At 39.0% G+C, this 72,089-nt stretch overlaps 2 protein-coding genes across 6 annotated transcripts; both read right to left on the reverse strand.

The window, feature by feature from the left end:
* Positions 1–13,728: 13,728 nt before the first annotated feature.
* LOC145474246 (uncharacterized) lies at positions 13,729–22,697 on the reverse strand. Its single transcript, XM_081455118.1, has 4 exons — positions 22,686–22,697; positions 22,548–22,616; positions 16,995–18,092; positions 13,729–15,961 (listed from the first exon to the last, which is right to left on the reverse strand). The coding sequence occupies exons 1-4, from the start codon at positions 22,695–22,697 to the stop codon at positions 14,684–14,686; spliced, it is 2,457 nt and encodes an 818-aa protein (XP_081311244.1). The 3' UTR covers positions 13,729–14,683.
* A 1,067-nt stretch (positions 22,698–23,764) lies between these two features.
* Positions 23,765–45,580, reverse strand: LOC145474247 (uncharacterized). 5 transcript variants are annotated; one of them, XM_081455123.1, is made up of 12 exons: positions 45,516–45,580; positions 44,632–44,816; positions 44,250–44,370; positions 43,919–43,992; positions 43,723–43,777; positions 43,265–43,327; positions 43,061–43,129; positions 37,554–42,580; positions 36,588–36,630; positions 25,435–25,579; positions 24,169–24,735; positions 23,765–23,911 (listed from the first exon to the last, which is right to left on the reverse strand). In XM_081455123.1, exons 6-8 carry the CDS (start codon positions 43,280–43,282, stop codon positions 40,343–40,345), a joined length of 2,325 nt encoding a protein of 774 aa, XP_081311249.1. In that variant the 5' UTR covers positions 43,283–43,327; positions 43,723–43,777; positions 43,919–43,992; positions 44,250–44,370; positions 44,632–44,816; positions 45,516–45,580; the 3' UTR covers positions 23,765–23,911; positions 24,169–24,735; positions 25,435–25,579; positions 36,588–36,630; positions 37,554–40,342. The 5 variants fall into 5 exon arrangements, with proteins under 5 accessions (XP_081311249.1, XP_081311248.1, XP_081311245.1 ...); XM_081455122.1 differs by having other exon boundaries at positions 24,169–24,289; positions 24,551–24,735; positions 44,250–44,816; XM_081455119.1 differs by having other exon boundaries at positions 44,250–44,816.
* Positions 45,581–72,089: the final 26,509 nt, after the last annotated feature.

Genomic DNA, 72,089 nt, shown 5'->3' on the forward strand with positions numbered 1-72,089 from the left:
AGTATGTTTCGGTTGGTTCTTTCTTTGTTTTTTTGGGTTTTTTTTTCGCAGAAAACCACGTGACACTTAGATTGGCTAGTTGAAGTAGCATTCGATCCTTGACGAGATAAACCAGCGTCCAGTGAAATGACCAGGAATTGTTCTTTGCTGTACGGGTTCTGGAGTCGCTGGAGTCAAGTGCTTGCAGACGGCTAACTGCATGCGTGGGGGTGAGAGAATCCTAACATTTATTTCATATCTGATTCTAAAATCTATCAGTTTTGCTAAGACTTGCAACAAATCTTTGGACTCGCAATATTTTCAATGTTTTGAATATTTGAATAGTTCTCTCTATTTCAGCCAGTATCATTTGATATTTCATATTTAAGTGTATATTATTTAATCACGTCAGAGATTAAAGAGTGACACTTCATATCGGCACTTAATGGCTTGCCAGTTAACCCGTATCAAGCTGCTTTACCAACTAAATTATGTAGTATCTGTGTAGGTAACATACTTACCGAGTGTTGTGTTCATCTCATGGGAATAAGTTGACTACTGGTTACGGGCAGCTGGGGTGTATTCCAGCACGCACGAACCGGACAACTTACATACATGTCTTCTCCAGTCTGACTCTAGGTTTTGGCAGGGGGGGGGGGAGGGGGGAAGGGAGGGGTTGAGTGAGTGTTGTTTTCATTTCCTTAGTATGTTTCGGTTGGTTCTTTCTTTGTTTTTTTGGGTTTTTTTTTCGCAGAAAACCACGTGACACTTAGATTGGCTAGTTGAAGTAGCATTCGATCCTTGACGAGATAAACCAGCGTCCGGTGAAATGACCAGGAATTGTTCTTTGCTGTACGGGTTCTGGAGTCGCTGGAGTCAAGTGCTTGCAGACGGCTAACTGCATGCGTGGGGGTGAGAGAATCCTAACATTTATTTCATATCTGATTCTAAAATCTATCAGTTTTGCTAAGACTTGCAACAAATCTTTGGACTCGCAATATTTTCAATGTTTTGAATATTTGAATAGTTCTCTCTATTTCAGCCAGTATCATTTGATATTTCATATTTAAGTGTATATTATTTAATCACGTCAGAGATTAAAGAGTGACACTTCATATCGGCACTTAATGGCTTGCCAGTTAACCCGTATCAAGCTGCTTTACCAACTAAATTATGTAGTATCTGTGTAGGTAACATACTTACCGAGTGTTGTGTTCATCTCATGGGAATAAGTTGACTACTGGTTACGGGCAGCTGGGGTGTATTCCAGCACGCACGAACCGGACAACTTACATACATGTCTTCTCCAGTCTGACTCTAGGTTTTGGCAGGGGGGGGGGAGGGGGGAAGGGAGGGGTTGAGTGAGTGTTGTTTTCATTTCCTTAGTATGTTTCGGTTGGTTCTTTCTTTGTTTTTTTGGTTTTTTTCATCGCAGAAAACCACGTGACACTTAGATTGGCTAGTTGAAGTAGCATTCGATCCTTGACGAGATAAACCAGCGTCCGGTGAAATGACCAGGAATTGTTCTTTGCTGTACGGGTTCTGGAGTCGCTGGAGTCAAGTGCTTGCAGACGGCTAACTGCATGCGTGGGGGTGAGAGAATCCTAACATTTATTTCATATCTGATTCTAAAATCTATCAGTTTTGCTAAGACTTGCAACAAATCTTTGGACTCGCAATATTTTCAATGTTTTGAATATTTGAATAGTTCTCTCTATTTCAGCCAGTATCATTTGATATTTCATATTTAAGTGTATATTATTTAATCACGTCAGAGATTAAAGAGTGACACTTCATATCGGCACTTAATGGCTTGCCAGTTAACCCGTATCAAGCTGCTTTACCAACTAAATTATGTAGTATCTGTGTAGGTAACATACTTACCGAGTGTTGTGTTCATCTCATGGGAATAAGTTGACTACTGGTTACGGGCAGCTGGGGTGTATTCCAGCACGCACGAACCGGACAACTTACATACATGTCTTCTCCAGTCTGACTCTAGGTTTTGGCAGGGGGGGGGGAGGGGGGAAGGGAGGGGTTGAGTGAGTGTTGTTTTCATTTCCTTAGTATGTTTCGGTTGGTTCTTTCTTTGTTTTTTTGGGTTTTTTTTTCGCAGAAAACCACGTGACACTTAGATTGGCTAGTTGAAGTAGCATTCGATCCTTGACGAGATAAACCAGCGTCCGGTGAAATGACCAGGAATTGTTCTTTGCTGTACGGGTTCTGGAGTCGCTGGAGTCAAGTGCTTGCAGACGGCTAACTGCATGCGTGGGGGTGAGAGAATCCTAACATTTATTTCATATCTGATTCTAAAATCTATCAGTTTTGCTAAGACTTGCAACAAATCTTTGGACTCGCAATATTTTCAATGTTTTGAATATTTGAATAGTTCTCTCTATTTCAGCCAGTATCATTTGATATTTCATATTTAAGTGTATATTATTTAATCACGTCAGAGATTAAAGAGTGACACTTCATATCGGCACTTAATGGCTTGCCAGTTAACCCGTATCAAGCTGCTTTACCAACTAAATTATGTAGTATCTGTGTAGGTAACATACTTACCGAGTGTTGTGTTCATCTCATGGGAATAAGTTGACTACTGGTTACGGGCAGCTGGGGTGTATTCCAGCACGCACGAACCGGACAACTTACATACATGTCTTCTCCAGTCTGACTCTAGGTTTTGGCACGGGGGGGGGAGGGGGGAAGGGAGGGGTTGAGTGAGTGTTGTTTTCATTTCCTTAGTATGTTTCGGTTGGTTCTTTCTTTGTTTTTTTGGGTTTTTTTTTCGCAGAAAACCACGTGACACTTAGATTGGCTAGTTGAAGTAGCATTCGATCCTTGACGAGATAAACCAGCGTCCGGTGAAATGACCAGGAATTGTTCTTTGCTGTACGGGTTCTGGAGTCGCTGGAGTCAAGTGCTTGCAGACGGCTAACTGCATGCGTGGGGGTGAGAGAATCCTAACATTTATTTCATATCTGATTCTAAAATCTATCAGTTTTGCTAAGACTTGCAACAAATCTTTGGACTCGCAATATTTTCAATGTTTTGAATATTTGAATAGTTCTCTCTATTTCAGCCAGTATCATTTGATATTTCATATTTAAGTGTATATTATTTAATCACGTCAGAGATTAAAGAGTGACACTTCATATCGGCACTTAATGGCTTGCCAGTTAACCCGTATCAAGCTGCTTTACCAACTAAATTATGTAGTATCTGTGTAGGTAACATACTTACCGAGTGTTGTGTTCATCTCATGGGAATAAGTTGACTACTGGTTACGGGCAGCTGGGGTGTATTCCAGCACGCACGAACCGGACAACTTACATACATGTCTTCTCCAGTCTGACTCTAGGTTTTGGCAGGGGGGGGGGGAGGGGGGAAGGGAGGGGTTGAGTGAGTGTTGTTTTCATTTCCTTAGTATGTTTCGGTTGGTTCTTTCTTTGTTTTTTTGGTTTTTTTCTTCGCAGAAAACCACGTGACACTTAGATTGGCTAGTTGAAGTAGCATTCGATCCTTGACGAGATAAACCAGCGTCCGGTGAAATGACCAGGAATTGTTCTTTGCTGTACGGGTTCTGGAGTCGCTGGAGTCAAGTGCTTGCAGACGGCTAACTGCATGCGTGGGGGTGAGAGAATCCTAACATTTATTTCATATCTGATTCTAAAATCTATCAGTTTTGCTAAGACTTGCAACAAATCTTTGGACTCGCAATATTTTCAATGTTTTGAATATTTGAATAGTTCTCTCTATTTCAGCCAGTATCATTTGATATTTCATATTTAAGTGTATATTATTTAATCACGTCAGAGATTAAAGAGTGACACTTCATATCGGCACTTAATGGCTTGCCAGTTAACCCGTATCAAGCTGCTTTACCAACTAAATTATGTAGTATCTGTGTAGGTAACATACTTACCGAGTGTTGTGTTCATCTCATGGGAATAAGTTGACTACTGGTTACGGGCAGCTGGGGTGTATTCCAGCACGCACGAACCGGACAACTTACATACATGTCTTCTCCAGTCTGACTCTAGGTTTTGGCAGGGGGGGGGGGAGGGGGGAAGGGAGGGGTTGAGTGAGTGTTGTTTTCATTTCCTTAGTATGTTTCGGTTGGTTCTTTCTTTGTTTTTTTGGGTTTTTTTTTCGCAGAAAACCACGTGACACTTAGATTGGCTAGTTGAAGTAGCATTCGATCCTTGACGAGATAAACCAGCGTCCGGTGAATGACCAGGAATTGTTCTTTGCTGTACGGGTTCTGGAGTCGCTGGAGTCAAGTGCTTGCAGACGGCTAACTGCATGCGTGGGGGTGAGAGAATCCTAACATTTATTTCATATCTGATTCTAAAATCTATCAGTTTTGCTAAGACTTGCAACAAATCTTTGGACTCGCAATATTTTCAATGTTTTGAATATTTGAATAGTTCTCTCTATTTCAGCCAGTATCATTTGATATTTCATATTTAAGTGTATATTATTTAATCACGTCAGAGATTAAAGAGTGACACTTCATATCGGCACTTAATGGCTTGCCAGTTAACCCGTATCAAGCTGCTTTACCAACTAAATTATGTAGTATCTGTGTAGGTAACATACTTACCGAGTGTTGTGTTCATCTCATGGGAATAAGTTGACTACTGGTTACGGGCAGCTGGGGTGTATTCCAGCACGCACGAACCGGACAACTTACATACATGTCTTCTCCAGTCTGACTCTAGGTTTTGGCAGGGGGGGGGGGAGGGGGGAAGGGAGGGGTTGAGTGAGTGTTGTTTTCATTTCCTTAGTATGTTTCGGTTGGTTCTTTCTTTGTTTTTTTGGTTTTTTTCATCGCAGAAAACCACGTGACACTTAGATTGGCTAGTTGAAGTAGCATTCGATCCTTGACGAGATAAACCAGCGTCCGGTGAAATGACCAGGAATTGTTCTTTGCTGTACGGGTTCTGGAGTCGCTGGAGTCAAGTGCTTGCAGACGGCTAACTGCATGCGTGGGGGTGAGAGAATCCTAACATTTATTTCATATCTGATTCTAAAATCTATCAGTTTTGCTAAGACTTGCAACAAATCTTTGGACTCGCAATATTTTCAATGTTTTGAATATTTGAATAGTTCTCTCTATTTCAGCCAGTATCATTTGATATTTCATATTTAAGTGTATATTATTTAATCACGTCAGAGATTAAAGAGTGACACTTCATATCGGCACTTAAAAGTCTTTAGAGTCGTTTATCAGAAGCTGAATTCTGATGGAAACGATTTTTTTATGCTACCCTATAAGGTCCTTCAGCCATAATCAGACCCCTATTCCTCTTGAGGTACCACACGCCATTTTATCATCAAAGAAATATTTTTATCTGGAAAGAACAACTTTATTCTAACAACTACAATATCCTACGAATACATGATATCAATCAATAAATCTATGTCAATCTATGAATGTAAGACCTGGAAAGGGGATTTTGGCTCAGCTAAGGGGGGTTACAAAACAAAATATACACAATAAATAAAACGGTGGACACTTTTATTAAGCTCTTCATTGTGTGTTTTTTGTTACAGAAAAGGGTTTGACATTTGACAATGTGTAACGTCCAATAGGCACTTAGACTGTAAAGACACTACATGTTCCCGTGGGAAGCGCCGAGCCCAAGTCTAAAGCTACAATAATATATTTACATAGTTGTTTCTACAGAGGTTAAAATATATACAATTTTATGTACAACAACATTTACAATAAATAAGACTTAAGTTAACATCGTGTATTTTACAATTCTATTTACAAAACTATTTACAGCAATTCAACTTTTTAGAATGCAAGATTAACAATACATCTTAACGATTTTTTTTTGGTATATATGTTTTACATTTTTTTTTATTATTATTATTACATACACTAATTTCAACGTCTATTTACAAAATTTATATAACTTATGCCCTTACCCTTAGAAATATAGCCCCCCTCTTAGCCCCCATTCCCCTCCCTATTGGCATTTTCTGTCTCTCTCCCCCCCCGTTTATGTTAAATAAGAATAAATTTAAGACGAGACGGAAAATGTTGCCCCTCCCATACTGACTACCATTCTTCCCCCCCCTCTTCCCCCTCCCCTTCCCCCTCCCCTTCCTCTCCCCCACCCACGTCCCCTCCCATGGCCACCCCACTGCCTTCTCCCTCCCCCTCTTTCTGTACAATCCTTGGCCCTGTGGCCTTTTCTTTTGCAACGCCAACAGCGCACTAAAAATGAAAGAAAGACATAAAATTGTGAGATAAGTTTTTTGTTTAACACATTTCTATTTTTCCTATTTTAGGGAAATTTTCTTGCTAGCGTCACAAACAAGTATTACTCACTCCGATTTAGGACAACAGTCAATCAAACGTCAGATAATATTACAACCAATGAGCAAAAGGCATTACTGTATTTTGCAAGCTTTTTACATGACTGGCGAGTTTGTGTTTCTTTGGCTATCAAGAATTATATACAGACAAACAGAATTTGAAAACTTACTGTTTGAGAGCTTCAACTGCTCTTTTAATTCTGAAAAAGAATATTGTAAGTAAGTAAGAGACTTTATTTTATGAGGGTGACACGTAACAGTAACTAACATTACAAATCATGTTTTGGCCCTCTAAAAAATACAGATAATAAAAACTACATTAAATACTACATTAGCAATAGATATTTACAATGGAAATAGTATAACAATATTTCTAGAATTTGATAAAGCCAGGAAAGAAATTCATCTTCAATAACAGGACAGACGCATGAAAAACTAACGTCAGTTTGTTTTTTTACATAACAAATTGTCAAATTGTCCGCTCTCGCTCGTTGCCGCATCACATAAATTATAAATTCATGTGTCTGTCCGCATATTGACAATGAAAATTAGCCAATGAGCGGGCGAGAATTTCTGCAGTTATCATAAAATATAGTATTGACTGGATAGTGATGTTAGCCTAAGGTCGAAACGTCGTCGTTTTCAAAAAAGTAGTAATGACAAACTTTGGTATATTTACCGCTTATTTCTGCCCTCAGGGCTTCCACATTTTCTTTAGGATCTATAGAGAAACCAACGTGTATGTCAGTTATGTTCTCAACTTTTCCTTTTTTGCAGAAATTTTATAATGTATAACAATGATAATAGAGGTTATTGAAGCTCGTTTCTCACCTCCATCTGTCTTTTCCGGCACAACTGTAGAAAAGACAAAAAAAGTCATTTTCTTACCAATTAAACTTCGAAATCAAACTGCAATTTTCGAACTTGTACTATTAAAAGTTTCACATCCTTTGTCCCTGAAACTTTATTTTTTTGACAGGTTTTTCACATGTTACCTTCTTTCTCCTTTAACTGCACCACCTCTCTTATGTCGTCCCCTGTAGAAAACCAAACAAATGTCATTTTGCAATGAATTAAACCTCAATATCATCCTGTTATTTTAAAACTTTTACTATTCAGAGGTTTCGCACCCTTGTCCGATTCACGTAAAACCTCATTTTTGTTAGTCTGACCTAATAAGGCTATGTCTACACTATAGCGTATAGTTATTGGGCCGGCGCGAAAACCATATAGGATAGGCCTTTCGTTCACACAAAACGTAACGGAGCCAAGCTGCGCGGTCGTTTCTGCTCATACCAGGCCGGAGTATCTTTCATGTCGACATAATGAGCCGTTCGGTATAGTGTAGACAGATCCTAAAAATAAAAATTGACAGTTGTTTATATGTTACCTGCAGAAGGTTCTGCCTCTCTCTTGTTTTCTGCGGGAAAAGCAAAATACTCGTTTTTAGTGTGTATCTTTAGTGGCCTCCACAGTTAGGGCTATGCTAAATTATAACCATCTTTGGCCACCTTTATGACAAGGGAAAAATTCAGCTTCGTAAAACAAATAGAACAAAAGATGTAGCTGCCCAACCATAATTCTACTTTACATTCCTGACCCTGGCCTTAGACTGCTTGAGTAACGCAGCTCTTTTCAGGAAGCTTTGAATTGAGTTAATCTTTTTGTGTGTTTTGTTGTTGTTGTTGTGCTACAAACAGGAATTTGAGAGTTTACCCGTTTGAAAAAGCCCCTAAATTTTCTTTGTGGCTCTTTTAAAAAAAGAAAGAAATGCACAAATAAAAATATCCATTCAGTAGACAAATGAGTAAAGGTGTTACCGTTGGTTTGACTTGATGACATCTTGTGTTGAATGTCTAAACGGGGAAACGTATAACACAAATGCATCGCATTACGTTAATCGTAACATCTTAAATTAACCTGAACAGTTTATTCCACGACTGTAACTGTATCATTATACATAAGTTGTTGACAATCTTTGTCGGTCAAGATGCTTGCCTGAATATTGGCCTCGTTCTTTTGCGTTGTTATTGACCAAGACAAAGGCCAGACGAGCTCTCTTGGCCAAAAAAGCTTGCTAATAAAAGGATTTATTACATGGTGGTGTTGAGAGTTTTTTAGTTTTCCGCGGGAACAATGCAAGCAATGTCGAGCGAGCAAGAGACACGCCCATCTTGCCCGCTCCGAACCGCACTGTACTAGACTACGAGTAGTCCCTCTTTCGCTTAGTCCGTCGTGCGTGACGCGAAAGAAATTTGCGAGAAAAAAATGGCCGCGCGAAATCCTGGGGGCTAGGAGCGCGCGAAAGGAGGGTAGGCGAAATTGGAGCGCTATTTTACATTTGCAGTACTTGTGAGCACTTAATTGACTTTTGAGCAGAATTTGAGCATGTTTTGGCTTTTTGGAAAACATTTCAGCACATTTTTCACAATTTTCCATATGTTAAATGCAATATTTTGTGTTTGAAACGTTTTCAGTAAAGCCGAGTACGAGTAATTTTAGCTTGTCGCCTGATCGGCTGACTGTTGTCATGGAAATGCGCGTGCTATGGTCCTTTTAACCGTGGGAACAGGCGATTTTCATTGGATCGTGACTTCGTGTTTAGTTAAAAGTTTGATAAAACTAGGAATATGTATAAACATCTGCTGGGAAATAAACGTAAACTGCGAGCAATTTTCGTGCACCATTTCTAAATTTCAAGCACTTTTTATAGAAATCGAGCACTAGTTAAGTACTTTTTTGCCATGTTTTGAGCACTTGCGATTTTTCCAGCGCAATCGGGACAGGCCTACCTATCAATGTTTCGCTCGATGTCTAGTTTAAAGATTTAAATTATCAGCGAATGTCCTCGGTTTGTTTAAAATGCTCCTGACCTAGGTCTAGTTCGCTTGCTTTAAATTTTACCGAAATAACGAACGGCGTTCAGATAAGTCTTTAAGGTAGCTCACCTTGGTCCAACTTAACGAGACGAAAGAGGCTGGTTACAAATTTCACGTCAGTTTTATATAGTGCCATATCCTCGACCCCAGGGGCCGCGCCGTTTTTGGTCAGCACCAGGACTCTTGACCTCTGGCCGGGTTCAACACCGGAAGTTCGTGAATCGCGGACTTCCCGTCACTCTGCACATACTCAGAGTCAAGTCTGACAAATCTGATTGGCTGAGAGTACGAAACAAATTCTCAGCGGATGTTCAGAAAATCGGATCCGGCCAGAGGTCGCGATTCTTGTTGCTGACCAAAAGGAGCGAGGCCTTGGGACGAGAAATGATATGGTGCTATCCAAACGGCAGCGGTCTACCTCGTTTGCATGCTGAAAGAATGTCCGTATGCTCAAGGGAAAAGTTTATTTCATGTTAGGGGGGAAATGTATGTATTGTCTATCGATTGCGGGGATTCTTCGTCCTTTTTCGACAGATCAAAAAGTGAACTCGAGGTTACGTTCATGTCTGTAAAGTAACACTCAATGTGATGACGTTTGCAAAATATTGGCGGAGCAAAAACTTTGGCAAGGTAAGGTCCTTAGCACCGGCAATTTAACCACTTACTGCACAATATGCTAAATGCGATTTTCTGAAAGAAATTACTGTTTCCTCGTTACTTTTTTATGCAATGGAGAGATTTTCTCCAGTCGCAACCCTCCTCTTTTATCCGGGCTTGGGACCGGCTCAGATGACAGTTTTCGCACATCTAAGGCAGAGTTAAAAAGCTCTGGGTCGAGTAGGCTTAATCTAGAATAACAAAACTGTATCAAGTCTTCAGGAATATGCCATTAAACGATATTCATTTTTTTTCATTTTGATTGAAACTTTTGGTTATACACCCATTACAGTTTGTTAAGTTACTAACATTTCTGAATATAATAACATCTAAACTTTCATTTTCTGAATTTCCACAAAAAACGACAAAGTAGTTTGCAAGTTAAACGAAAAAGTGTTCAACCCTTCAACCTTTAACTTTTCAACTATCACGCAATAGCAATGGAGTGCGAGCAATCTGATTGTTTTAGTATAAATCTACTCGTCCTTCAAAACTTTATCTAAATCCTCTTCCAAAACGCCAAGAAGCGGCCGTCATTTTAATTACAAGGTACAAGGGCACACTGCTACGCCACTCACTGTCTATCACAGAGTAGACAGTGAGTAGCGTAACCAATCAGAGAGTAGCATTCGTGGTAGAATGCTAGTAGATTTATACTCATAATGGTTAGATGTCACTGCAAGTAACGTTTTGTCGCTTTTAATTAGCAATGTATATGGAAAAAGTTAACTTGCTATATCATTTGTGCTAACTTGAAACTTGACAGAAATAACTTTTTAGCAATTTTACAAGTTTAATCATATTTTTATCGATATGAAATTTCCGTTTTTTATGTTTCCTGTTACGGTTTTACTTTGGGAATCTAAAAGTCTGCACTCATTTGACCATAAATGCTACAAACGAAACTATTTTTCTGCAAACTTTTTAAACGGTATGTTAGGCCCAAAGATAAGCAGAAACGGCCTGAAACATGATAACGTAATGTACAAAGGACAGTAACGATAGAAAATCACAGGTCTAGCGAAACTCATGCTTTGTGAGCTTTCATTCTCACGAGAGAAAATGTGAGCTACACACTTGGTTAACTACTCCTAGTAAACTTAACACAATTAAAATGAAAAATTGACTATGACTTTGAACGGAGTATTAATAGCAATGTGTTCGAGTCTCTGCAGTTCTTTGCAACATATACTTAATTTCGTTAAGTAATGTAATTTACAACCACTCAAAGCAAAAACTGAATTAAATGGAAATGGAATGTGAAAAGCAGTTATCAAAATACCCCTCTTTTCAGTTCTTTCTAACAAAAGTACCACAATTAGTGTTTTCAGTCAAGTTTTAGTACATTGTCGAGGAAAAGGTTTTTGTTATTCATCCTGGTAGATGTAATAATAAAGTGTATTATCGTTTGTCTCACGATGTAGTCACTTGAGATGTAGATCGCGACGTTTCGATTGCTTACTGCTAGTCTTCAGGCGATAAGGTCGACTGATTGCACGGTATCATTTACATCACAAAGGTCGGCTGTGATTGGTGCATTTCGATCCTCCTATTGTTCCATTGTTCTGGCGAGTAGGTGTTCCCTCAGTGGTCCGCTGTTGTACCGTTCTCCTGTTGTTGTGTTTTTTGATCGTGGGCATCCATGCTTCAGGAATTTCAATTCCACTATCCTTGTTGATGTTATTAGGGTGAAGTCTTATGTGAATAGCTTCCTTGACCCTACGTGTGTACCAGTGAGGATCTCGATCAATAAACTTGACCTCATTCCAGATAGGATAGTGGCCGGTCTCGTGGGTGTGTTCAGAAACGGCGGAGGTCTGAGTACGGGCGAGTCGTATATCCCTGTCGTGCTCTTTGATCCTCTCCTGCATAGATCTCCCTGTTTCCCCGATGTAGACTTTGCCGCACTCACAGGGAATCCTGTAGTCAACACCATCTTGTTTAGCCGGGTTGACGGTGTCCTTTGGTTGCACTAAGTGTGACCGAAGTGTCGTGTCGGACTTGAAGACGGTGCGAATGCCTTGTTGTTCAAGGCAGCGGTGGAGAGACTCCGAAACTCCTTGGACATAAGGTAAAACGGCGTTGGATTTAAATTCCGCGACGGGCTCTCTTCTTGGGGTTGTTCGTGCTTTTGTGATCTTCTGTACAAAAGAGGAGGGATATCCGTTAGAAACAAGTACAGATGACAGATGTTTCTTCTCTCCAGTGATTACTGATGGTTTGGTCACGACACGTTTAGCCCGGTCGTACAAACACTTCACAATACCGCGCTTTACTGACTGAGGGTGGTGTGAATCATACGCTAGGTACTGATCAGTATGTGTTGGTTTCCTGTAGACACTGGTGGTAAGGCGGCCATCAGGTACATTGTTTTCATTTTCAAAGATTTTAAGTTGCTCGATCTGTAACATTAAAAGGCGCGTCCAGTTTTGCCAATAGGTACCGGAGGCTCCATTACGCAGATAATGCTGTACCTTTCAAGCCCCAACCCATCCTTTTGAGCAAGCCACTTGAAACTTATTACTTTTCGTCTTATTATGAAGGAGACCTCCAACTCACCGTCATCTTGGTCAATTTGTAATACTGCTTTTCACCCACAAGTTGAATCTGCTTGGAATTCTTCGTCATGAAGGTAGCTACTGCAATAACAAGAACGTTTACCTCACCAGTACTTTTTCTGCTGAGTTGCCAACCGCAGAATGAAGTTTCATCGTATTTGGAACTCCCTCGACTTCTTTGTATTTTCTCCCAAGGTATGCTTCTGCCTCACCGTACGCTTCTCATACTCTTCCCAGTTGCCTTGATAGCTCAGTTGGTAGAGAACTGCACCGGTATTGCAGAGGTCCAGGGCTCGAATCCCGTTCAGGCCTGATCTTTTCTCAGGCTTTAAATTCACAACTGCTACAGCTGTTTATATAACTGCGATGATCAATCGTGTCTTCATATCTTTCTCCGCAGTTCAAATATATGATCTTTCATATATTCACTTGCATTCTTCACCGTCTACGCGTATATAACGAACTCACAACATGATCAGCTTCCAGTTGGCTTGATAGCTCAGTTGGTAGAGCACTGCACCGGTATCGCAGAGGTCATGGGTTCAAATCCCGTTTAGGTCTGATCTTTTTTCAGGCTTTAATTTCACAGCTGCTGTGTTTATGTAAGTTGTTTATATAACTACGATGATTTCCGTGACCGGCTTCCAAATGGTTCCATACAACAGGAAACCCAAACTCAGTCTTATGATTAACTGTCACTGCGATTAGCTGTCACTGCAAAGATGCTCTTGTTCCGGTACTGTGAGTTGTGGCTGTCTGTCTATTGCCTCACCCTTCAGAAGGTGTTCTGCTAGTCGCTTTAGCTGGGAATACGGCAGAGTCGTTAGATTTGCGTGTCCTCGGAACTTGCGCACTGCATTATATACGACGTTGAAAAAATCCGCCTTTGAAACATCGTATCCGGAAGAAACAATCTTTGTCCTAATCATGAGGATAATTTTAACATATTTTTTTGTATAACTATATTACCTCCGCTGTAAACATTTAATTTACATTATTTAAACCAGTTGCCTGACATTTTTAGGTTTTTAGTTATTTCTGGGAACTGGTAACCCTTTAACTTTTCAAATCATCTTTTAAATATTTTTATACACTTCTAAATGGATAATAACATGTGTTGTTGCTTAATGTAAATTACCGTTACAGATAACGGAGAATGTGTTCAATATAAACTTATGTGAAATATGTACAAAATGAGCATGGTTTCATTGGAAAGTCCAAAGCGTTAACTGGCTTAAAGGACATTTGAAAAGAAATTTTCTGCCATGTGACAACCTATTTTCAGCAACTAGGGATAATACAAATATTTACTAAAGAGTAACCTGAAAAGCTAATTCAATGACATTTCTCTGGGTATGTCGTTTGGTATTTAAGATCTAAATAAAATACATTTCAGTGATATAGAATGTCAGATAGGAAAATAAAAGAAAGCTCAAAGCGTGTGACATCAATGGTCCCTGTTAGCTGAGAATGGGTGTATAAGGAAAATGATAAAATTAGAAAACGTATGAATTTAGAAGGATGCACTCGTCAATTCAATCGTAAAATTGGACTATATATTTTTATATTGCAAAAAATCGTGGGTCAAAAATATACATATTTGTTATATCTAGACTCCAAAGCCTTCTGTTCACCATCTCGACCCTGGTGCCAAATACTATGAAGATCTCCAGGCAAGGATAATGTCACAGAACTTCACAGCTCCTTCATATATCAAACCTATACCAGGTTTCACGAGAGGGCAAGTTATTATTAAAGGGACACTGCACTTACCACTGAGGGTGGTAAAGGGGGTCGAGATCACGTTTAACGGAAAATAAATTGGTCGTTTCACAATTCACTGGAAGCTGAACAATTATAGTTTTATTTTGCAGAGCAGTACCCGACAAATGATTAAAACCCACTAGGAAGTGAGAATGGCTAACAATAGCGAGGATGGAAACGGATTGCAATATGGATTTTTTAAAAAGCGTTAGGCTGTCAGGTTTAAAAAAATTCAAGTTTGGCTGGAAAATCGTTCAAAGTGTGCAAAAATGATGCTGCTGTGTCGATGTTCGTAACGAAATTGCTTTTAATCGTTTAGTTAGAGCTAATTAAGTTATTACATAAATGTAGGGACCATTTGGTGAATTTATAACAGCTTTTGGCAAATATATCGTGACAGTGTCCCTTTAATACAGCTCTCTCCTCGTCCTTGCCAAATCTTCATAGGATCTCCAGGCAGACTCACTGCTCTTATGTTCACTGATAGAAACAATCAGTAATGAAAGCTATTTATTCAGCATACCTGTTTCGTCTCCTGGCATTTGCATTAACTTCCATCCTGTATCGTTCCCTCCTGCAAAGAGAGGGATGAACAAACTGCTCTCCGGAGAAACCGCCTTTTCTTTGTCGGATAGCCTCCTGAAATTCTTGCCACAAATCATTCGTGACAAAATAGTGATTTGTCGGAAAAGCATATCCTGTACGCAATGCCCTTTTGGCCATCTCAAGCCTTTGTAGTGTTGGAACAGGCTCATCTTCCTCTGGCAGCGTTTCCGCGTTATAGACACCACGAATGTCCAGCAATAGCCTGTTATAGATGTCCACACCATAACAGTCACCCAGGATTCTCGCCTGATCGCAATCTATGTCTCCTTTGAGTCCCTGGAGTTCCTCCTGTAAAAATTGTCTTCCCTCGCGCCACAGAGGTTGTGGTACTTGACAGTCCCTTCTTCCGGGACCCCTTGGCGCCTCTTGTGTGTCAAAGCCTAATAGCCTGCTTCGCATTTCAACAAAATCTGCTGGGACTCCTTCGATCTGACCGAACGAACTGGGGTAGACCCGTTGGACAAAATTGATTTCCTGAACACCGTTTACTTTTTCGTCATTAACAAACACGCCATGTAGCTGTGTAACTCTAAGGTCACATAATCCATCCCCATCCCCGGGAGGTGTGTTTGGAAATTCAAGGGAAATGCGCAGGTACGGTGCGTCACATCTGGACTGCTGTGCCCTGATTACGTTGTTAGGCAAGGGCTCGTTTCTCGCGACCTTTTCATCAAAAAGATCTCGCAAAGCAGGCAGCACAATCTTTGCTTCTGACCAACTTAATTGCACTTGGCCTAGTACGGGGTAACGGTAAACAATCCAGGCAATCCGTACGATATCCCTCCATGCTGTAATTTTTAACGATACCATTCCTTCGTCAACCAGCCACTTCGCAGTATTCAAGATATGCTCATCTCGAATTTTGCTTAAGCTCTCAAGCTGTCTAGCTAATTGTAGTTGCTGCAGAAAAGGATGGGAAATATCTCCCTTCAATTTCTCAGTCATAGATACTATGTTTTGTATCATTTCTTGTTGCGGAATTCCTTCCACGCATCTTAAAACGCTTTGCGCGTGCAAGAGATTCAAATTGTCTCTGTAAGACCTGAACTCCAAGCTAGACACGTACCGCTCGAGATCTTCTTGAGTTTCACCACCGACAATTCTAGCTACTCGTTGTTTTAGTGAACCATGTGCCCTTTTTCTTCTTTTTGGCTGGCTTGGCGTCTCGCTTTCACTTTCCTCCTACAAGTAAGATACAATATTAGAATAACCATCAGGACTTTTGTGCGAATTGCAATTAAGAGAGATTCTATATCAACGCTACGAGTTTCTGGTCAACCTCTAGCCGGCATAAAGAACTAACGCGCCAAGCGCGCAGCGTCAACAAACTAATCAGGGCGAGGTCTTAGGAAGTAAATAATTCCTGCATACATGGTGAAAATTTAGATTGAGTGTAGGAGGCGCGAACGTCTGAGGAAAGTTCCCTATTTCCTTCCAAACCACGGATCACTTGCGAAACAATATTAAGTCTAGAATCAACACCGACTTGCGCGTCATCGTGCACAGCGCAACTTGTACCTTTCTTAGTGCCCGCCGTGTCCTCGTATTCCTGGTGCGTAGGACAATGAGACAGAGATATTGTATGCATTGTTCTATTTAACAATTAGATTATGAGCTCCAGATTTCTATAAGGTGATAGTTGATGAGGCCGATGGCCGAACCAACTATCGAGAGCGCATAATCTAATTGTTTTAGTAGAACTCTTACTAAAATTTACTTCAAATAACGGTTTCCAATTATTTCTTGACGCATTAAACTTTGCGCCTGAAAAAGATCGCTCGGATTTAAGTGCCATTTAAAATCGAAGTTGCGCATCAGCTTTTTCAATAATTTCAACTTTTTTAAAAGTCAAGAAACCCTAAATGTCCTTCGTTTAGGCTTGTCAGAAATTCAATTATCCATTTGCATCAAAATTTTCCTCCAAAACTTTGGAAAAACGAAAAAAAGTCGCCATTTCCAAGACGATCTCCAGCCACTGCACACTAATGGCTGATAGTGTTCAATGGCTCAGTCAATCCGATTACAGCATTTGCATTAGTATACCAGTAGAACTCTACTGATCAAGAACATAGGGTCAAAAGCACTGTTAAACGTTTTTTTTTTAGCAATGCAGAACTTTCTTATATGGAGGTTTCACTGTGTAGCTTTCTATCTCAGTAACGATCTAGTGGCCCGAGAACCTCTCCTCTTTAAGTCTTAGTTTTTATTTGCTTACCTCGTCCTCTTCATCTTCTTGTTCTACTGGGTTGTCTCCTACTTTTGTAGCCGCAGGTGATTGTTCGGAGATAACTTCCTCGTCAGAAACTCCTGAATGCGGAAATTGGTCTTCCTGGGTTTCTTGAGGAGTCGCCATCTGGATTTCGTCCTCCTGGGTTTCTTGAGGACTCGCCATATGGATTTCGAGTGATTGTTCGCAGATAACTTCCTCGTCAGAAAATTGGTCTTCCTGGGTTTCGTGAGGACACGCTATCTGGGTTTCGAGCTTGCTACTGCTGGATGTAGCCTGCAACTCGCTTTCTGCCGTTGCTTTTCCCGTAGCTACAGAAGACTGTTGTGAGAATAACTTCACCCCAGAAACCTCTGTACTTTGGCTTTCTTGGCTTTCCCCGGTGCTGCTGGTTGCGAAAATGTCATTGGGCGCCATCCATGTTATCGCTGGCTGTACAGCGGCAGCATTCTTAAGGACAGGTAGAAGGAAAGTGCTTTCCAATTTGCCTTTCACCTGCTTTAAAACCCTACGTGTGCTTTCGTCACCAACATTACGTACTGCCATCAAGACCTCGCTTTCTACTTCGTAAACACCAATGATCTCAAACCCATGTGCCAGATACAGGCGTAGAGCAGGTACATTGGAGAATCCTCCTGCTAGAACAAGCCAGATGTAGGTACTAGCTCCGTGGGGATCATTCTTCGCTCTATTTCTAACCTCTTCTATGGCACAGGAAAGAAGAATGTCTCCTAAACACAAGGAACGCTTGTCAGCTCTTCTAACACAATAGCTGACCTCCCACATCAGTTTCCGGGTCGTGGCCCTCATGTCGCTGGCAACTGCATGCCCTGAAATAGATGTTAATTTGCTGGCTTCGTAACTCCGTTTTTTGAGCAAAATCAAGCCAGAGGGATCGCTGGACTCCTTCTCGAAGGCGACAATCATGATCTTGTCGTCACTTTTGCCTTCATTACAAAACTGCTGGACGGCGTTCTTGTAACTGCTGACGATCAGCCGGTTGTTCTTGGCTTCATCTGGGCTCAGGATGGATTGTAGTCTTTCTACTGAACACTTCGTCAGTACAGTAGCACCGTCATCGAAAGTCTGAAAAAAATATAGAATTGGATAAGCACATGTTGTAACTAAAGCTGTAACTGTTTGAGAGAGTTTTCTATTTGAACAGAATGACTCTAGATGCGTACAACTCCATAGCATCTGCTCTCCACCGTATTTTCGCGTAAAATGCAGACTCTGCCAAATGAAGGCCAGACCCCGGTTGTTCAAAACCCGAATAACATAACCCGAGGTTAGCGGGATAATTAATCGAGGAATAAAATTGTGTTTATTCACCGTTTAACTATCCTTCGATTAAACTCCATTAAGCTAGTAAAACCGGTCTGTAGCTGGAGTATTAGGGAAGGGAAGGGATAATTATGATGGTTATGATAATAGTGATAATAATAATAATAATAATAATAATATTAATAAACATTTTTAGGAGGGTGCTATCAAGCAAAAAAACTGGCTATCCTCTAGTGCCCCAGGACCATGGTTTGGTCTCGGCCCTAAGGACTCTAAGCAAACATTACGTGAAGACTATAATAATAATAATAATAATAATAATAATAGACATTATTTAACGAGGGTTAAACGCTTAATAACCAAAGGCTAATAAACTTGTGGCCCTCAGAAAATAAAATTATGAATACAAATATGCAGTATAATAAAAGTTCAAATCCTAAACTTATGAGACGCGAGTATATTAATTACAATAAGATTAAAAACTTAAATTTAAAATGTCAAATCCTAAAATGGTCCAAATGTTGCTGCGCTGCGAAGATCGTTTTCCTACAAAATTGATGCGAACTTGTTGTTGAATAAAGAGAAACAGAAAGCCCGATAGTTATATCTCAACTATACTTGTCTTCTATGAAGACTAACAAAAATGATTAAATTAAAATGAGATTTGTACGCTGGGCGAAGCTTACTGAATCAGGCATCACTGAATCACTGATCTTTCATTTTTACATTACAGCATGAAACGATTTCTATTTCTGAGAGCACAAATGTTGAGACTTCTTCCTTCGCACTAGTCGTGTAAAAAACTAAAAAGTTGGCGTATCGCCGAAGAATGGTCCGTCCATATTTGGTAACTACTCAGAGCATTCCGTACCGGGCCCAGTACTTTAAGCAAAATGTCCGCCATTTTGACTTGTTTGTCCGCATTTTCATCCGATTAGCACGTTAATTCACCTCGCTAGGTGGGTTAAATTTAACCTTTAGTTTAATCCTTGGATAGTGCTAATCCAGCTTGGAGAAACAAAATTTAAACACAGGATAAATTTATTCTTTTGATTAGGACAATTTAACCGTGAATTGAAGTAAACTTAATATAAGCAAAAAAGGAGTTCTCTACGGCTGGAAAAAGCCATTATTATTCAGTATAGTCTTACCTCGACCAAAAATGGACTGTGATCGAAACTGTTTACAAAATCTTTTGCCATTTTAGTAATCGCAAAAACAATTCAGGTCAGCTCTGAAATAACAAGTTTCCCTTTCACTTTCAGCGATTTGATCGTGATTATCCAAATAAGCCCTGGGGACGAGGTTGATCCAAATATGGGTGGTATCTTATCTTTCATATGACGTGGTCGAAAAAGACGTGCTCAATTCGCCCGACAATGGCGGCATGTCGAAAAAAGTCTGTAAAATGCTTTTTGTTCTCTGAGTCCGATGTCAAGTGCGGCACGGAATCTGGTTAGTGCTAAATTTCCCTTTTTGCCATCAGAGAGAAATGGCTTGAGTCGCAGAGAAGTGGATCGTCGATAAGCAGACAAGTGAACGCATGCGATCTCGGGGACGAGAAAGGTATTCGATAGCGTTTTAATAATTGCTGTTTTAGTTGCGTTATGTTCATTCTTATCCGACTTTTTCCCTGGTAATACCATCATCACATCAATACGAATTGACCGTAAAACAAACAAAGCTGTGAGGTCAACGCATGCAATTTGTTTTCGTATTTCCTTCGAAAGACAGTTTTATAGATTAGTCACAACACTTCAATGAAAATTATTGAGAAACATTAATCCCAAATGAAGCACAAGCGTGTTTCATTTGCTCATTAGTTATGCATGGGGCATGCGCATGTGTCTCCAAGGAATTTACGCTTTGGAAGACCTCGATTTCTACGGATTGTGCTGAGATAAAATCAAATTACAGACTAAATCTTCGTATTTATAGAGAGCGAATTTTAATCGTAGTAATATTGAAATTGTTGGGTGAGAAAATACAGAAAGATCTCTTACAGTGTATTGACGTTTCGAATAATTCATGATTTCACCATCCCATTATTTACCGAACAGTCAGTTCAATTTTGATCTTTGTTTGTTCTTAGATTTTTTTCTGTTTAGCTGAGTGATTGCATAGTTTAGGGCATCAAATCATGCTAGTAACCCGGTCAACTGAGATCTTTGGAATTACTTCCATCCACAGTTATTACCAGTTTTAATTCAGTATTTTTTCAAAGAGAAATAAATATTTTTCTAACAGTAAGGCAACTTTATCATTTGCCTTAAGCTGCAAAATTATCACTTTCATATATTACTGATTTGTAGTCGTTGAGCTTTTGAACTCTGAAGCCATCTGACTTGCTACTTGCAAAGCTCGAATCTTATATCAACCTCAGAGCTAATGTAACAGCAGTCCCATATATGATCAGCTCTAATTGTGCTGCTGGGCTGAGTGTTTTAAATTTATATTAATGAGACCTCTAACAGTTCAAATCTATCATCTTTCATTCTCCCGGCAGATGATTGATTGAAAATTGCCAAAGTTACACCACTACTAAATCCATGCCTCACAGTTCAACTTCCAGAATTTATAGAGTTGTAACTTGGTTAACCACTCCACATCCATGAAGATGCTTTTAATCTCACTGTATTTATTACATTATATTCCGAGTCAACGATTAACATTTATCATGATTTCATCCCAAGGACCATCGACTGATTGACCTGTGACTTCATTCTTCTAATACATCCTAAAAAACATACCTAAAAATATTCTTCAATGAGAGAAGTCATTGATGATTACTTCAAAATCCATTCTCTAGCTCATCCTGGGGCAGATCTTCATTGAAACTAGTTGTCAACATTGTCAAAATTAGTTGTCAACTTCAACACTAGAACAACTATTCCACACATTCATTATGTGGGACTGAGTAGAGCTGCTACTGTTCAAGGGTTATATACTAGTCATTGTCCTCACTAAATTTATGACAGCATAAATTGTCTTATTGAAAATTTTGTTTTAAGGGTGTCCATTTTATAAGGATGCACACTATAAAAGCATTTAGTAATATTTGGTGTAATGGTATTCAAAATGTAATATTCTCCAGAAAAAGACATGAACTCGTTAATAATGTAAGGTAATACAAAATGTCCTTGCAATACAACAGAACAAAAATTGAAGGGCTCCTCCAAAAACACAACATGAACTTGTTAACAAAGTAAGGCAATAGAGAATATCCTTGCAATAAAACAAAAGGTTGATGAAATTGTTTACTAATTGAAGGGTCTTTTTTATCACGATGTGTAATTACTGTTTCTATGTCATTTATGATTTTTAGGCACTGCTGTTTTCAGTGTTCATGGGAACTTGCAACTGGCCATTATTATCTTGGGTGTTGTTATCTTGCTGGCTTTTAGCGGTTTCATCTGATGCGGTATGTTTTTTTTATACTGGTGATCGGTTTTCCTGTTTGAGAGAGGTGAAAATCAATGTTTTCAAGCTTCAAGCTTTTCAAGTTTTTCAAACTTTTGGGGTGAGGAAATTGATTTAAACACCCTACTTTGGCCCAGCCAAGATTCCTCCCTAACCCTAACCCTAACCCTAACCCTTAACCCTAACCCTAACCCTAACCCTAACCCTAACCCTAAACCCTAACCCTAACATTGAGGTATAAAGCTTTTTAATCTTCTCGTTTCACCCCCATTTCGATACCAAGGGTGGTTTTTCTTAGAAATTTCATCCTTCCGAGGGTTGGTCACAGTCAACTTTCACCCCCAAAAGCTCTTTCAGTATGTAAAATTCAGTGACAATTTCTACGGTGGGGTGTTTTTTTTGGCAGATTCATCCTTGCAGGGTGTGTAAATTTCAAATCTTACCCCTTGTTAGGTATTTTCATATCCAGGGTGGGTTTTCTCCACCTAATTTCACACCTTTTGGGGTACCCTTCAATATATTTTGATTTTGAAATAAATCACACTTGGTACCATTGGCGTTTGCTTTATGCAAAAACCGCATAATTCGCCCGATCAAAGAATGATTTCACTCAAAATTAGGCATGCAGTGACTGCGTTCCTTTGCATTTACTAAATGACCAGTTAAGTATTTAACCAGTTAAGTGCTTAACTAGCGCTTTCGTAATTGATTGGCACCTACTCATCAATGAAATTTAGTAAAAGTTATCACGAGTACTTAATTAACTGTGACGGATTTTTGAGATGAACTAGTAACACCTGGTTTAAACTGAAATAAGTTATGTGATTTGAATCTTACCGGCTCCCTTCTATTCCATGAAGGTGGTGCAGGAATTCGTAATCCGGTTGCGTCGAACGCTCCAGAGGTCTAAAAAACAGAATCGCAATTTAGATTTTCAGATACCCTTCAATATATTTTGATTTTGAAATAAATCACACTTGGTACCATTGGCGTTTGCTTTATGCAAAAACCGCATAATTCGCCCGATCAAAGAATGATTTCACTCAAAATTAGGCATGCAGTGACTGCGTTCCTTTGCATTTACTAAATGACCAGTTAAGTATTTAACCAGTTAAGTGCTTAACTAGCGCTTTCGTAATTGATTGGCACCTACTCATCAATGAAATTTAGTAAAAGTTATCACGAGTACTTAATTAACTGTGACGGATTTTTGAGATGAACTAGTAACACCTGGTTTAAACTGAAATAAGTTATGTGATTTGAATCTTACCGGCTCCCTTCTATTCCATGAAGGTGGTGCAGGAATTCGTAATCCGGTTGCGTCGAACGCTCCAGAGGTCTAAAAAACAGAATCGCAATTTAGATTTTCAGATAGTACAATTAAGAAGGTCAACATTGTTAGCTACTTTGCAACACGAGAAAGCGTCCAAGTTTAGTCTGTAAGCTTACTAATTTTATCTCTACATTCACCCACCGAGTGCAATGAATTCATTTCTCCAGTTGTTTTCGCTACGCTGTTTCCATCCGAAAAATGGGCCTAGCGGGGAACAAAAATAACAAAAAAATTATTATTTACCAGGGTTCGAACAAAACTCCCTCTCAATCATCTGATTATGGTACTCAATTTTAATGGCTTATTTACGTAGTCTGTTTCCCTAGCTGGGTATTTTAGCACAGAACAATTTCGGTACCAGAGCTCTTAAGTCGCTAGTGGTGTTTGATTTATAAAGAAGCTGTAGAATTTCGCTGGTGTTAAAATGATTTCATTCAAAATTAGCAATGATAGCAGACAGCTTTGCATTTACTTCGATGAGTATTAAGTATTTAAGCACTGAAATGTTGTTATAACCGGCGCTTTCGTAATCTGTGCGCAATTGTTTAAAGTGCTAAGAACTGAAATGAAACAAATACGGTATGTGATTTTTATCTTACCGGCCTCAGGCGAAGTACCGGACTTTGTAATCCGATTGCGTGAAGTGCCCGAGGTCTAAAAAAGAAACAGAAAAATCGAAATTTAGAGTTTCAAATAATACAATTAAAAAGGCAACATTTAAGGCTCGAGTCTGGCTTTGCAAGACAACAAAGCTTCCTTGATTAGTTTGTAGCTTATTTTAAGACTACATTTACCTAGCAAGTGCCGCCGGAATTCTTTCCTCCAGATTGTATTGCTGCCTTACGCTGTTCGCATCCGGAAAATAGGTCTAGCAGAAAAAAAGATAACAAAAACACTAATTACTAACTGGAATTTGATAAACGTTAAGCACAACTCAACTAAGTGTTAAACTACTCTACTAAACTCCCCCTTAATTATGGAACTACATTTCAATATTTCATCGTCACTCAGATTTCCCATTTTACGCTTGAAATCTTAGCGGTAAAAAAATAGATTTCGAATGCTTGTATTATGGCCTTACTCTAGTTCATTGTATATTATTTCTATCTTGTTAAGCCCTCTTACTTTGTGCTGTTGACTGTTTGACGGCCTTGTTAGTAAGCACTCCAGGGGTGAAGAAATATCATTTTTAACAGTCTTCCATCACTGAATCGCTCTTTTTTAGTGTTAGCTGCGGAAGAGTGTTCTAAGGAAACCAAATTGCGTATCAGGAAGTGTTCCAAGTAAATTCTAGTTTATCCACAATTTCACATTGCAAAAACATGCCAAATAAACGAAGTTAAAATAAATAGCTCACAGGAAGGGGCGAGGCTTTTGTGGAGGAAAAATATGGCTTTTCTTTGTCAGCAAGAAAGCAACACGAGCAACCCGGCGTTGACGACTTGAACAGTTGTTCTAGTCGGTAAAAGATGTTGTTTACCTATTTTATGGTTCAAAATCAACTCACTTTTTCTCGACGACTATGGTAAAGCCGAGCTCCTTCTTCGCTTGAGATTCAGAAGATAATGAGGGCAAAGGAGCTTCTTGCTGGTACAAATCACCCAGTGTTATCTAGCGCGTTCATCAATGAAGCGACCACAATGTGCTCTGTGTCTTAAAACCTGAAGCCAGCTTTGACTACTGAACTGAAAGCTTTGAGAAAAAAGGAAGAAATCTGTGAGATAACGTCATGGCACTTCACATCGCATCTTCCATTTCTCTTGTGGATACAAACTAGGAACAGATCAGAGCATACACCAAACAGCCATTGTTACTTTTTTGAAACAATGGGGTGTTTACTGAAGGACATATCCAATTCCTTTCAACAAGGCGATTTAAAGAAGGGACGGATTGAACAGAAGAACCTTGAAACACATTGGGTAGAAGTGATAAACCGTAGTTTAAAAACTTTCCCGAAGCCTGTTGTATAGTGTTATTTTATTGAATCTTTCTGAAAGGTATAGCATTCACTACCAGACAAGAAATTATCAATGCATACTTTTAAAGAGAGATACTATCTTCAGGAATGGAATGATCGAAAAGCTTTCGATCTGAGAACCATGCTTTTAAAGAGTCACGTTCATTCTCAAATGACGCGCTCATAAGGATCAACATTGACAGCTGTATTTACTGTGTACCGATAAGGTTAGTACAGCGTGATACTTAATATATTGCGTAAAATTAGTTGAAGATACCAAGAGATTTTATCACATGACCGGTAACTAATCTCCGTGATCTAAAAAGTCATTAAAAATAGACTGTTTTCACAACAGATTCAGTTCACAGTCAGTCAGTCAATAGATCCATCAAATTATGCATCAAGCAAGTAGTAAACAGCAAACGAGTGCTTACTTTTACTGGAAAAAAGGAAGTCGTCGGTGGACATCTTGTCTTGCAATCATTCACATGCAGACTTGGACACCAACATGGAGAAAAAATGCCTCGGGGAGGATATAGGCTGGATGTCAGACCGCAGTAAGGACAAATATGGACCATCCTAGAGCCCAGAGAGAAAGAGAGAAAGAGAGAGAGAACAAGAATTTATTGATTAAATATCCTAGCTCATTAAAAATTACACACAGTCATTCCACCCAAGTAAAACAATGTCTCAACCAGGCTGACTCTATGTACCTGTCGACATTGGCGTCCGTTTCGTATAAAATGCATCCTCAAATTCTCCTCAAACCAAAGCTCAACAAAAAAACTATTTCTCCAAGCCCACTACCAGTTTTCTATCAACATTCAAATCAAGTAATATTCACTTTTTCAGTGACTTGAAAATTAAGGCTTCAAGCACTGATGGCATGTACAACAAAAGGCAAGTCTGGATATTTCATCATGCACCCCCTATTAAAGAGGGATTCAAGATTCACTTCTCAACTTTCTATGAAGAGTTCAAATGAGAATAAATTCACTGAGAATAAACTAAGATCCTATTAAGAGGCATCCAAGAGTCACTTCTCAACTTTCTTAAGAGTTCAAATGAGAATAAATTCACTCCTTAATAAGCTGTCTGACTGCAGTTGGCATGAAATAAGGTCTGATTAACTAAGAAATTCTCCAGACATCTATCACACGCGCTGACTTGAAAATTAAGGCTTCAAACCCGCATGGCATGTACAATAAAAGGCATGTCTGGAGGTTTGATCGTGCACCCCGGGCCCTATTAAAAAAGAGGCATCCCAGATTCACTTCTCAACTTTCTATGAAGAGTTCAAATGAGAATAAATTCACTGAGAATAAACTAAGATCCTATTAAGAGGCATCCAAGAGTCACTTCTCAACTTTCTTAAGAGTTCAAATGAGAATAAATTCACTCCTTAATAAGCTGTCTGACTGCAGTTGGCATGAAATAAGGTCTGATTAACTAAGAAATTCTCCAGACATCTATCACACGCGCTGACTTGAAAATTAAGGCTTCAAACCCGCATGGCATGTACAATAAAAGGCATGTCTGGAGGTTTGATCGTGCACCCCGGGCCCTATTAAAAAAGAGGCATCCCAGATTCACTTCTCAACTTTCTATGAAGAGTTCAAATGAGAATAAATTCACTGAGAATAAACTAAGATCCTATTAAGAGGCATCCAAGAGTCACTTCTCAACTTTCTTAAGAGTTCAAATGAGAATAAATTCACTCCTTAATAAGCTGTCTGACTGCAGTTGGCATGAAATAAGGTCTGATTAACTAAGAAATTCTCCAGACATCTATCACACGCGCTGACTTGAAAATTAAGGCTTCAAACCCGCATGGCATGTACAATAAAAGGCATGTCTGGAGGTTTGATCGTGCACCCCGGGCCCTATTAAAAAAGAGGCATCCCAGATTCACTTCTCAACTTTCTATGAAGAGTTCAAATGAGAATAAATTCACTGAGAATAAACTAAGATCCTATTAAGAGGCATCCAAGAGTCACTTCTCAACTTTCTTAAGAGTTCAAATGAGAATAAATTCACTCCTTAATAAGCTGTCTGACTGCAGTTGGCATGAAATAAGGTCTGATTAACTAAGAAATTCTCCAGACATCTATCACACGCGCTGACTTGAAAATTAAGGCTTCAAACCCGCATGGCATGTACAATAAAAGGCATGTCTGGAGGTTTGATCGTGCACCCCGGGCCCTATTAAAAAAGAGGCATCCCAGATTCACTTCTCAACTTTCTATGAAGAGTTCAAATGAGAATAAATTCACTGAGAATAAACTAAGATCCTATTAAGAGGCATCCAAGAGTCACTTCTCAACTTTCTTAAGAGTTCAAATGAGAATAAATTCACTCCTTAATAAGCTGTCTGACTGCAGTTGGCATGAAATAAGGTCTGATTAACTAAGAAATTCTCCAGACATCTATCACACGCGCTGACTTGAAAATTAAGGCTTCAAACCCGCATGGCATGTACAATAAAAGGCATGTCTGGAGGTTTGATCGTGCACCCCGGGCCCTATTAAAAAAGAGGCATCCCAGATTCACTTCTCAACTTTCTATGAAGAGTTCAAATGAGAATAAATTCACTGAGAATAAACTAAGATCCTATTAAGAGGCATCCAAGAGTCACTTCTCAACTTTCTTAAGAGTTCAAATGAGAATAAATTCACTCCTTAATAAGCTGTCTGACTGCAGTTGGCATGAAATAAGGTCTGATTAACTAAGAAATTCTCCAGACATCTATCACACGCGCTGACTTGAAAATTAAGGCTTCAAACCCGCATGGCATGTACAATAAAAGGCATGTCTGGAGGTTTGATCGTGCACCCCGGGCCCTATTAAAAAAGAGGCATCCCAGATTCACTTCTCAACTTTCTATGAAGAGTTCAAATGAGAATAAATTCACTGAGAATAAACTAAGATCCTATTAAGAGGCATCCAAGAGTCACTTCTCAACTTTCTTAAGAGTTCAAATGAGAATAAATTCACTCCTTAATAAGCTGTCTGACTGCAGTTGGCATGAAATAAGGTCTGATTAACTAAGAAATTCTCCAGACATCTATCACACGCGCTGACTTGAAAATTAAGGCTTCAAACCCGCATGGCATGTACAATAAAAGGCATGTCTGGAGGTTTGATCGTGCACCCCGGGCCCTATTAAAAAAGAGGCATCCCAGATTCACTTCTCAACTTTCTATGAAGAGTTCAAATGAGAATAAATTCACTGAGAATAAACTAAGATCCTATTAAGAGGCATCCAAGAGTCACTTCTCAACTTTCTTAAGAGTTCAAATGAGAATAAATTCACTCCTTAATAAGCTGTCTGACTGCAGTTGGCATGAAATAAGGTCTGATTAACTAAGAAATTCTCCAGACATCTATCACACGCGCTGACTTGAAAATTAAGGCTTCAAACCCGCATGGCATGTACAATAAAAGGCATGTCTGGAGGTTTGATCGTGCACCCCGGGCCCTATTAAAAAAGAGGCATCCCAGATTCACTTCTCAACTTTCTATGAAGAGTTCAAATGAGAATAAATTCACTGAGAATAAACTAAGATCCTATTAAGAGGCATCCAAGAGTCACTTCTCAACTTTCTTAAGAGTTCAAATGAGAATAAATTCACTCCTTAATAAGCTGTCTGACTGCAGTTGGCATGAAATAAGGTCTGATTAACTAAGAAATTCTCCAGACATCTATCACACGCGCTGACTTGAAAATTAAGGCTTCAAACCCGCATGGCATGTACCATAAAAGGCATGTCTGGAGGTTTGATCGTGCACCCCGGGCCCTATTAAAAAAGAGGCATCCCAGATTCACTTCTCAACTTTCTATGAAGAGTTCAAATGAGAATAAATTCACTGAGAATAAACTAAGATCCTATTAAGAGGCATCCAAGAGTCACTTCTCAACTTTCTTAAGAGTTCAAATGAGAATAAATTCACTCCTTAATAAGCTGTCTGACTGCAGTTGGCATGAAATAAGGTCTGATTAACTAAGAAATTCTCCAGACATCTATCACACGCGCTGACTTGAAAATTAAGGCTTCAAACCCGCATGGCATGTACAATAAAAGGCATGTCTGGAGGTTTGATCGTGCACCCCGGGCCCTATTAAAAAAGAGGCATCCCAGATTCACTTCTCAACTTTCTATGAAGAGTTCAAATGAGAATAAATTCACTGAGAATAAACTAAGATCCTATTAAGAGGCATCCAAGAGTCACTTCTCAACTTTCTTAAGAGTTCAAATGAGAATAAATTCACTCCTTAATAAGCTGTCTGACTGCAGTTGGCATGAAATAAGGTCTGATTAACTAAGAAATTCTCCAGACATCTATCACACGCGCTGACTTGAAAATTAAGGCTTCAAACCCGCATGGCATGTACAATAAAAGGCATGTCTGGAGGTTTGATCGTGCACCCCGGGCCCTATTAAAAAAGAGGCATCCCAGATTCACTTCTCAACTTTCTATGAAGAGTTCAAATGAGAATAAATTCACTGAGAATAAACTAAGATCCTATTAAGAGGCATCCAAGAGTCACTTCTCAACTTTCTTAAGAGTTCAAATGAGAATAAATTCACTCCTTAATAAGCTGTCTGACTGCAGTTGGCATGAAATAAGGTCTGATTAACTAAGAAATTCTCCAGACATCTATCACACGCGCTGACTTGAAAATTAAGGCTTCAAACCCGCATGGCATGTACAATAAAAGGCATGTCTGGAGGTTTGATCGTGCACCCCGGGCCCTATTAAAAAAGAGGCATCCCAGATTCACTTCTCAACTTTCTATGAAGAGTTCAAATGAGAATAAATTCACTGAGAATAAACTAAGATCCTATTAAGAGGCATCCAAGAGTCACTTCTCAACTTTCTTAAGAGTTCAAATGAGAATAAATTCACTCCTTAATAAGCTGTCTGACTGCAGTTGGCATGAAATAAGGTCTGATTAACTAAGAAATTCTCCAGACATCTATCACACGCGCTGACTTGAAAATTAAGGCTTCAAACCCGCATGGCATGTACAATAAAAGGCATGTCTGGAGGTTTGATCGTGCACCCCGGGCCCTATTAAAAAAGAGGCATCCCAGATTCACTTCTCAACTTTCTATGAAGAGTTCAAATGAGAATAAATTCACTGAGAATAAACTAAGATCCTATTAAGAGGCATCCAAGAGTCACTTCTCAACTTTCTTAAGAGTTCAAATGAGAATAAATTCACTCCTTAATAAGCTGTCTGACTGCAGTTGGCATGAAATAAGGTCTGATTAACTAAGAAATTCTCCAGACATCTATCACACGCGCTGACTTGAAAATTAAGGCTTCAAACCCGCATGGCATGTACAATAAAAGGCATGTCTGGAGGTTTGATCGTGCACCCCGGGCCCTATTAAAAAAGAGGCATCCCAGATTCACTTCTCAACTTTCTATGAAGAGTTCAAATGAGAATAAATTCACTGAGAATAAACTAAGATCCTATTAAGAGGCATCCAAGAGTCACTTCTCAACTTTCTTAAGAGTTCAAATGAGAATAAATTCACTCCTTAATAAGCTGTCTGACTGCAGTTGGCATGAAATAAGGTCTGATTAACTAAGAAATTCTCCAGACATCTATCACACGCGCTGACTTGAAAATTAAGGCTTCAAACCCGCATGGCATGTACAATAAAAGGCATGTCTGGAGGTTTGATCGTGCACCCCGGGCCCTATTAAAAAAGAGGCATCCCAGATTCACTTCTCAACTTTCTATGAAGAGTTCAAATGAGAATAAATTCACTGAGAATAAACTAAGATCCTATTAAGAGGCATCCAAGAGTCACTTCTCAACTTTCTTAAGAGTTCAAACTGAGAATAAATTCACTCCTTAATAAGCTGTCTGACTGCAGTTGGCATGAAATAAGGTCTGATTAACTAAGAAATTCTCCAGACATCTATCACACGCGCTGACTTGAAAATTAAGGCTTCAAACCCGCATGGCATGTACAATAAAAGGCATGTCTGGAGGTTTGATCGTGCACCCCGGGCCCTATTAAAAAAGAGGCATCCCAGATTCACTTCTCAACTTTCTATGAAGAGTTCAAATGAGAATAAATTCACTGAGAATAAACTAAGATCCTATTAAGAGGCATCCAAGAGTCACTTCTCAACTTTCTTAAGAGTTCAAAATGAGAATAAATTCACTCCTTAATAAGCTGTCTGACTGCAGTTGGCATGAAATAAGGTCTGATTAACTAAGAAATTCTCCAGACATCTATCACACGCGCTGACTTGAAAATTAAGGCTTCAAACCCGCATGGCATGTACAATAAAAGGCATGTCTGGAGGTTTGATCGTGCACCCCGGGCCCTATTAAAAAAGAGGCATCCCAGATTCACTTCTCAACTTTCTATGAAGAGTTCAAATGAGAATAAATTCACTGAGAATAAACTAAGATCCTATTAAGAGGCATCCAAGAGTCACTTCTCAACTTTCTTAAGAGTTCAAATGAGAATAAATTCACTCCTTAATAAGCTGTCTGACTGCAGTTGGCATGAAATAAGGTCTGATTAACTAAGAAATTCTCCAGACATCTATCACACGCGCTGACTTGAAAATTAAGGCTTCAAACCCGCATGGCATGTACAATAAAAGGCATGTCTGGAGGTTTGATCGTGCACCCCGGGCCCTATTAAAAAAGAGGCATCCCAGATTCACTTCTCAACTTTCTATGAAGAGTTCAAATGAGAATAAATTCACTGAGAATAAACTAAGATCCTATTAAGAGGCATCCAAGAGTCACTTCTCAACTTTCTTAAGAGTTCAAATGAGAATAAATTCACTCCTTAATAAGCTGTCTGACTGCAGTTGGCATGAAATAAGGTCTGATTAACTAAGAAATTCTCCAGACATCTATCACACGCGCTGACTTGAAAATTAAGGCTTCAAACCCGCATGGCATGTACAATAAAAGGCATGTCTGGAGGTTTGATCGTGCACCCCGGGCCCTATTAAAAAAGAGGCATCCCAGATTCACTTCTCAACTTTCTATGAAGAGTTCAAATGAGAATAAATTCACTGAGAATAAACTAAGATCCTATTAAGAGGCATCCAAGAGTCACTTCTCAACTTTCTTAAGAGTTCAAATGAGAATAAATTCACTCCTTAATAAGCTGTCTGACTGCAGTTGGCATGAAATAAGGTCTGATTAACTAAGAAATTCTCCAGACATCTATCACACGCGCTGACTTGAAAATTAAGGCTTCAAACCCGCATGGCATGTACAATAAAAGGCATGTCTGGAGGTTTGATCGTGCACCCCGGGCCCTATTAAAAAAGAGGCATCCCAGATTCACTTCTCAACTTTCTATGAAGAGTTCAAATGAGAATAAATTCACTGAGAATAAACTAAGATCCTATTAAGAGGCATCCAAGAGTCACTTCTCAACTTTCTTAAGAGTTCAAATGAGAATAAATTCACTCCTTAATAAGCTGTCTGACTGCAGTTGGCATGAAATAAGGTCTGATTAACTAAGAAATTCTCCAGACATCTATCACACGCGCTGACTTGAAAATTAAGGCTTCAAACCCGCATGGCATGTACAATAAAAGGCATGTCTGGAGGTTTGATCGTGCCCCGGGCCCTATTAAAAAAGAGGCATCCCAGATTCACTTCTCAACTTTCTATGAAGAGTTCAAATGAGAATAAATTCACTGAGAATAAACTAAGATCCTATTAAGAGGCATCCAAGAGTCACTTCTCAACTTTCTTAAGAGTTCAAATGAGAATAAATTCACTCCTTAATAAGCTGTCTGACTGCAGTTGGCATGAAATAAGGTCTGATTAACTAAGAAATTCTCCAGACATCTATCACACGCGCTGACTTGAAAATTAAGGCTTCAAACCCGCATGGCATGTACAATAAAAGGCATGTCTGGAGGTTTGATCCTGCACCCCGGGCCCTATTAAAAAAGAGGCATCCCAGATTCACTTCTCAACTTTCTATGAAGAGTTCAAATGAGAATAAATTCACTGAGAATAAACTAAGATCCTATTAAGAGGCATCCAAGAGTCACTTCTCAACTTTCTTAAGAGTTCAAATGAGAATAAATTCACTCCTTAATAAGCTGTCTGACTGCAGTTGGCATGAAATAAGGTCTGATTAACTAAGAAATTCTCCAGACATCTATCACACGCGCTGACTTGAAAATTAAGGCTTCAAACCCGCATGGCATGTACAATAAAAGGCATGTCTGGAGGTTTGATCGTGCACCCCGGGCCCTATTAAAAAAGAGGCATCCCAGATTCACTTCTCAACTTTCTATGAAGAGTTCAAATGAGAATAAATTCACTGAGAATAAACTAAGATCCTATTAAGAGGCATCCAAGAGTCACTTCTCAACTTTCTTAAGAGTTCAAATGAGAATAAATTCACTCCTTAATAAGCTGTCTGACTGCAGTTGGCATGAAATAAGGTCTGATTAACTAAGAAATTCTCCAGACATCTATCACACGCACTGACTTGAAAATTAAGGCTTCAAACCCGCATGGCATGTACAATAAAAGGCATGTCTGGAGGTTTGATCGTGCACCCCGGGCCCTATTAAAAAAGAGGCATCCCAGATTCACTTCTCAACTTTCTATGAAGAGTTCAAATGAGAATAAATTCACTGAGAATAAACTAAGATCCTATTAAGAGGCATCCAAGAGTCACTTCTCAACTTTCTTAAGAGTTCAAATGAGAATAAATTCACTCCTTAATAAGCTGTCTGACTGCAGTTGGCATGAAATAAGGTCTGATTAACTAAGAAATTCTCCAGACATCTATCACACGCGCTGACTTGAAAATTAAGGCTTCAAACCCGCATGGCATGTACAATAAAAGGCATGTCTGGAGGTTTGATCGTGCACCCCGGGCCCTATTAAAAAAGAGGCATCCCAGATTCACTTCTCAACTTTCTATGAAGAGTTCAAATGAGAATAAATTCACTGAGAATAAACTAAGATCCTATTAAGAGGCATCCAAGAGTCACTTCTCAACTTTCTTAAGAGTTCAAATGAGAATAAATTCACTCCTTAATAAGCTGTCTGACTGCAGTTGGCATGAAATAAGGTCTGATTAACTAAGAAATTCTCCAGACATCTATCACACGCGCTGACTTGAAAATTAAGGCTTCAAACCCGCATGGCATGTACAATAAAAGGCATGTCTGGAGGTTTGATCGTGCACCCCGGGCCCTATTAAAAAAGAGGCATCCCAGATTCACTTCTCAACTTTCTATGAAGAGTTCAAATGAGAATAAATTCACTGAGAATAAACTAAGATCCTATTAAGAGGCATCCAAGAGTCACTTCTCAACTTTCTTAAGAGTTCAAATGAGAATAAATTCACTCCTTAATAAGCTGTCTGACTGCAGTTGGCATGAAATAAGGTCTGATTAACTAAGAAATTCTCCAGACATCTATCACACGCGCTGACTTGAAAATTAAGGCTTCAAACCCGCATGGCATGTACAATAAAAGGCATGTCTGGAGGTTTGATCGTGCACCCCGGGCCCTATTAAAAAAGAGGCATCCCAGATTCACTTCTCAACTTTCTATGAAGAGTTCAAATGAGAATAAATTCACTGAGAATAAACTAAGATCCTATTAAGAGGCATCCAAGAGTCACTTCTCAACTTTCTTAAGAGTTCAAATGAGAATAAATTCACTCCTTAATAAGCTGTCTGACTGCAGTTGGCATGAAATAAGGTCTGATTAACTAAGAAATTCTCCAGACATCTATCACACGCGCTGACTTGAAAATTAAGGCTTCAAACCCGCATGGCATGTACAATAAAAGGCATGTCTGGAGGTTTGATCGTGCACCCCGGGCCCTATTAAAAAAGAGGCATCCCAGATTCACTTCTCAACTTTCTATGAAGAGTTCAAATGAGAATAAATTCACTGAGAATAAACTAAGATCCTATTAAGAGGCATCCAAGAGTCACTTCTCAACTTTCTTAAGAGTTCAAATGAGAATAAATTCACTCCTTAATAAGCTGTCTGACTGCAGTTGGCATGAAATAAGGTCTGATTAACTAAGAAATTCTCCAGACATCTATCACACGCGCTGACTTGAAAATTAAGGCTTCAAACCCGCATGGCATGTACAATAAAAGGCATGTCTGGAGGTTTGATCGTGCACCCCGGGCCCTATTAAAAAAGAGGCATCCCAGATTCACTTCTCAACTTTCTATGAAGAGTTCAAATGAGAATAAATTCACTGAGAATAAACTAAGATCCTATTAAGAGGCATCCAAGAGTCACTTCTCAACTTTCTTAAGAGTTCAAATGAGAATAAATTCACTCCTTAATAAGCTGTCTGACTGCAGTTGGCATGAAATAAGGTCTGATTAACTAAGAAATTCTCCAGACATCTATCACACGCACTGACTTGAAAATTAAGGCTTCAAACCCGCATGGCATGTACAATAAAAGGCATGTCTGGAGGTTTGATCGTGCACCCCGGGCCCTATTAAAAAAGAGGCATCCCAGATTCACTTCTCAACTTTCTATGAAGAGTTCAAATGAGAATAAATTCACTGAGAATAAACTAAGATCCTATTAAGAGGCATCCAAGAGTCACTTCTCAACTTTCTTAAGAGTTCAAATGAGAATAAATTCACTCCTTAATAAGCTGTCTGACTGCAGTTGGCATGAAATAAGGTCTGATTAACTAAGAAATTCTCCAGACATCTATCACACGCGCTGACTTGAAAATTAAGGCTTCAAACCCGCATGGCATGTACAATAAAAGGCATGTCTGGAGGTTTGATCGTGCACCCCGGGCCCTATTAAAAAAGAGGCATCCCAGATTCACTTCTCAACTTTCTATGAAGAGTTCAAATGAGAATAAATTCACTGAGAATAAACTAAGATCCTATTAAGAGGCATCCAAGAGTCACTTCTCAACTTTCTTAAGAGTTCAAATGAGAATAAATTCACTCCTTAATAAGCTGTCTGACTGCAGTTGGCATGAAATAAGGTCTGATTAACTAAGAAATTCTCAAGACATCTAGTGTGATTAATAATAATAATAATTAAAATAATAAAAAGGTTCTCATTGCACATTGAGAATGCTGAATGCTCTTACAATTGCATATGATTAAAAAGAATAAAAAAACCTAGTTAAAAGATGGAAATATGAAAATCTATGAGTAGGTTAAAAACTATTACTACTGCTATTGTTGATTAACTAAGAAATTCTCTGGACATACATTGCACGTGCCTTCTCATGGTTAGAATTGACGGACATGACTTTTTCAGCGACTTGGAAATTAATGGTTCAGTCTCTGAGCTGCTTGTTAGAGTGGAATTCGTTTTCCGAGATTAAGTTTTATTTTGGTCAATACTACAAGCTCATGTAGTTTAGTCAATCTGTGGAAGAGCCACGAGTGGAACCTAGAGTTGTGACTTGGAGTGTGTATAGTGTTGTAACTAAGTTAACAACTGCAGATTTATAGACAATTAATCAATCAATCAGCCTTTATTATAAAACAATAGTTTTTAAAGGTACAAAGCTAGTGGGTCATTTACGAAAGTAAGGAAGGAACTTTATTTTACCAGGGTAGCCCATTCAGCAATGAGGCTGGCATCCATAAGGACCCTGGGGAATAAAGATATGTACAGTGATCAGCTCTCATTATGGATGAAAGGATGAAAGGATCTGTTAGGATTTTGTTTGAAACCTAAAATATATACAATAAGTATATTAATTAACTGATAAGAATTACCAGCTTGAAAAGTTCATGCTTAGTATAATTTTTAACACCCACAAATCAGTATGAAAGTGACAAAGGTATGTGGGTATGAAAGACAAGTGACAAAGTTACCTTTCGGTCGGTAAGAATCTTTAGTTTGCTATGAAATAATACTGAATAAAAACTGGTATAAACTGCACATCAGAGTAATTTCGAAGATTTCAGTTGACCAAGTTGTTAGAATGTTTTGATGTGCTACACTACACCATCACTCAGTGTTCACAGAAAAAAAAGCAAGAGACCAAAATTATACTTAAAATTCGGGAAATAATAATATGGGGGCATAATGAATAATTCGAAACATCGCTATGCTAAAAGATATGTTTCTATACTTAATAAATGTTACGATCTCACCCGCAAATGTCAATATCGCTAAGATAAAAATTCGCTCTTTATATAAACGAAGATCTAGCTCGAATTTGACAATTGTATTAAAGCACAATGCCTAGAAATCGAGGTCCAGTACCACTCAACTTCCTTGGAGACGCCTGGACATGCCCTATGCATAACTAATGAGCAAATGAAACACGCTTGTGCTTCATTTGGGATTAATGTTTCTCAATAATTTTCATTGAAGTGTTGTGGTGTAATCTATAAATCTGTCTTTGGTGAGAAACACCAAAATAAAGTCCATCCATTGACCTAACAGCTTTGTTTGTTTTACGGTCAATTCTTACTGATGTGACGATAGCATTACCAAGTAAAAAAGTCGGATGAAAATTAAAAAACGTAACTGAAATAGCAATTATTACAAGGCTATTAAGAATACCTTTCTCATTGCGTGATTCAACGTAGATCGACCGTCCACTTCTCTGCGACTCAAGTCATTTCTCTTTGATAGCAAAAAGGGAAACTTAGCGTACTTAGGACACTCAAATATACTAGCCAGCTTCCGTACCGCACTTCAAAGAGCGAAAAACTTTTCGCAAATCTTCGTTACGTTCCGCCATGTTGCACGACTGTTGACCCCATGTGGTTTGATCACGTGATATGAAAGGACCATACGAATACATGCGAGTAACATACGAGAACATACGAGAACATACGAGTACATACGAGTAACGTACGAATACATACGAGTAACATATAGGTACATACGAGTAACATTCAAGAAATAGAAAACATGTACCGTGTTTCTGTCGAGTTATAGAAACACCAGAGGAAGTTTGGGAGAACGAGAAATGCTGTGGGAAGGCGAGCCGCAAGCGAGTGTTTCCACAGCTTTTTTGTCCCCTGGGTGTTGTGCTAGAATCATGAGTGGACAACTTCCGGAACTGAAACGGGGGTACTGGAACAAAGGTGTTCAAGACCGCGTTACCCCATTTCACAGGTTAAATGTAATTACTGTCCTGAAAAGTTTACAAAAATTGCTAATACAAATTGTCCTTTCAACACAATTTAATTCCTTGAACTCAGTAACCTTTACATTGCAGACAACAAAGATAAGATAACAATGCTAAAGCTATCTAATACTACGTCTTCTCTAAGTAAAAAACGTAGTGACCCTATGATCAACAGATGAATTCTTGTCGCTATCTAAAACCCATTTGCTTTAATAACAACGATAACAGATTTCCTGTGGCGCGTAGTTCAGAACGCGACAATTGTTAACAAAAGATAAGCGTTAAAATGACAATAAAAACCGAAATGGACCGTCTTAAAAAGACAGTCTCAGCCGACTCAATAATGAAAACCTTTTTGATTAATCTCCAGGCCGTGTTGAAAAACAAAATGTTGATCATTGGGCACATTTCTATAATTATGATGAGAACAAGAAAAGTTTAAAGAGCGATTTCTGTATGGCCTGGAAAAACACTGGCGGTTTTCCCGAGTTTTCGCAATCTGTTTCATTATAGACGGAGAGAACTATATTTGATTAACCAATAAGAAAGACCTCGCGCCGTTAACTCCGTTCACGAAACAAATCAAATTGCTTCGTTTTAGTTTATCTAGATCATACAGAAATCGTTCGAGCATCTCCGTCATCAGACTATAAGCACATATCAAACTCAAACGCGCTTGATTATAATAGCTATATAATGGATATACATGCCAGAAAGTCTATTAATAACAAAACTACGAAACGTTTAAAAGGACTCAGTACTAAAGTATTTAAACTTATATAAAGAAGCTAAGTTGCTTGATAATATATTGGAAAATATTCTAAAAAGTGTAAAAAAGAGTTGACAATTTAAAGCTCTTCATAATGAGCTCCTTATCTTCTCCACATTCTTCGATAGTCTGACCAACCAGGTGGAGGTACTAGGTTAGGCAAGAAATCCCATAATTCATCTGCTATTTGAGCAGGAGACTTAGCAACGAACGTTTCAAATTCTAACCGAAATAAGAAAACTCCCTCCGGAATGCACGAAGGTTCGAGTTCGCCCTTATTAATGGGATAAATTTCCTGTCTACAATGGGGGCATTTTCTTTTACTGGTACTCGCATGCTGAAAACATTTTAGCAAACAGCTCTCGTGCATAAAAACCTTGCAACAAGGAAGTCTACGAGAAGCCAGTGGCCCCGGAGTGTAACAAATCAAACACTTTGTTTGCAGAAAAGTTTGCAAACGTTGTTGATCTCTTTGGACATTTTTGCGCTTTTTACCCATTGCGGGTCTGAATTTTGTAGATTCACCTAAAAAACTCTAACTCAATATTTCTCTGCTCAGTGGCAGTAATGGCTTCTCAAAGAAACCAAAAGGTATCAGAATTAATATTCCGACAGGGTACCCTCTATAAATTGCCTATTGCAATGTACGTCCTCGGGTCTCTATCAGAAATTACCAATTATTAATTGCCTCTGAATCACAAACAAAACAAAGAAAATTTTGGACAGCAGAACTGTTTTCTGTATACATTCAGACGAGAATCAACAGAGTTTTCTAATTAAACGCCAACTGAGTTTAATTCCCTATTTCCTTAATTAGGTGCCCTAATAACAACCGCCTCTAAAATGTTAGTCGACTTAACGTTCAATGCCTTGGGCGATGTCAAGATCCAGTCGAAAAGGCGAAATTTGAAATTAATGTTCAGGACGCTAGTTTAAGGAAACGCAGTATTATAACTTAGAAAATCTCTTGGTTTCTCCCGACGATCCCAGGCAACCCTCGATTTGACACGACATTTCGTGGGTAAATGGAACATGCATGTTTTGACTTGGATTTTCAGAACAGCGAGAAATCCGTACACGGCTTATTTGACGCGAATGGCGTTCAATTCAGCGCCATATGCCAGTTTTTGACTTAAGTTTTTAGTGCAGCGAGCAATCCGTAAAGCTCATTTGACACGAATGGAGTTCCATTCAGTGCAAATGCAAGTTATTTCTGTTTTCATTAACGAGGTTTGAAAAAAAATTTAGGCAGCTAAATTTGAAAAAAAAGCATCACACAGATATAGCTATTGCTCGTTTTTATAACTTCAGATGTAACGGATAGAGTCAACGGAATCATGCTGTTATGTGTCAACATTGCTATAACGACTCTAAAAATGATTTGAAAACGTTTTTTTTAAATCATTTTTCTCTGAAAATGACTAGAAAATGATTTTCGATGCGATGTTAGACAGAAACAGCTGACTTCAGTTGTTGATAAATCTCTTTATTGGCACTCCGAAGCTCATAACTGCCTTCGTCTCGCTTATAAGTGACATCCAGTGGGTAGATGAGACTCGAAACCTTCTCCTCCCAGACCGAATGGCCAACCTGAAACTTGTAGTGGTTTGGCTTGCCTTCTATTTGCTTTAGCCACGCCAAGCGCACGCTCTGACCATCTGCGCTGTACTTTAAAACCTTAGCCAAGAATATCTCGGGCGATTTAGCTCGTGCATCAGCCGGTATAAGAGCGCATATTTCTCCAGGAGCGGGTAGATCACGTTCTTCCCCTGATGAATCATCCTCGACTTCGTCGTCAACATTGCAAGATGTACCTGGAACGTCGTCCACTATGGCGTTAACTGCTGATTGATTAAGGTAGTGCAATGCGCGTTTCGTTCTTTCCTGCTGACTTCTTTTGTCGTAGACCTGCATTTGAGTGCGCAAACTGTGCTTACAGACACGAGCTAAGCTTTCTGCCAGCTGTACATCGGAACTTTCTTTGCTAGACCTAAAGTTTTCCACCAATGCGTGTCGCATTTCGTTCATTGTGCAGTGAAAGCCGAGATTCTCCCGAAAGATTTTCGCCAAGTAACTGGAGAAAGATCCCGGTGATTTAAAAAATGAGCCTCGGTTGTTGACAAAAAAAAAGTCATGACTACAGCCCCGGGGTATGAGCTTTAGTCGCGACCGTTCGACGTAACGCTTAACATGAAAATCCACGAAATGAAATTCGCTCATTTCTATGACATTCGGGCCGTATCTTTTCACCGTTTTGTAACCTTTCTCGACGAGACGGGTGACTCCGTTTTTCGCAAACACCATAAAGTTCTCTCCGTTCGGTAGCTTCCCGACGATTTCATCAACTTCGTTCTCTGGGATATCTGTAACGATGCGAAGGGTTCTGAACTCTTTAGCACGGCCTGGATTTATCGCAAAAAGTAGCAATAGTGTGAAATTCATGTGCAGACGTGCTTTCTGTCGCACATCGAGTTCGTCTTCGAATTGTTGATGAAGGGAACGGGTTAATTCTTGAAATTGCGGCCAAAACAGCCTTCTCTTCTCAGGTTCTTTGGTGGATTCCAAAACAGCATGCTCTCTGAGGAGTTGGTTCTGAAGGGCGCGAAGATCACTAATGCTATCCACTGCGTCATAATTTCCGCGACTCTCGTTTGCATGCAGGAATTTCGCAACCTTTATGAAGGACATTACATAAAGGGCAGCAGTGTTGTTCTTAACTCGCCGGCTATGCTTTATGTGCTTGATAAAGGATTCCACGATATTCATATTTTCCACCAATTCCAATCGAATGTCTAGCTTCAACGTGCGCGAACAATAAGCCAAAAAGATCACTAACCGTTCCAAAGTTTTCGCCCACGTGACATCCGACAGTTTGGACTGTCTGCGCTTAAAATTCAAGTCTGATTGAAAGAATTCCTTCATTTCACTCACACGTTTAACGACGTCGGGGAAGCAATCTATATCTATATCTTTTTTATGAAACAGCTCGACAATGCCATAATCTTGTTCGCCAGCGCTTTCTTCGTCCGGTGAGGACTCGAAATTGGTATCGCTGTCCGAGGAATAACTTGACTCGGGTTCCGAGTCTGTCGAAATGTGCTCATCGACTATTTGTTCCTGTGATTCTGAAAACCCAGTCATTGGCTTTTCTACGGCTAAACTTCCCGGAGAAGAATTCAAGAGATTTTCTACTAAGAAATTGGTACTTAACCCATGTTTTATGGGAGGCATAGTGGACTCTACATTATCCCTTAAAAAAATGTCCCCTACGTTCTGATTTTGTCCTCCCCCGTGTGTGTAGTTAGTATCGCTACTATCACTAAGATTACTTAAGAAAGGTCCATACAGTTTTTTAGAGTTTTCCTTTCTTTCTTCGCGTGAATCGTGATAAGCTTCAAGAATGACAACGTCTCGTTTGGAAATCAGCGAGAGGAATTTGTAACAGGCCAAGTAAGGTCTAGCAGTTCTCAACTTGTTCTGAATTTCTTGAGGCGCCTTCAACAGCTTAAGACCAAGATTTCTCATGCGACTTTTAATCGTACTTTTAGGAATGTTAGGAAATAGTTTATCGCAGACCTCAACGAAGACGAAGTGAAGACTTCCATAGCATGATACTGGTTCGATTTTCCGCTGTTGGATTGGGATTATTTCTTCGGAAACAGAGTACTGACTTTGGAAAGTTACCTGTGGGGGGAAAGAGAGGTCTGTTAGTTTTTGGAAACCAAAATCCTACTTCATTCATCTGTGCGCCACAGAGTTGTGTACGCTATGCTCCACTCGCGCAAATGTGATATATTTCGGAGTTTTCACTAGCCCACAAGAAGGAAACTCAATACCCTTCAATATATTTTGATTTTGAAATAAATCACACTTGGTACCATTGGCGTTTGCTTTATGCAAAAACCGCATAATTCGCCCGATCAAAGAATGATTTCACTCAAAATTAGGCATGCAGTGACTGCGTTCCTTTGCATTTACTAAATGACCAGTTAAGTATTTAACCAGTTAAGTGCTTAACTAGCGCTTTCGTAATTGATTGGCACCTACTCATCAATGAAATTTAGTAAAAGTTATCACGAGTACTTAATTAACTGTGACGGATTTTTGAGATGAACTAGTAACACCTGGTTTAAACTGAAATAAGTTATGTGATTTGAATCTTACCGGCTCCCTTCTATTCCATGAAGGTGGTGCAGGAATTCGTAATCCGGTTGCGTCGAACGCTCCAGAGGTCTAAAAAACAGAATCGCAATTTAGATTTTCAGATAGTACAATTAAGAAGGTCAACATTGTTAGCTACTTTGCAACACGAGAAAGCGTCCAAGTTTAGTCTGTAAGCTTACTAATTTTATCTCTACATTCACCCACCGAGTGCAATGAATTCATTTCTCCAGTTGTTTTCGCTACGCTGTTTCCATCCGAAAAATGGGCCTAGCGGGGAACAAAAATAACAAAAAAATTATTATTTACCAGGGTTCGAACAAAACTCCCTCTCAATCATCTGATTATGGTACTCAATTTTAATGGCTTATTTACGTAGTCTGTTTCCCTAGCTGGGTATTTTAGCACAGAACAATTTCGGTACCAGAGCTCTTAAGTCGCTAGTGGTGTTTGATTTATAAAGAAGCTGTAGAATTTCGCTGGTGTTAAAATGATTTCATTCAAAATTAGCAATGATAGCAGACAGCTTTGCATTTACTTCGATGAGTATTAAGTATTTAAGCACTGAAATGTTGTTATAACCGGCGCTTTCGTAATCTGTGCGCAATTGTTTAAAGTGCTAAGAACTGAAATGAAACAAATACGGTATGTGATTTTTATCTTACCGGCCTCAGGCGAAGTACCGGAGTTTGTAATCCGATTGCGTGAAGTGCCCGAGGTCTAAAAAAGAAACAGAAAAATCGAAATTTAGAGTTTCAAATAATACAATTAAAAAAGGCAACATTTAAGGCTCGAGTCTGGCTTTGCAAGACAACAAAGCTTCCTTGATTAGTTTGTAGCTTATTTTAAGACTACATTTACCTAGCAAGTGCCGCCGGAATTCTTTCCTCCAGATTGTATTGCTGCCTTACGCTGTTCGCATCCGGAAAATAGGTCTAGCAGAAAAAAAGATAACAAAAACACTAATTACTAACTGGAATTTGATAAACGTTAAGCACAACTCAACTAAGTGTTAAACTACTCTACTAAACTCCCCCTTAATTATGGAACTACATTTCAATATTTCATCGTCACTCAGATTTCCCATTTTACGCTTGAAATCTTAGCGGTAAAAAAATAGATTTCGAATGCTTGTATTATGGCCTTACTCTAGTTCATTGTATATTATTTCTATCTTGTTAAGCCCTCTTACTTTGTGCTGTTGACTGTTTGACGGCCTTGTTAGTAAGCACTCCAGGGGTGAAGAAATATCATTTTTAACAGTCTTCCATCACTGAATCGCTCTTTTTTAGTGTTAGCTGCGGAAGAGTGTTCTAAGGAAACCAAATTGCGTATCAGGAAGTGTTCCAAGTAAATTCTAGTTTATCCACAATTTCACATTGCAAAAACATGCCAAATAAACGAAGTTAAAATAAATAGCTCACAGGAAGGGGCGAGGCTTTTGTGGAGGAAAAATATGGCTTTTCTTTGTCAGCAAGAAAGCAACACGAGCAACCCGGCGTTGACGACTTGAACAGTTGTTCTAGTCGGTAAAAGATGTTGTTTACCTATTTTATGGTTCAAAATCAACTCACTTTTTCTCGACGACTATGGTAAAGCCGAGCTCCTTCTTCGCTTGAGATTCAGAAGATAATGAGGGCAAAGGAGCTTCTTGCTGGTACAAATCACCCAGTGTTATCTAGCGCGTTCATCAATGAAGCGACCACAATGTGCTCTGTGTCTTAAAACCTGAAGCCAGCTTTGACTACTGAACTGAAAGCTTTGAGAAAAAAGGAAGAAATCTGTGAGATAACGTCATGGCACTTCACATCGCATCTTCCATTTCTCTTGTGGATACAAACTAGGAACAGATCAGAGCATACACCAAACAGCCATTGTTACTTTTTTGAAACAATGGGGTGTTTACTGAAGGACATATCCAATTCCTTTCAACAAGGCGATTTAAAGAAGGGACGGATTGAACAGAAGAACCTTGAAACACATTGGGTAGAAGTGATAAACCGTAGTTTAAAAACTTTCCCGAAGCCTGTTGTATAGTGTTATTTTATTGAATCTTTCTGAAAGGTATAGCATTCACTACCAGACAAGAAATTATCAATGCATACTTTTAAAGAGAGATACTATCTTCAGGAATGGAATGATCGAAAAGCTTTCGATCTGAGAACCATGCTTTTAAAGAGTCACGTTCATTCTCAAATGACGCGCTCATAAGGATCAACATTGACAGCTGTATTTACTGTGTACCGATAAGGTTAGTACAGCGTGATACTTAATATATTGCGTAAAATTAGTTGAAGATACCAAGAGATTTTATCACATGACCGGTAACTAATCTCCGTGATCTAAAAAGTCATTAAAAATAGACTGTTTTCACAACAGATTCAGTTCACAGTCAGTCAGTCAATAGATCCATCAAATTATGCATCAAGCAAGTAGTAAACAGCAAACGAGTGCTTACTTTTACTGGAAAAAAGGAAGTCGTCGGTGGACATCTTGTCTTGCAATCATTCACATGCAGACTTGGAAACCAACATGGAGAAAAAATGCCTCGGGGAGGATATAGGCTGGATGTCAGACCGCAGTAAGGACAAATATGGACCATCCTAGAGCCCAGAGAGAAAGAGAGAAAGAGAGAGAGAACAAGAATTTATTGATTAAATATCCTAGCTCATTAAAAATTACACACAGTCATTCCACCCAAGTAAAACAATGTCTCAACCAGGCTGACTCTATGTACCTGTCGACATTGGCGTCCGTTTCGTATAAAATGCATCCTCAAATTCTCCTCAAACCAAAGCTCAACAAAAAAAAAACTATTTCTCCAAGCCCACTACCAGTTTTCTATCAACATTCAAATCAAGTAATATTCACTTTTTCAGTGACTTGAAAATTAAGGCTTCAAGCACTGATGGCATGTACAACAAAAGGCAAGTCTGGATATTTCATCATGCACCCCCTATTAAAGAGGGATTCAAGATTCACTTCTCAACTTTCTATGAAGAGTTCAAATGAGAATAAATTCACTGAGAATAAACTAAGATCCTATTAAGAGGCATCCAAGAGTCACTTCTCAACTTTCTTAAGAGTTCAAATGAGAATAAATTCACTCCTTAATAAGCTGTCTGACTGCAGTTGGCATGAAATAAGGTCTGATTAACTAAGAAATTCTCCAGACATCTATCACACGCGCTGACTTGAAAATTAAGGCTTCAAACCCGCATGGCATGTACAATAAAAGGCATGTCTGGAGGTTTGATCGTGCACCCCGGGCCCTATTAAAAAAGAGGCATCCCAGATTCACTTCTCAACTTTCTATGAAGAGTTCAAATGAGAATAAATTCACTGAGAATAAACTAAGATCCTATTAAGAGGCATCCAAGAGTCACTTCTCAACTTTCTTAAGAGTTCAAATGAGAATAAATTCACTCCTTAATAAGCTGTCTGACTGCAGTTGGCATGAAATAAGGTCTGATTAACTAAGAAATTCTCCAGACATCTATCACACGCGCTGACTTGAAAATTAAGGCTTCAAACCCGCATGGCATGTACAATAAAAGGCATGTCTGGAGGTTTGATCGTGCACCCCGGGCCCTATTAAAAAAGAGGCATCCCAGATTCACTTCTCAACTTTCTATGAAGAGTTCAAATGAGAATAAATTCACTGAGAATAAACTAAGATCCTATTAAGAGGCATCCAAGAGTCACTTCTCAACTTTCTTAAGAGTTCAAATGAGAATAAATTCACTCCTTAATAAGCTGTCTGACTGCAGTTGGCATGAAATAAGGTCTGATTAACTAAGAAATTCTCCAGACATCTATCACACGCGCTGACTTGAAAATTAAGGCTTCAAACCCGCATGGCATGTACAATAAAAGGCATGTCTGGAGGTTTGATCGTGCACCCCGGGCCCTATTAAAAAAGAGGCATCCCAGATTCACTTCTCAACTTTCTATGAAGAGTTCAAATGAGAATAAATTCACTGAGAATAAACTAAGATCCTATTAAGAGGCATCCAAGAGTCACTTCTCAACTTTCTTAAGAGTTCAAATGAGAATAAATTCACTCCTTAATAAGCTGTCTGACTGCAGTTGGCATGAAATAAGGTCTGATTAACTAAGAAATTCTCCAGACATCTATCACACGCGCTGACTTGAAAATTAAGGCTTCAAACCCGCATGGCATGTACAATAAAAGGCATGTCTGGAGGTTTGATCGTGCACCCCGGGCCCTATTAAAAAAGAGGCATCCCAGATTCACTTCTCAACTTTCTATGAAGAGTTCAAATGAGAATAAATTCACTGAGAATAAACTAAGATCCTATTAAGAGGCATCCAAGAGTCACTTCTCAACTTTCTTAAGAGTTCAAATGAGAATAAATTCACTCCTTAATAAGCTGTCTGACTGCAGTTGGCATGAAATAAGGTCTGATTAACTAAGAAATTCTCCAGACATCTATCACACGCGCTGACTTGAAAATTAAGGCTTCAAACCCGCATGGCATGTACAATAAAAGGCATGTCTGGAGGTTTGATCCTGCACCCCGGGCCCTATTAAAAAAGAGGCATCCCAGATTCACTTCTCAACTTTCTATGAAGAGTTCAAATGAGAATAAATTCACTGAGAATAAACTAAGATCCTATTAAGAGGCATCCAAGAGTCACTTCTCAACTTTCTTAAGAGTTCAAATGAGAATAAATTCACTCCTTAATAAGCTGTCTGACTGCAGTTGGCATGAAATAAGGTCTGATTAACTAAGAAATTCTCCAGACATCTATCACACGCGCTGACTTGAAAATTAAGGCTTCAAACCCGCATGGCATGTACAATAAAAGGCATGTCTGGAGGTTTGATCGTGCACCCCGGGCCCTATTAAAAAAGAGGCATCCCAGATTCACTTCTCAACTTTCTATGAAGAGTTCAAATGAGAATAAATTCACTGAGAATAAACTAAGATCCTATTAAGAGGCATCCAAGAGTCACTTCTCAACTTTCTTAAGAGTTCAAATGAGAATAAATTCACTCCTTAATAAGCTGTCTGACTGCAGTTGGCATGAAATAAGGTCTGATTAACTAAGAAATTCTCCAGACATCTATCACACGCGCTGACTTGAAAATTAAGGCTTCAAACCCGCATGGCATGTACAATAAAAGGCATGTCTGGAGGTTTGATCGTGCACCCCGGGCCCTATTAAAAAAGAGGCATCCCAGATTCACTTCTCAACTTTCTATGAAGAGTTCAAATGAGAATAAATTCACTGAGAATAAACTAAGATCCTATTAAGAGGCATCCAAGAGTCACTTCTCAACTTTCTTAAGAGTTCAAATGAGAATAAATTCACTCCTTAATAAGCTGTCTGACTGCAGTTGGCATGAAATAAGGTCTGATTAACTAAGAAATTCTCCAGACATCTATCACACGCGCTGACTTGAAAATTAAGGCTTCAAACCCGCATGGCATGTACAATAAAAGGCATGTCTGGAGGTTTGATCGTGCACCCCGGGCCCTATTAAAAAAGAGGCATCCCAGATTCACTTCTCAACTTTCTATGAAGAGTTCAAATGAGAATAAATTCACTGAGAATAAACTAAGATCCTATTAAGAGGCATCCAAGAGTCACTTCTCAACTTTCTTAAGAGTTCAAATGAGAATAAATTCACTCCTTAATAAGCTGTCTGACTGCAGTTGGCATGAAATAAGGTCTGATTAACTAAGAAATTCTCCAGACATCTATCACACGCGCTGACTTGAAAATTAAGGCTTCAAACCCGCATGGCATGTACAATAAAAGGCATGTCTGGAGGTTTGATCGTGCACCCCGGGCCCTATTAAAAAAGAGGCATCCCAGATTCACTTCTCAACTTTCTATGAAGAGTTCAAATGAGAATAAATTCACTGAGAATAAACTAAGATCCTATTAAGAGGCATCCAAGAGTCACTTCTCAACTTTCTTAAGAGTTCAAATGAGAATAAATTCACTCCTTAATAAGCTGTCTGACTGCAGTTGGCATGAAATAAGGTCTGATTAACTAAGAAATTCTCCAGACATCTATCACACGCGCTGACTTGAAAATTAAGGCTTCAAACCCGCATGGCATGTACAATAAAAGGCATGTCTGGAGGTTTGATCGTGCACCCCGGGCCCTATTAAAAAAGAGGCATCCCAGATTCACTTCTCAACTTTCTATGAAGAGTTCAAATGAGAATAAATTCACTGAGAATAAACTAAGATCCTATTAAGAGGCATCCAAGAGTCACTTCTCAACTTTCTTAAGAGTTCAAATGAGAATAAATTCACTCCTTAATAAGCTGTCTGACTGCAGTTGGCATGAAATAAGGTCTGATTAACTAAGAAATTCTCCAGACATCTATCACACGCGCTGACTTGAAAATTAAGGCTTCAAACCCGCATGGCATGTACAATAAAAGGCATGTCTGGAGGTTTGATCGTGCACCCCGGGCCCTATTAAAAAAGAGGCATCCCAGATTCACTTCTCAACTTTCTATGAAGAGTTCAAATGAGAATAAATTCACTGAGAATAAACTAAGATCCTATTAAGAGGCATCCAAGAGTCACTTCTCAACTTTCTTAAGAGTTCAAATGAGAATAAATTCACTCCTTAATAAGCTGTCTGACTGCAGTTGGCATGAAATAAGGTCTGATTAACTAAGAAATTCTCCAGACATCTATCACACGCGCTGACTTGAAAATTAAGGCTTCAAACCCGCATGGCATGTACAATAAAAGGCATGTCTGGAGGTTTGATCGTGCACCCCGGGCCCTATTAAAAAAGAGGCATCCCAGATTCACTTCTCAACTTTCTATGAAGAGTTCAAATGAGAATAAATTCACTGAGAATAAACTAAGATCCTATTAAGAGGCATCCAAGAGTCACTTCTCAACTTTCTTAAGAGTTCAAATGAGAATAAATTCACTCCTTAATAAGCTGTCTGACTGCAGTTGGCATGAAATAAGGTCTGATTAACTAAGAAATTCTCCAGACATCTATCACACGCGCTGACTTGAAAATTAAGGCTTCAAACCCGCATGGCATGTACAATAAAAGGCATGTCTGGAGGTTTGATCGTGCACCCCGGGCCCTATTAAAAAAGAGGCATCCCAGATTCACTTCTCAACTTTCTATGAAGAGTTCAAATGAGAATAAATTCACTGAGAATAAACTAAGATCCTATTAAGAGGCATCCAAGAGTCACTTCTCAACTTTCTTAAGAGTTCAAATGAGAATAAATTCACTCCTTAATAAGCTGTCTGACTGCAGTTGGCATGAAATAAGGTCTGATTAACTAAGAAATTCTCCAGACATCTATCACACGCGCTGACTTGAAAATTAAGGCTTCAAACCCGCATGGCATGTACAATAAAAGGCATGTCTGGAGGTTTGATCGTGCACCCCGGGCCCTATTAAAAAAGAGGCATCCCAGATTCACTTCTCAACTTTCTATGAAGAGTTCAAATGAGAATAAATTCACTGAGAATAAACTAAGATCCTATTAAGAGGCATCCAAGAGTCACTTCTCAACTTTCTTAAGAGTTCAAATGAGAATAAATTCACTCCTTAATAAGCTGTCTGACTGCAGTTGGCATGAAATAAGGTCTGATTAACTAAGAAATTCTCCAGACATCTATCACACGCGCTGACTTGAAAATTAAGGCTTCAAACCCGCATGGCATGTACAATAAAAGGCATGTCTGGAGGTTTGATCGTGCACCCCGGGCCCTATTAAAAAAGAGGCATCCCAGATTCACTTCTCAACTTTCTATGAAGAGTTCAAATGAGAATAAATTCACTGAGAATAAACTAAGATCCTATTAAGAGGCATCCAAGAGTCACTTCTCAACTTTCTTAAGAGTTCAAATGAGAATAAATTCACTCCTTAATAAGCTGTCTGACTGCAGTTGGCATGAAATAAGGTCTGATTAACTAAGAAATTCTCCAGACATCTATCACACGCGCTGACTTGAAAATTAAGGCTTCAAACCCGCATGGCATGTACAATAAAAGGCATGTCTGGAGGTTTGATCGTGCACCCCGGGCCCTATTAAAAAAGAGGCATCCCAGATTCACTTCTCAACTTTCTATGAAGAGTTCAAATGAGAATAAATTCACTGAGAATAAACTAAGATCCTATTAAGAGGCATCCAAGAGTCACTTCTCAACTTTCTTAAGAGTTCAAATGAGAATAAATTCACTCCTTAATAAGCTGTCTGACTGCAGTTGGCATGAAATAAGGTCTGATTAACTAAGAAATTCTCCAGACATCTATCACACGCGCTGACTTGAAAATTAAGGCTTCAAACCCGCATGGCATGTACAATAAAAGGCATGTCTGGAGGTTTGATCCTGCACCCCGGCCCCTATTAAAAAAGAGGCATCCCAGATTCACTTCTCAACTTTCTATGAAGAGTTCAAATGAGAATAAATTCACCTGAGAATAAACTAAGATCCTATTAAGAGGCATCCAAGAGTCACTTCTCAACTTTCTTAAGAGTTCAAATGAGAATAAATTCACTCCTTAATAAGCTGTCTGACTGCAGTTGGCATGAAATAAGGTCTGATTAACTAAGAAATTCTCCAGACATCTATCACACGCGCTGACTTGAAAATTAAGGCTTCAAACCCGCATGGCATGTACAATAAAAGGCATGTCTGGAGGTTTGATCCTGCACCCCGGGCCCTATTAAAAAAGAGGCATCCCAGATTCACTTCTCAACTTTCTATGAAGAGTTCAAATGAGAATAAATTCACTGAGAATAAACTAAGATCCTATTAAGAGGCATCCAAGAGTCACTTCTCAACTTTCTTAAGAGTTCAAATGAGAATAAATTCACTCCTTAATAAGCTGTCTGACTGCAGTTGGCATGAAATAAGGTCTGATTAACTAAGAAATTCTCCAGACATCTATCACACGCGCTGACTTGAAAATTAAGGCTTCAAACCCGCATGGCATGTACAATAAAAGGCATGTCTGGAGGTTTGATCCTGCACCCCGGGCCCTATTAAAAAAGAGGCATCCCAGATTCACTTCTCAACTTTCTATGAAGAGTTCAAATGAGAATAAATTCACTGAGAATAAACTAAGATCCTATTAAGAGGCATCCAAGAGTCACTTCTCAACTTTCTTAAGAGTTCAAATGAGAATAAATTCACTCCTTAATAAGCTGTCTGACTGCAGTTGGCATGAAATAAGGTCTGATTAACTAAGAAATTCTCCAGACATCTATCACACGCGCTGACTTGAAAATTAAGGCTTCAAACCCGCATGGCATGTACAATAAAAGGCATGTCTGGAGGTTTGATCCTGCACCCCGGGCCCTATTAAAAAAGAGGCATCCCAGATTCACTTCTCAACTTTCTATGAAGAGTTCAAATGAGAATAAATTCACTGAGAATAAACTAAGATCCTATTAAGAGGCATCCAAGAGTCACTTCTCAACTTTCTTAAGAGTTCAAATGAGAATAAATTCACTCCTTAATAAGCTGTCTGACTGCAGTTGGCATGAAATAAGGTCTGATTAACTAAGAAATTCTCCAGACATCTATCACACGCGCTGACTTGAAAATTAAGGCTTCAAACCCGCATGGCATGTACAATAAAAGGCATGTCTGGAGGTTTGATCGTGCACCCCGGGCCCTATTAAAAAAGAGGCATCCCAGATTCACTTCTCAACTTTCTATGAAGAGTTCAAATGAGAATAAATTCACTGAGAATAAACTAAGATCCTATTAAGAGGCATCCAAGAGTCACTTCTCAACTTTCTTAAGAGTTCAAATGAGAATAAATTCACTCCTTAATAAGCTGTCTGACTGCAGTTGCATGAAATAAGGTCTGATTAACTAAGAAATTCTCCAGACATCTATCACACGCGCTGACTTGAAAATTAAGGCTTCAAACCCGCATGGCATGTACAATAAAAGGCATGTCTGGAGGTTTGATCCTGCACCCCGGGCCCTATTAAAAAAGAGGCATCCCAGATTCACTTCTCAACTTTCTATGAAGAGTTCAAATGAGAATAAATTCACTGAGAATAAACTAAGATCCTATTAAGAGGCATCCAAGAGTCACTTCTCAACTTTCTTAAGAGTTCAAATGAGAATAAATTCACTCCTTAATAAGCTGTCTGACTGCAGTTGGCATGAAATAAGGTCTGATTAACTAAGAAATTCTCCAGACATCTATCACACGCGCTGACTTGAAAATTAAGGCTTCAAACCCGCATGGCATGTACAATAAAAGGCATGTCTGGAGGTTTGATCGTGCACCCCGGGCCCTATTAAAAAAGAGGCATCCCAGATTCACTTCTCAACTTTCTATGAAGAGTTCAAATGAGAATAAATTCACTGAGAATAAACTAAGATCCTATTAAGAGGCATCCAAGAGTCACTTCTCAACTTTCTTAAGAGTTCAAATGAGAATAAATTCACTCCTTAATAAGCTGTCTGACTGCAGTTGGCATGAAATAAGGTCTGATTAACTAAGAAATTCTCCAGACATCTATCACACGCGCTGACTTGAAAATTAAGGCTTCAAACCCGCATGGCATGTACAATAAAAGGCATGTCTGGAGGTTTGATCGTGCACCCCGGGCCCTATTAAAAAAGAGGCATCCCAGATTCACTTCTCAACTTTCTATGAAGAGTTCAAATGAGAATAAATTCACTGAGAATAAACTAAGATCCTATTAAGAGGCATCCAAGAGTCACTTCTCAACTTTCTTAAGAGTTCAAATGAGAATAAATTCACTCCTTAATAAGCTGTCTGACTGCAGTTGGCATGAAATAAGGTCTGATTAACTAAGAAATTCTCCAGACATCTATCACACGCGCTGACTTGAAAATTAAGGCTTCAAACCCGCATGGCATGTACAATAAAAGGCATGTCTGGAGGTTTGATCGTGCACCCCGGGCCCTATTAAAAAAGAGGCATCCCAGATTCACTTCTCAACTTTCTATGAAGAGTTCAAATGAGAATAAATTCACTGAGAATAAACTAAGATCCTATTAAGAGGCATCCAAGAGTCACTTCTCAACTTTCTTAAGAGTTCAAATGAGAATAAATTCACTCCTTAATAAGCTGTCTGACTGCAGTTGGCATGAAATAAGGTCTGATTAACTAAGAAATTCTCCAGACATCTATCACACGCGCTGACTTGAAAATTAAGGCTTCAAACCCGCATGGCATGTACAATAAAAGGCATGTCTGGAGGTTTGATCGTGCACCCCGGGCCCTATTAAAAAAGAGGCATCCCAGATTCACTTCTCAACTTTCTATGAAGAGTTCAAATGAGAATAAATTCACTGAGAATAAACTAAGATCCTATTAAGAGGCATCCAAGAGTCACTTCTCAACTTTCTTAAGAGTTCAAATGAGAATAAATTCACTCCTTAATAAGCTGTCTGACTGCAGTTGGCATGAAATAAGGTCTGATTAACTAAGAAATTCTCCAGACATCTATCACACGCGCTGACTTGAAAATTAAGGCTTCAAACCCGCATGGCATGTACAATAAAAGGCATGTCTGGAGGTTTGATCGTGCACCCCGGGCCCTATTAAAAAAGAGGCATCCCAGATTCACTTCTCAACTTTCTATGAAGAGTTCAAATGAGAATAAATTCACTGAGAATAAACTAAGATCCTATTAAGAGGCATCCAAGAGTCACTTCTCAACTTTCTTAAGAGTTCAAATGAGAATAAATTCACTCCTTAATAAGCTGTCTGACTGCAGTTGGCATGAAATAAGGTCTGATTAACTAAGAAATTCTCCAGACATCTATCACACGCGCTGACTTGAAAATTAAGGCTTCAAACCCGCATGGCATGTACAATAAAAGGCATGTCTGGAGGTTTGATCGTGCACCCCGGGCCCTATTAAAAAAGAGGCATCCCAGATTCACTTCTCAACTTTCTATGAAGAGTTCAAATGAGAATAAATTCACTGAGAATAAACTAAGATCCTATTAAGAGGCATCCAAGAGTCACTTCTCAACTTTCTTAAGAGTTCAAATGAGAATAAATTCACTCCTTAATAAGCTGTCTGACTGCAGTTGGCATGAAATAAGGTCTGATTAACTAAGAAATTCTCCAGACATCTATCACACGCGCTGACTTGAAAATTAAGGCTTCAAACCCGCATGGCATGTACAATAAAAGGCATGTCTGGAGGTTTGATCGTGCACCCCGGGCCCTATTAAAAAAGAGGCATCCCAGATTCACTTCTCAACTTTCTATGAAGAGTTCAAATGAGAATAAATTCACTGAGAATAAACTAAGATCCTATTAAGAGGCATCCAAGAGTCACTTCTCAACTTTCTTAAGAGTTCAAATGAGAATAAATTCACTCCTTAATAAGCTGTCTGACTGCAGTTGGCATGAAATAAGGTCTGATTAACTAAGAAATTCTCCAGACATCTATCACACGCGCTGACTTGAAAATTAAGGCTTCAAACCCGCATGGCATGTACAATAAAAGGCATGTCTGGAGGTTTGATCGTGCACCCCGGGCCCTATTAAAAAAGAGGCATCCCAGATTCACTTCTCAACTTTCTATGAAGAGTTCAAATGAGAATAAATTCACTGAGAATAAACTAAGATCCTATTAAGAGGCATCCAAGAGTCACTTCTCAACTTTCTTAAGAGTTCAAATGAGAATAAATTCACTCCTTAATAAGCTGTCTGACTGCAGTTGGCATGAAATAAGGTCTGATTAACTAAGAAATTCTCCAGACATCTATCACACGCGCTGACTTGAAAATTAAGGCTTCAAACCCGCATGGCATGTACAATAAAAGGCATGTCTGGAGGTTTGATCGTGCACCCCGGGCCCTATTAAAAAAGAGGCATCCCAGATTCACTTCTCAACTTTCTATGAAGAGTTCAAATGAGAATAAATTCACTGAGAATAAACTAAGATCCTATTAAGAGGCATCCAAGAGTCACTTCTCAACTTTCTTAAGAGTTCAAATGAGAATAAATTCACTCCTTAATAAGCTGTCTGACTGCAGTTGGCATGAAATAAGGTCTGATTAACTAAGAAATTCTCCAGACATCTATCACACGCGCTGACTTGAAAATTAAGGCTTCAAACCCGCATGGCATGTACAATAAAAGGCATGTCTGGAGGTTTGATCGTGCACCCCGGGCCCTATTAAAAAAGAGGCATCCCAGATTCACTTCTCAACTTTCTATGAAGAGTTCAAATGAGAATAAATTCACTGAGAATAAACTAAGATCCTATTAAGAGGCATCCAAGAGTCACTTCTCAACTTTCTTAAGAGTTCAAATGAGAATAAATTCACTCCTTAATAAGCTGTCTGACTGCAGTTGGCATGAAATAAGGTCTGATTAACTAAGAAATTCTCCAGACATCTATCACACGCGCTGACTTGAAAATTAAGGCTTCAAACCCGCATGGCATGTACAATAAAAGGCATGTCTGGAGGTTTGATCGTGCACCCCGGGCCCTATTAAAAAAGAGGCATCCCAGATTCACTTCTCAACTTTCTATGAAGAGTTCAAATGAGAATAAATTCACTGAGAATAAACTAAGATCCTATTAAGAGGCATCCAAGAGTCACTTCTCAACTTTCTTAAGAGTTCAAATGAGAATAAATTCACTCCTTAATAAGCTGTCTGACTGCAGTTGGCATGAAATAAGGTCTGATTAACTAAGAAATTCTCCAGACATCTATCACACGCGCTGACTTGAAAATTAAGGCTTCAAACCCGCATGGCATGTACAATAAAAGGCATGTCTGGAGGTTTGATCGTGCACCCCGGGCCCTATTAAAAAAGAGGCATCCCAGATTCACTTCTCAACTTTCTATGAAGAGTTCAAATGAGAATAAATTCACTGAGAATAAACTAAGATCCTATTAAGAGGCATCCAAGAGTCACTTCTCAACTTTCTTAAGAGTTCAAATGAGAATAAATTCACTCCTTAATAAGCTGTCTGACTGCAGTTGGCATGAAATAAGGTCTGATTAACTAAGAAATTCTCCAGACATCTATCACACGCGCTGACTTGAAAATTAAGGCTTCAAACCCGCATGGCATGTACAATAAAAGGCATGTCTGGAGGTTTGATCGTGCACCCCGGGCCCTATTAAAAAAGAGGCATCCCAGATTCACTTCTCAACTTTCTATGAAGAGTTCAAATGAGAATAAATTCACTGAGAATAAACTAAGATCCTATTAAGAGGCATCCAAGAGTCACTTCTCAACTTTCTTAAGAGTTCAAATGAGAATAAATTCACTCCTTAATAAGCTGTCTGACTGCAGTTGGCATGAAATAAGGTCTGATTAACTAAGAAATTCTCCAGACATCTATCACACGCGCTGACTTGAAAATTAAGGCTTCAAACCCGCATGGCATGTACAATAAAAGGCATGTCTGGAGGTTTGATCGTGCACCCCGGGCCCTATTAAAAAAGAGGCATCCCAGATTCACTTCTCAACTTTCTATGAAGAGTTCAAATGAGAATAAATTCACTGAGAATAAACTAAGATCCTATTAAGAGGCATCCAAGAGTCACTTCTCAACTTTCTTAAGAGTTCAAATGAGAATAAATTCACTCCTTAATAAGCTGTCTGACTGCAGTTGGCATGAAATAAGGTCTGATTAACTAAGAAATTCTCCAGACATCTATCACACGCGCTGACTTGAAAATTAAGGCTTCAAACCCGCATGGCATGTACAATAAAAGGCATGTCTGGAGGTTTGATCGTGCACCCCGGGCCCTATTAAAAAAGAGGCATCCCAGATTCACTTCTCAACTTTCTATGAAGAGTTCAAATGAGAATAAATTCACTGAGAATAAACTAAGATCCTATTAAGAGGCATCCAAGAGTCACTTCTCAACTTTCTTAAGAGTTCAAATGAGAATAAATTCACTCCTTAATAAGCTGTCTGACTGCAGTTGGCATGAAATAAGGTCTGATTAACTAAGAAATTCTCCAGACATCTATCACACGCGCTGACTTGAAAATTAAGGCTTCAAACCCGCATGGCATGTACAATAAAAGGCATGTCTGGAGGTTTGATCGTGCACCCCGGGCCCTATTAAAAAAGAGGCATCCCAGATTCACTTCTCAACTTTCTATGAAGAGTTCAAATGAGAATAAATTCACTGAGAATAAACTAAGATCCTATTAAGAGGCATCCAAGAGTCACTTCTCAACTTTCTTAAGAGTTCAAATGAGAATAAATTCACTCCTTAATAAGCTGTCTGACTGCAGTTGGCATGAAATAAGGTCTGATTAACTAAGAAATTCTCCAGACATCTATCACACGCGCTGACTTGAAAATTAAGGCTTCAAACCCGCATGGCATGTACAATAAAAGGCATGTCTGGAGGTTTGATCGTGCACCCCGGGCCCTATTAAAAAAGAGGCATCCCAGATTCACTTCTCAACTTTCTATGAAGAGTTCAAATGAGAATAAATTCACTGAGAATAAACTAAGATCCTATTAAGAGGCATCCAAGAGTCACTTCTCAACTTTCTTAAGAGTTCAAATGAGAATAAATTCACTCCTTAATAAGCTGTCTGACTGCAGTTGGCATGAAATAAGGTCTGATTAACTAAGAAATTCTCCAGACATCTATCACACGCGCTGACTTGAAAATTAAGGCTTCAAACCCGCATGGCATGTACAATAAAAGGCATGTCTGGAGGTTTGATCGTGCACCCCGGGCCCTATTAAAAAAGAGGCATCCCAGATTCACTTCTCAACTTTCTATGAAGAGTTCAAATGAGAATAAATTCACTGAGAATAAACTAAGATCCTATTAAGAGGCATCCAAGAGTCACTTCTCAACTTTCTTAAGAGTTCAAATGAGAATAAATTCACTCCTTAATAAGCTGTCTGACTGCAGTTGGCATGAAATAAGGTCTGATTAACTAAGAAATTCTCCAGACATCTATCACACGCGCTGACTTGAAAATTAAGGCTTCAAACCCGCATGGCATGTACAATAAAAGGCATGTCTGGAGGTTTGATCGTGCACCCCAGGGCCCTATTAAAAAAGAGGCATCCCAGATTCACTTCTCAACTTTCTATGAAGAGTTCAAATGAGAATAAATTCACTGAGAATAAACTAAGATCCTATTAAGAGGCATCCAAGAGTCACTTCTCAACTTTCTTAAGAGTTCAAATGAGAATAAATTCACTCCTTAATAAGCTGTCTGACTGCAGTTGGCATGAAATAAGGTCTGATTAACTAAGAAATTCTCCAGACATCTATCACACGCGCTGACTTGAAAATTAAGGCTTCAAACCCGCATGGCATGTACAATAAAAGGCATGTCTGGAGGTTTGATCGTGCACCCCGGGCCCTATTAAAAAAGAGGCATCCCAGATTCACTTCTCAACTTTCTATGAAGAGTTCAAATGAGAATAAATTCACTGAGAATAAACTAAGATCCTATTAAGAGGCATCCAAGAGTCACTTCTCAACTTTCTTAAGAGTTCAAATGAGAATAAATTCACTCCTTAAAAATTCTCCGATCATCACACGCCTGACTTGAAAATTATGCTTTCAAACCCGCAGGCATAAGGCATGTCTGAGGTTTTGATCCTGCACCCCGGCCCTATTAAAAAGAGCATCCCAGATTCACTTCTCAGCCTTTCTATGAAGTGTTCAAATGAGAGAAATTCACTGAGAATAAACTTAGATCCTATTAAGAGCATCCAGAATCACTTCTCAACTTTCTTAAGAGTTCAAATTTATAAAAACTAAGATCCTATTAAGAGGCATCCAAGAGTCACTTCTCAACTTTCTTAAGAGTTCAAATGAGAATAAATTCACTCCTTAATAAGCTGTCTGACTGCAGTTGGCATGAAATAAGGTCTGATTAACTAAGAAATTCTCCAGACATCTATCACACGCGCTGACTTGAAAATTAAGGCTTCAAACCCGCATGGCATGTACAATAAAAGGCATGTCTGGAGGTTTGATCGTGCACCCCGGGCCCTATTAAAAAAGAGGCATCCCAGATTCACTTCTCAACTTTCTATGAAGAGTTCAAATGAGAATAAATTCACTGAGAATAAACTAAGATCCTATTAAGAGGCATCCAAGAGTCACTTCTCAACTTTCTTAAGAGTTCAAATGAGAATAAATTCACTCCTTAATAAGCTGTCTGACTGCAGTTGGCATGAAATAAGGTCTGATTAACTAAGAAATTCTCCAGACATCTATCACACGCGCTGACTTGAAAATTAAGGCTTCAAACCCGCATGGCATGTACAATAAAAGGCATGTCTGGAGGTTTGATCGTGCACCCCGGGCCCTATTAAAAAAGAGGCATCCCAGATTCACTTCTCAACTTTCTATGAAGAGTTCAAATGAGAATAAATTCACTGAGAATAAACTAAGATCCTATTAAGAGGCATCCAAGAGTCACTTCTCAACTTTCTTAAGAGTTCAAATGAGAATAAATTCACTCCTTAATAAGCTGTCTGACTGCAGTTGGCATGAAATAAGGTCTGATTAACTAAGAAATTCTCCAGACATCTATCACACGCGCTGACTTGAAAATTAAGGCTTCAAACCCGCATGGCATGTACAATAAAAGGCATGTCTGGAGGTTTGATCGTGCACCCCGGGCCCTATTAAAAAAGAGGCATCCCAGATTCACTTCTCAACTTTCTATGAAGAGTTCAAATGAGAATAAATTCACTGAGAATAAACTAAGATCCTATTAAGAGGCATCCAAGAGTCACTTCTCAACTTTCTTAAGAGTTCAAATGAGAATAAATTCACTCCTTAATAAGCTGTCTGACTGCAGTTGGCATGAAATAAGGTCTGATTAACTAAGAAATTCTCCAGACATCTATCACACGCGCTGACTTGAAAATTAAGGCTTCAAACCCGCATGGCATGTACAATAAAAGGCATGTCTGGAGGTTTGATCGTGCACCCCGGGCCCTATTAAAAAAGAGGCATCCCAGATTCACTTCTCAACTTTCTATGAAGAGTTCAAATGAGAATAAATTCACTGAGAATAAACTAAGATCCTATTAAGAGGCATCCAAGAGTCACTTCTCAACTTTCTTAAGAGTTCAAATGAGAATAAATTCACTCCTTAATAAGCTGTCTGACTGCAGTTGGCATGAAATAAGGTCTGATTAACTAAGAAATTCTCCAGACATCTATCACACGCGCTGACTTGAAAATTAAGGCTTCAAACCCGCATGGCATGTACAATAAAAGGCATGTCTGGAGGTTTGATCGTGCACCCCGGGCCCTATTAAAAAAGAGGCATCCCAGATTCACTTCTCAACTTTCTATGAAGAGTTCAAATGAGAATAAATTCACTGAGAATAAACTAAGATCCTATTAAGAGGCATCCAAGAGTCACTTCTCAACTTTCTTAAGAGTTCAAATGAGAATAAATTCACTCCTTAATAAGCTGTCTGACTGCAGTTGGCATGAAATAAGGTCTGATTAACTAAGAAATTCTCCAGACATCTATCACACGCGCTGACTTGAAAATTAAGGCTTCAAACCCGCATGGCATGTACAATAAAAGGCATGTCTGGAGGTTTGATCGTGCACCCCGGGCCCTATTAAAAAAGAGGCATCCCAGATTCACTTCTCAACTTTCTATGAAGAGTTCAAATGAGAATAAATTCACTGAGAATAAACTAAGATCCTATTAAGAGGCATCCAAGAGTCACTTCTCAACTTTCTTAAGAGTTCAAATGAGAATAAATTCACTCCTTAATAAGCTGTCTGACTGCAGTTGGCATGAAATAAGGTCTGATTAACTAAGAAATTCTCCAGACATCTATCACACGCGCTGACTTGAAAATTAAGGCTTCAAACCCGCATGGCATGTACAATAAAAGGCATGTCTGGAGGTTTGATCGTGCACCCCGGGCCCTATTAAAAAAGAGGCATCCCAGATTCACTTCTCAACTTTCTATGAAGAGTTCAAATGAGAATAAATTCACTGAGAATAAACTAAGATCCTATTAAGAGGCATCCAAGAGTCACTTCTCAACTTTCTTAAGAGTTCAAATGAGAATAAATTCACTCCTTAATAAGCTGTCTGACTGCAGTTGGCATGAAATAAGGTCTGATTAACTAAGAAATTCTCCAGACATCTATCACACGCGCTGACTTGAAAATTAAGGCTTCAAACCCGCATGGCATGTACAATAAAAGGCATGTCTGGAGGTTTGATCGTGCACCCCGGGCCCTATTAAAAAAGAGGCATCCCAGATTCACTTCTCAACTTTCTATGAAGAGTTCAAATGAGAATAAATTCACTGAGAATAAACTAAGATCCTATTAAGAGGCATCCAAGAGTCACTTCTCAACTTTCTTAAGAGTTCAAATGAGAATAAATTCACTCCTTAATAAGCTGTCTGACTGCAGTTGGCATGAAATAAGGTCTGATTAACTAAGAAATTCTCCAGACATCTATCACACGCGCTGACTTGAAAATTAAGGCTTCAAACCCGCATGGCATGTACAATAAAAGGCATGTCTGGAGGTTTGATCGTGCACCCCGGGCCCTATTAAAAAAGAGGCATCCCAGATTCACTTCTCAACTTTCTATGAAGAGTTCAAATGAGAATAAATTCACTGAGAATAAACTAAGATCCTATTAAGAGGCATCCAAGAGTCACTTCTCAACTTTCTTAAGAGTTCAAATGAGAATAAATTCACTCCTTAATAAGCTGTCTGACTGCAGTTGGCATGAAATAAGGTCTGATTAACTAAGAAATTCTCCAGACATCTATCACACGCGCTGACTTGAAAATTAAGGCTTCAAACCCGCATGGCATGTACAATAAAAGGCATGTCTGGAGGTTTGATCGTGCACCCCGGGCCCTATTAAAAAAGAGGCATCCCAGATTCACTTCTCAACTTTCTATGAAGAGTTCAAATGAGAATAAATTCACTGAGAATAAACTAAGATCCTATTAAGAGGCATCCAAGAGTCACTTCTCAACTTTCTTAAGAGTTCAAATGAGAATAAATTCACTCCTTAATAAGCTGTCTGACTGCAGTTGGCATGAAATAAGGTCTGATTAACTAAGAAATTCTCCAGACATCTATCACACGCGCTGACTTGAAAATTAAGGCTTCAAACCCGCATGGCATGTACAATAAAAGGCATGTCTGGAGGTTTGATCGTGCACCCCGGGCCCTATTAAAAAAGAGGCATCCCAGATTCACTTCTCAACTTTCTATGAAGAGTTCAAATGAGAATAAATTCACTGAGAATAAACTAAGATCCTATTAAGAGGCATCCAAGAGTCACTTCTCAACTTTCTTAAGAGTTCAAATGAGAATAAATTCACTCCTTAATAAGCTGTCTGACTGCAGTTGGCATGAAATAAGGTCTGATTAACTAAGAAATTCTCCAGACATCTATCACACGCGCTGACTTGAAAATTAAGGCTTCAAACCCGCATGGCATGTACAATAAAAGGCATGTCTGGAGGTTTGATCGTGCACCCCGGGCCCTATTAAAAAAGAGGCATCCCAGATTCACTTCTCAACTTTCTATGAAGAGTTCAAATGAGAATAAATTCACTGAGAATAAACTAAGATCCTATTAAGAGGCATCCAAGAGTCACTTCTCAACTTTCTTAAGAGTTCAAATGAGAATAAATTCACTCCTTAATAAGCTGTCTGACTGCAGTTGGCATGAAATAAGGTCTGATTAACTAAGAAATTCTCCAGACATCTATCACACGCGCTGACTTGAAAATTAAGGCTTCAAACCCGCATGGCATGTACAATAAAAGGCATGTCTGGAGGTTTGATCGTGCACCCCGGGCCCTATTAAAAAAGAGGCATCCCAGATTCACTTCTCAACTTTCTATGAAGAGTTCAAATGAGAATAAATTCACTGAGAATAAACTAAGATCCTATTAAGAGGCATCCAAGAGTCACTTCTCAACTTTCTTAAGAGTTCAAATGAGAATAAATTCACTCCTTAATAAGCTGTCTGACTGCAGTTGGCATGAAATAAGGTCTGATTAACTAAGAAATTCTCCAGACATCTATCACACGCGCTGACTTGAAAATTAAGGCTTCAAACCCGCATGGCATGTACAATAAAAGGCATGTCTGGAGGTTTGATCGTGCACCCCGGGCCCTATTAAAAAAGAGGCATCCCAGATTCACTTCTCAACTTTCTATGAAGAGTTCAAATGAGAATAAATTCACTGAGAATAAACTAAGATCCTATTAAGAGGCATCCAAGAGTCACTTCTCAACTTTCTTAAGAGTTCAAATGAGAATAAATTCACTCCTTAATAAGCTGTCTGACTGCAGTTGGCATGAAATAAGGTCTGATTAACTAAGAAATTCTCCAGACATCTATCACACGCGCTGACTTGAAAATTAAGGCTTCAAACCCGCATGGCATGTACAATAAAAGGCATGTCTGGAGGTTTGATCGTGCACCCCGGGCCCTATTAAAAAAGAGGCATCCCAGATTCACTTCTCAACTTTCTATGAAGAGTTCAAATGAGAATAAATTCACTGAGAATAAACTAAGATCCTATTAAGAGGCATCCAAGAGTCACTTCTCAACTTTCTTAAGAGTTCAAATGAGAATAAATTCACTCCTTAATAAGCTGTCTGACTGCAGTTGGCATGAAATAAGGTCTGATTAACTAAGAAATTCTCCAGACATCTATCACACGCGCTGACTTGAAAATTAAGGCTTCAAACCCGCATGGCATGTACAATAAAAGGCATGTCTGGAGGTTTGATCGTGCACCCCGGGCCCTATTAAAAAAGAGGCATCCCAGATTCACTTCTCAACTTTCTATGAAGAGTTCAAATGAGAATAAATTCACTGAGAATAAACTAAGATCCTATTAAGAGGCATCCAAGAGTCACTTCTCAACTTTCTTAAGAGTTCAAATGAGAATAAATTCACTCCTTAATAAGCTGTCTGACTGCAGTTGGCATGAAATAAGGTCTGATTAACTAAGAAATTCTCCAGACATCTATCACACGCGCTGACTTGAAAATTAAGGCTTCAAACCCGCATGGCATGTACAATAAAAGGCATGTCTGGAGGTTTGATCGTGCACCCCGGGCCCTATTAAAAAAGAGGCATCCCAGATTCACTTCTCAACTTTCTATGAAGAGTTCAAATGAGAATAAATTCACTGAGAATAAACTAAGATCCTATTAAGAGGCATCCAAGAGTCACTTCTCAACTTTCTTAAGAGTTCAAATGAGAATAAATTCACTCCTTAATAAGCTGTCTGACTGCAGTTGGCATGAAATAAGGTCTGATTAACTAAGAAATTCTCCAGACATCTATCACACGCGCTGACTTGAAAATTAAGGCTTCAAACCCGCATGGCATGTACAATAAAAGGCATGTCTGGAGGTTTGATCGTGCACCCCGGGCCCTATTAAAAAAGAGGCATCCCAGATTCACTTCTCAACTTTCTATGAAGAGTTCAAATGAGAATAAATTCACTGAGAATAAACTAAGATCCTATTAAGAGGCATCCAAGAGTCACTTCTCAACTTTCTTAAGAGTTCAAATGAGAATAAATTCACTCCTTAATAAGCTGTCTGACTGCAGTTGGCATGAAATAAGGTCTGATTAACTAAGAAATTCTCCAGACATCTATCACACGCGCTGACTTGAAAATTAAGGCTTCAAACCCGCATGGCATGTACAATAAAAGGCATGTCTGGAGGTTTGATCGTGCACCCCGGGCCCTATTAAAAAAGAGGCATCCCAGATTCACTTCTCAACTTTCTATGAAGAGTTCAAATGAGAATAAATTCACTGAGAATAAACTAAGATCCTATTAAGAGGCATCCAAGAGTCACTTCTCAACTTTCTTAAGAGTTCAAATGAGAATAAATTCACTCCTTAATAAGCTGTCTGACTGCAGTTGGCATGAAATAAGGTCTGATTAACTAAGAAATTCTCCAGACATCTATCACACGCGCTGACTTGAAAATTAAGGCTTCAAACCCGCATGGCATGTACAATAAAAGGCATGTCTGGAGGTTTGATCGTGCACCCCGGGCCCTATTAAAAAAGAGGCATCCCAGATTCACTTCTCAACTTTCTATGAAGAGTTCAAATGAGAATAAATTCACTGAGAATAAACTAAGATCCTATTAAGAGGCATCCAAGAGTCACTTCTCAACTTTCTTAAGAGTTCAAATGAGAATAAATTCACTCCTTAATAAGCTGTCTGACTGCAGTTGGCATGAAATAAGGTCTGATTAACTAAGAAATTCTCCAGACATCTATCACACGCGCTGACTTGAAAATTAAGGCTTCAAACCCGCATGGCATGTACAATAAAAGGCATGTCTGGAGGTTTGATCGTGCACCCCGGGCCCTATTAAAAAAGAGGCATCCCAGATTCACTTCTCAACTTTCTATGAAGAGTTCAAATGAGAATAAATTCACTGAGAATAAACTAAGATCCTATTAAGAGGCATCCAAGAGTCACTTCTCAACTTTCTTAAGAGTTCAAATGAGAATAAATTCACTCCTTAATAAGCTGTCTGACTGCAGTTGGCATGAAATAAGGTCTGATTAACTAAGAAATTCTCCAGACATCTATCACACGCGCTGACTTGAAAATTAAGGCTTCAAACCCGCATGGCATGTACAATAAAAGCATGTCTGGAGGTTTGATCGTGCACCCCGGGCCCTATTAAAAAAGAGGCATCCCAGATTCACTTCTCAACTTTCTATGAAGAGTTCAAATGAGAATAAATTCACTGAGAATAAACTAAGATCCTATTAAGAGGCATCCAAGAGTCACTTCTCAACTTTCTTAAGAGTTCAAATGAGAATAAATTCACTCCTTAATAAGCTGTCTGACTGCAGTTGGCATGAAATAAGGTCTGATTAACTAAGAAATTCTCCAGACATCTATCACACGCGCTGACTTGAAAATTAAGGCTTCAAACCCGCATGGCATGTACAATAAAAGGCATGTCTGGAGGTTTGATCGTGCACCCCGGGCCCTATTAAAAAAGAGGCATCCCAGATTCACTTCTCAACTTTCTATGAAGAGTTCAAATGAGAATAAATTCACTGAGAATAAACTAAGATCCTATTAAGAGGCATCCAAGAGTCACTTCTCAACTTTCTTAAGAGTTCAAATGAGAATAAATTCACTCCCTTAATAAGCTGTCTGACTGCAGTTGGCATGAAATAAGGTCTGATTAACTAAGAAATTCTCCAGACATCTATCACACGCGCTGACTTGAAAATTAAGGCTTCAAACCCGCATGGCATGTACAATAAAAGGCATGTCTGGAGGTTTGATCCTGCACCCCGGGCCTATTAAAAAGAGGCATCCAGATTCACTTCTCAACTTTCTATGAAGAGTCAAATGAGAATAAATTCACTGAGAATAAACTAAGATCCTATTAAGAGGCATCCAAGAGTCATTCTCAACTTTCTTAAGAGTTCAAATGAGAATAAATTCACTCCTTAATAAGCTGTCTGACTGCTGTTGGCATGAAATAAGGTCTGATTAACTAAGAAATTCTCCAGACATCTATCACACGCGCTGACTTGAAAATTAAGGCTTCAAACCCGCATGGCATGTACAATAAAAGGCATGTCTTGGAGGTTTGATCCTGCACCCCACCCCGGGCCCTATTAAAAAAGAGGCATCCCAGATTCACTTCTCAACTTTCTATGAAGAGTTCAAATGAGAATAAATTCACTGAGAATAAACTAAGATCCTATTAAGAGGCATCCAAGAGTCACTTCTCAACTTTCTTAAGAGTTCAAATGAGAATAAATTCACTCCTTAATAAGCTGTCTGACTGCAGTTGGCATGAAATAAGGTCTGATTAACTAAGAAATTCTCCAGACATCTATCACACGCGCTGACTTGAAAATTAAGGCTTCAAACCCGCATGGCATGTACAATAAAAGGCATGTCTGGAGGTTTGATCGTGCACCCCGGGCCCTATTAAAAAAGAGGCATCCCAGATTCACTTCTCAACTTTCTATGAAGAGTTCAAATGAGAATAAATTCACTGAGAATAAACTAAGATCCTATTAAGAGGCATCCAAGAGTCACTTCTCAACTTTCTTAAGAGTTCAAATGAGAATAAATTCACTCCTTAATAAGCTGTCTGACTGCAGTTGGCATGAAATAAGGTCTGATTAACTAAGAAATTCTCCAGACATCTATCACACGCGCTGACTTGAAAATTAAGGCTTCAAACCCGCATGGCATGTACAATAAAAGGCATGTCTGGAGGTTTGATCGTGCACCCCGGGCCCTATTAAAAAAGAGGCATCCCAGATTCACTTCTCAACTTTCTATGAAGAGTTCAAATGAGAATAAATTCACTGAGAATAAACTAAGATCCTATTAAGAGGCATCCAAGAGTCACTTCTCAACTTTCTTAAGAGTTCAAATGAGAATAAATTCACTCCTTAATAAGCTGTCTGACTGCAGTTGGCATGAAATAAGGTCTGATTAACTAAGAAATTCTCCAGACATCTATCACACGCGCTGACTTGAAAATTAAGGCTTCAAACCCGCATGGCATGTACAATAAAAGGCATGTCTGGAGGTTTGATCGTGCACCCCGGGCCCTATTAAAAAAGAGGCATCCCAGATTCACTTCTCAACTTTCTATGAAGAGTTCAAATGAGAATAAATTCACTGAGAATAAACTAAGATCCTATTAAGAGGCATCCAAGAGTCACTTCTCAACTTTCTTAAGAGTTCAAATGAGAATAAATTCACTCCTTAATAAGCTGTCTGACTGCAGTTGGCATGAAATAAGGTCTGATTAACTAAGAAATTCTCCAGACATCTATCACACGCGCTGACTTGAAAATTAAGGCTTCAAACCCGCATGGCATGTACAATAAAAGGCATGTCTGGAGGTTTGATCGTGCACCCCGGGCCCTATTAAAAAAGAGGCATCCCAGATTCACTTCTCAACTTTCTATGAAGAGTTCAAATGAGAATAAATTCACTGAGAATAAACTAAGATCCTATTAAGAGGCATCCAAGAGTCACTTCTCAACTTTCTTAAGAGTTCAAATGAGAATAAATTCACTCCTTAATAAGCTGTCTGACTGCAGTTGGCATGAAATAAGGTCTGATTAACTAAGAAATTCTCCAGACATCTATCACACGCGCTGACTTGAAAATTAAGGCTTCAAACCCGCATGGCATGTACAATAAAAGGCATGTCTGGAGGTTTGATCGTGCACCCCGGGCCCTATTAAAAAAGAGGCATCCCAGATTCACTTCTCAACTTTCTATGAAGAGTTCAAATGAGAATAAATTCACTGAGAATAAACTAAGATCCTATTAAGAGGCATCCAAGAGTCACTTCTCAACTTTCTTAAGAGTTCAAATGAGAATAAATTCACTCCTTAATAAGCTGTCTGACTGCAGTTGGCATGAAATAAGGTCTGATTAACTAAGAAATTCTCCAGACATCTATCACACGCGCTGACTTGAAAATTAAGGCTTCAAACCCGCATGGCATGTACAATAAAAGGCATGTCTGGAGGTTTGATCGTGCACCCCGGGCCCTATTAAAAAAGAGGCATCCCAGATTCACTTCTCAACTTTCTATGAAGAGTTCAAATGAGAATAAATTCACTGAGAATAAACTAAGATCCTATTAAGAGGCATCCAAGAGTCACTTCTCAACTTTCTTAAGAGTTCAAATGAGAATAAATTCACTCCTTAATAAGCTGTCTGACTGCAGTTGGCATGAAATAAGGTCTGATTAACTAAGAAATTCTCCAGACATCTATCACACGCGCTGACTTGAAAATTAAGGCTTCAAACCCGCATGGCATGTACAATAAAAGGCATGTCTGGAGGTTTGATCGTGCACCCCGGGCCCTATTAAAAAAGAGGCATCCCAGATTCACTTCTCAACTTTCTATGAAGAGTTCAAATGAGAATAAATTCACTGAGAATAAACTAAGATCCTATTAAGAGGCATCCAAGAGTCACTTCTCAACTTTCTTAAGAGTTCAAATGAGAATAAATTCACTCCTTAATAAGCTGTCTGACTGCAGTTGGCATGAAATAAGGTCTGATTAACTAAGAAATTCTCCAGACATCTATCACACGCGCTGACTTGAAAATTAAGGCTTCAAACCCGCATGGCATGTACAATAAAAGGCATGTCTGGAGGTTTGATCGTGCACCCCGGGCCCTATTAAAAAAGAGGCATCCCAGATTCACTTCTCAACTTTCTATGAAGAGTTCAAATGAGAATAAATTCACTGAGAATAAACTAAGATCCTATTAAGAGGCATCCAAGAGTCACTTCTCAACTTTCTTAAGAGTTCAAATGAGAATAAATTCACTCCTTAATAAGCTGTCTGACTGCAGTTGGCATGAAATAAGGTCTGATTAACTAAGAAATTCTCCAGACATCTATCACACGCGCTGACTTGAAAATTAAGGCTTCAAACCCGCATGGCATGTACAATAAAAGGCATGTCTGGAGGTTTGATCGTGCACCCCGGGCCCTATTAAAAAAGAGGCATCCCAGATTCACTTCTCAACTTTCTATGAAGAGTTCAAATGAGAATAAATTCACTGAGAATAAACTAAGATCCTATTAAGAGGCATCCAAGAGTCACTTCTCAACTTTCTTAAGAGTTCAAATGAGAATAAATTCACTCCTTAATAAGCTGTCTGACTGCAGTTGGCATGAAATAAGGTCTGATTAACTAAGAAATTCTCCAGACATCTATCACACGCGCTGACTTGAAAATTAAGGCTTCAAACCCGCATGGCATGTACAATAAAAGGCATGTCTGGAGGTTTGATCGTGCACCCCGGGCCCTATTAAAAAAGAGGCATCCCAGATTCACTTCTCAACTTTCTATGAAGAGTTCAAATGAGAATAAATTCACTGAGAATAAACTAAGATCCTATTAAGAGGCATCCAAGAGTCACTTCTCAACTTTCTTAAGAGTTCAAATGAGAATAAATTCACTCCTTAATAAGCTGTCTGACTGCAGTTGGCATGAAATAAGGTCTGATTAACTAAGAAATTCTCCAGACATCTATCACACGCGCTGACTTGAAAATTAAGGCTTCAAACCCGCATGGCATGTACAATAAAAGGCATGTCTGGAGGTTTGATCGTGCACCCCGGGCCCTATTAAAAAAGAGGCATCCCAGATTCACTTCTCAACTTTCTATGAAGAGTTCAAATGAGAATAAATTCACTGAGAATAAACTAAGATCCTATTAAGAGGCATCCAAGAGTCACTTCTCAACTTTCTTAAGAGTTCAAATGAGAATAAATTCACTCCTTAATAAGCTGTCTGACTGCAGTTGGCATGAAATAAGGTCTGATTAACTAAGAAATTCTCCAGACATCTATCACACGCGCTGACTTGAAAATTAAGGCTTCAAACCCGCATGGCATGTACAATAAAAGGCATGTCTGGAGGTTTGATCGTGCACCCCGGGCCCTATTAAAAAAGAGGCATCCCAGATTCACTTCTCAACTTTCTATGAAGAGTTCAAATGAGAATAAATTCACTGAGAATAAACTAAGATCCTATTAAGAGGCATCCAAGAGTCACTTCTCAACTTTCTTAAGAGTTCAAATGAGAATAAATTCACTCCTTAATAAGCTGTCTGACTGCAGTTGGCATGAAATAAGGTCTGATTAACTAAGAAATTCTCCAGACATCTATCACACGCGCTGACTTGAAAATTAAGGCTTCAAACCCGCATGGCATGTACAATAAAAGGCATGTCTGGAGGTTTGATCGTGCACCCCGGGCCCTATTAAAAAAGAGGCATCCCAGATTCACTTCTCAACTTTCTATGAAGAGTTCAAATGAGAATAAATTCACTGAGAATAAACTAAGATCCTATTAAGAGGCATCCAAGAGTCACTTCTCAACTTTCTTAAGAGTTCAAATGAGAATAAATTCACTCCTTAATAAGCTGTCTGACTGCAGTTGGCATGAAATAAGGTCTGATTAACTAAGAAATTCTCCAGACATCTATCACACGCGCT

Source organism: Orbicella franksi, unplaced genomic scaffold (assembly GCF_964199315.1).
Source record: "Orbicella franksi unplaced genomic scaffold, jaOrbFran1.1 SCAFFOLD_48, whole genome shotgun sequence".
Taxonomy (NCBI): domain Eukaryota; kingdom Metazoa; phylum Cnidaria; class Anthozoa; order Scleractinia; family Merulinidae; genus Orbicella; species Orbicella franksi.

Bases quoted from the DNA above. Each gene is read 5' to 3' on its own strand.
- LOC145474246 (XM_081455118.1), bottom strand. The intron at 18,093-22,547 runs GTAAGATTCAAA...TATTTTTTTCAG, and splicing joins CATGGAATAGAAGGGAGCCG to ACTTTCGATGACGGTGCTAC. The intron at 15,962-16,994 runs GTAAGCAAATAA...TCTTACTTGTAG, and splicing joins AAGAAGATGAAGAGGACGAG to GAGGAAAGTGAAAGCGAGAC.
- LOC145474247 (XM_081455123.1), bottom strand. The intron at 42,581-43,060 runs GTAAGATTCAAA...TTCCCCCCACAG, and splicing joins CATGGAATAGAAGGGAGCCG to GTAACTTTCCAAAGTCAGTA.